Genomic DNA, 71868 nt, shown 5'->3' on the forward strand with positions numbered 1-71868 from the left:
TACTACCACATTTATTGCATGTAATAGAATCTAATTAATTTCACTTGGCTAAATTAATTGATTAAGTTACCAAAGGGGTCTATACATTCTTGGCCTATCAAAAACAAAAAACAAAATTTCATAGTACTATTCCTTCATGTTATTAAATAGTGATTTTTAGTGGTATGACACATCTAACAAAAAAACGAGAGAGAAAAAAGGATGTTGATGTTTAATTGAAAATTTAAATGAACCAAATACTTGAATCTTTCTACACCTTCTTTCTCTTTTTCCTGTCCTATTTTTCACATTACAAGTTTTAGGTGAGTCTCAATGTGTAATAGAATCTGCTCATAGTCCAAAACCTTGAAACTTAATATCATTGCTATTGCTGTCATTTTTGTCACAAACCATTTGCCTTTGAGTTCATTCTTGCTATTGCCTAATTTGGTCTTTTTGAGTTAATATTATTAATTTAACAAAAAAAAGAGTGTTTGTTGAGCATGAAAACCTGAACTGTGGAAGCAAACAAAAACTTCATTGTTTTCACCAAATACCATCTTGCCATATGTCCAGGCTAGTACAAAGTTTTTCACTCCTACCAAACGCTCCCAAATTTAGCTTTCCATCATCTCTAACAAATGGTACCACGAGCTACAAAACTATTTCAAGTTTTCTTTCCTTAAATACTTAAATACTGTCATACCTTAATTAATCATACTCTCAACTATTGAACTCAAACCATAAGCCTCTAATCAAAAGCTACATATGTAATTATTTCAAACACTGGCTGAATTTCTGCACATTGTGTGGTGCATTTGATATCACAGATTTCTTGTTAATTTCCTCCAATATTTCAATAATTTTTCTTGTAAAAAATTGTAAATTTTAGAAAGACAATAAAAAAAGATGTATATAGTGATTTAATCATATTATGTGTGTTCAAAATTTTGAAAATTATATGGTATAAATACATATATATATTTTTTTAGTAAAGTGGATATTTGATTAAATCTTAAGTGGGCAAAGCCACTTCATTACAACAACAGTCCTGGGTCGTGCCCAACTTGTCCAGAAATAAAAGAGATACAATAGTAGATGGAGGGGCATCAAAAATAACAAAACTGTCCTCCATAACAGTCCCAAGCCTAGCTAATTTATTCGAACATTTATTGCCTTCCCTGTAGCAATGCTTGATTCGAGATTGAGGAATTTTCTGCAGCATGTCCCTGCAATCATCAACAAGAGAGGCAACCTCACTATTAGTTGATGCTGTATTGTTAAGTAAGGAAATAATGAAAGAGGCATCCACTTCCACTTCCACTACATTGAGCCCCAGCCTTAGACACATCATTAATCCATCCCTCAAAGCCCAAAATTCTGCAACAAGGCTAGTGGTAAAGCCAATAGATCTTGCAAAACCACTAACCCAATCCCCAAGACAATTCCTAATTATGCCACCTCCACTTGCAAGACCTGGATTGCTAAGAGCAGACCCATCAGTATTTAACTTGAACCACATAGGCTACGGTTTACTCCATCCCACAGCTATCCTCACTGTTCTTGTGGTATTTACATGATCCAAAACACAATAAAAATATTCAGCCACCTGATTTTCCACGACCTTATGGAGATTAAAGGAGGAAGATCTTGCAAAAAGTATCTTATTTCTAAACAACCAGAGATTCCAAATTCCAAAAAGGAAGAAAGTTGCCCACTGTTGGTCCTTACCAATCATGCGGGATGAAGCGCAAGCATTTAATCTTAACCAGTCAAAAAAGTCAAGAACGAAGGAGTTTCGGAGATGAGAGGGGCAGTCAAAGTCAGCCCAAAACCTGATGGCAATCGGGAAATCTCTAAGCACATGAGCCATAGATTCTTGTTCTTCATAGCACCAATCACATGACATATCACCATGAAAACCTCTCTGGGATAAAATGGACTTTGTGGGGATGCTTTCCAATAAGCATTTTCAGACAAACATTTGGATTTTTGGCAGAGTCTTTAACTTCTACACCCAGTTGCCTGTAAAATTGGGCTCCTTTGGGTTTAAACCAGTGCCCAACATATAAGCATTCTTCGAATCAAAGTCTCCCTTCGAACTATAAATCCAGCATACATGATCCTCCCTTCTAGAAGCAGCCCAAATGGGGATGGCTCGAATAGATTGGACCAGGAGGGCAAGCAACTCAAATGAAATATTGTGTAAATCCCATATTCCATTCTTTTGAACATCGAAGACCCTAAGACCTTCCTCTCCCTTGTTCAGAGGTCCTTCCACACAGCTTCTGATTGACCTGAAATCCAGCCATTTGTCAACCCAAAAGGAGAGTTGGCTATTTGACCCAATGACCCATTTCGACCTTTTTTCACACAGAGGGGCTCCCTTAATAATTTCTGCCCACGTTCTTGACTTTGGCGATTTACTAGAATCCAACCTCCTTCAATACTTATGCGTTAGAACTTTAACCCAAGGTTTCTCCCCTTCATTCTTCATTCTCCAACACAACTTCACAGCTAAAGTGAGATTTCTTTCCTTGGTTGCATGAAGGCCGAGCCCCCCTCTAGATTTTGGTTTTGTTACTTTCTTCCATCCCACCAAGTGTAGTTTCCTTTTCTCTTCCGTGGACCCCCATAAGAAATTCCTACTGATCCTATCCAAATTGGTAAGTATCCTTTCAGGCAGCACGCACCCCTGCATGACATAAGAGGGGATAGCTGATAGGACAACTTTTGTTAAAGTTAGCCTCCCTGCCATAGAAAGCAAATTAGATTTCCAACCCTGAAGCTTTCCCAGAACTTTATCAAGAATATAGTCAAAATCATGAGAGGAGGTATTTCCAAACTTAATGGGGAAATTCCCAGGATATTGCAAAAGGACTCATTGGTATCCGAACTCACATTGGTTGAAAAGAGCACTTTAGATTTACTCAAGTTAACTTTCTGCCTTGAAAGCTCACAAAAGGTATCCAAAACATCCCTCACACTTTGACAATTCTTCCTATCAGCTTTTGCAAAAAGAACCAAATCATTAGCAAAGAAAAGGTGAGAAAAAGCAGGGCCAGACCTTGAAGCCTTGAAGGGGTTCCACAAATTATTTGCACACATGTCATCAATTAAAAAACCCAAAAACTCCATGCACATGATCGACAGATAAGGGGAGAGAGGATCCCTTTGCCTAATACCCCGAGAAGGGAGAAAAGGATCCAGACAACCACCATTGAAGAGTATAGAAATAGATGAACCTGAGATGCAGCTTATGATGAGGCTAATCAACTTGGGGGGAAAATCATACCTACTTAACATATCTCAGATAAAGTGCCATTCCATTCTATCATATGCCTTTTCAAGATCCACCTTAATTGCCATGTAACCTTGCTTTCCTTTTTTCTGTTTCATGGAGTGAATGAGCTCTTGAACGATAATCATATTATCCATACCTTTCCTACCAGGACCAAAAGCAGACTGAAGAGGAGAAACAAGATTATTCAGCATGGGTCCTAGTCTATGAACTAGGACTTTAGAAACAAGTTTGTAAATGGTGTTACATAGGCTAATGGGCCTAAAAAGTCCCAAGCAGTCAGCCCCTGGGCATTTGGGTATTAGGGTGATGAGGGTCTCATTTAAATGGTTTGGCATTTTCCCACTCTCAAAAATATCAACTACTTGCTTCACAACCAAGTCCTTAATAATATGCCAATTTCTCTGATAAAACCCAGCATGATACCCATCAGGACCTGGGGCTTTAAAAGGCTTCATACTCCAGAGACTGACCTTTACCTCCTTCCTAGTCACCTCCCCATCTAGAACTGCCCTATCCTTCTCTGATAAGCGGCAAGGCCAGCTTGGTATGTTTCAAGGTGCCCTCGGCGCCATACCATGACAAGTTTCAAATAGAGCACAGTAACCTTCCCTTAATAAAACAGCTATCTCCTCCTCCTTATGAACAAGATTTTCCACCTTATCTTTAAAATAGGAGATTTTATTTCTTTTTCTCCTAATTAGAGTGGATGTATGGAAAAAGCAGTATTCCTGTCACCTTGGATGAGCCAGTTATATTGAGACTTGATAGACCACAATTCCTCTTCCTGCTGATTAACTTCCCAATACTCCTCACTAAGTTGCTTTTCCAAACCAATGAGGAAGCTACTAGAACCATTGGCTAAAGCCTTTTGGATACCATTAAGCCTTGCTACAATTCTAGATTTTCTTTGAAAAATATTCCCAAAGACCTCCTTATTCCATATCTTAACTGGTTCAATAAAATTCTACAGGTTTCCATCCAACTCGTGTTGCTCCATCCAATTATCCGACAGAAGTTTCCCAAATAGTGGGTGAGACATCCAAACCGGTTGGAACCTAAAAGGTCTGGGAAGGTAAATTCCTGGGGCTTTCTCTAAGGATAATAGGATTGGGCAGTGATTAGAGTGGATTTTGGGTAAGTGTTTCACAATGGCTTCTGGGTACAAATTGGACCAAGCACTATTAGCAAATGCTCTGTCCAAACGTTCCTGAATAAAATGACCAACCTCATTCTTATTAACCCATGTAAGCCTGGCTCCATGAAATCCCAAATCAATCATCCCACAAAAGTCCAGACAATCTTTAAAACGGAGAGCTCTGTTCATATTCACCAGATTACCACCACTCTTATCATTAATGGAAAGAACTTCATTAAAGTCACCCAACATCAACCAAGGCAGAGAATGCAGAGAAGCAACATTTGAGAGATTACCCCATAACAATTTACGCTCTACTAATCTAGGGCTAGCATAAATACAAGTTAAAACCCAGGAAAGGTCAGAGGACCGTACCTTAATAATAACATGAATTTCCTGCTCTGTTTTTGCCAATTGAATGACCTCCACCCCTTCAGACTTCCACAATAACCATAGACCTCCAGCATAGCCAATGGTGTCAGTGTGAATTGCTCCATCAAAAAGCAGAGTATCAGTTATATCCTTACTTGATTTCCTCCAATCCGGGTTTCAATAATAATTACCATGGGTGGGTTGTGCTTACAGATAAGGTCGTTCAGAGTAGGTTTAAAACGAGGGTTCGAAGTCCCTCTACAATTCCAACATATAATATTCATTGATACTGGAGGGAAAGAAACTGAGTCCTTACTGATTTGAAGTTGGTTTCTTGCTTGATTCAGCAATTTCCAACTCAGCTTCCTTAAACTGGCCGTGGCCATTCCTTTGTTCTTCGACAAGCATATCACATGCTCCACTATTCCCATTGGTTCCTCCCTGGATGTTATCAGAAGATTGGTTTGGATGCCTTCCCCACACATTTGGACTAGAGTAACAGTTTCCAAACACCCCATCAAACTTATTACTAAAATCGGCATCCCTAACATTTTCTTTGTTTGTATTCCCTCCAGCAGATTTGATTTTGGCAAGGCTTGCTCCAGCGAATTTGCTGATAGCGCTCTCCACCCCATGATTTTTCCCTCCTCCCTTGATGGGATGTCCGATTGCAATCTCCACCAAGAGTGAGAGGGAAAATGTGACTCCACGCCACCATTTGCTTCGAATCGAACCACCCCCAGATCATGGTAGGGCTTGAGCGTATCTGATCCAACATTGACGGGGCTAAGCTCATAATTTTTCCATTGATTTTTATTGCCCATTGTTACTAACTTATGATCTCCCTGTGACTACTTCTGCTTCTTTCCTTTCCCTTTCCCTTTAGACCCATTATTAGCTGAGTAAATGGAGGTACCAAAACTGGTATGGGTTAGTGTCATGCCAACAGCACATGGGGGAGGCGTATGGGATACGCTTTGCACGTGCTTCGGAGATGTGGACAGGCTGGCATAGCTTGAGACATCTAATCCTACTGACTTGTGCTTACCTTCAGCAGAGGAGCTAGGAGTACTAGCTGATGGCACAATTGATGGACGGGACCGAAGTAGATAGCCCATATCTTTCCCATTAAAAGCCCCAAGTTGGGCCATGCTGAACTTTGAGTGATTTAAGGGGGCCAAATTGTGCCTCGAGCCTCGTTTCCTTCTTTCCACTAGCATCCAAGGCCCATATTCATATTTTCCACTACCCTTGCCCTTTGACTTTGGAACTTGAGTTTTAATCATGTCATCCATTCCTTCCGTAGACTCCCTGTTCTCCACTTGAACCTCCATTACCTCCTTAACTAGGTACGTACATGTCTCTTTTCGGTGTCCCAACCTTTTGCAAGCAAAACAAAGAGAGCTTATGCCCTCATCCAATACTTCTTGCTCCAAAATGTCCAATGTAGATCTTCCTCACCAACGGTTTAGAAATATCCACTTGGACACAAATTCTCGCATACCTCCCTCGGGTCCCAGAGGCTGTGATAGCATCAATTCGTAACACAGGACCAATGGCATTTCCTATCTCTTTCAATACACCTATATCGAAAAACTCAATGGGTAGCTGAGGTAGACGTGCCCAGATAGCCACTTTGGAACAGGCAGTGGCATTTGGTTTGAAATACGGTTCCCATGCGCGAATGGTCAAGTAGTGCTCACCTATAAACCATGGCCCCCCTTTTAAAACCTTATCATAATCTTCAACCAAACTGAATTTGATCAAGAAGAAGTCTTCCCCCAAATCGATACAGTCAAGTCTACTAGCAGGTTTCCATAGCTGCATAATTCTGGAGTGCAAAAAGTGAAAACCAACAGTCCTTCCATGAACCTTAACAATGAGCGAATAAGCCCATCTTTCCCTGATATGTAGCTTAGTCTCTCTAGAGAGCTTGATAGCAACCTCCCCTTCCACAAGATCCGCAGCTTCATCATCAGAAAAGGCTTCAATCTCTGCGTCAGAGTGAACCCCAAAAGCTTGGGCATACGCCCCAGGGAGTTCACCAACTAGCTTTGCCTTATAGGACAAAGGATCACTCGCTTGCCCATTAGATATGGCTGTTGGGAAGCTAGACGAGCTTGATAAAATAAAAATGTAAATATCTTTAATTTTTTTTTTTACACTTGTTATATGTTATTAACTTTTTTTTTATTTAATTTATTGGACTTTGTTTTAACTGTTGCAAAATCAAGTAAACTTGAATAAGAATATCATATTTTAAATCAATTGGTTCTCATATAAATCTTAAAAAATTACATCAAAATTTTATTGTACTTGTGTGGGTTCTTTTTTTTTGGACAATACCTAGGCCCAAGTAGAAACAAAGATCTTGGGCCTTTTACTTGTTGTTTGGTAAATTGGATTTGGTTCACCGCAGCTAAATGGGGCTGATTACGAACTAAGTTATGCGCAAGTCACATAAAGCTCCTTAAGGCAAAAATGCAATTCCTCCTAAGCAATAAAATACCATTATAAGTGTTTTAGTGTCATAAAATGACCCATTACTCTTACGAAATAAATAGAATAATTATTCATAATATTCACAATGAGAAAGAGATTGAAATAGAATATTTAAGGCTTATCTTTTATTGTATAAACATTTAAAAGAGTTCCTTTACTTGGTTCCTCAAGCGTGATGTCGTGGTACCCCGAGCATGATGTCGTGATACCCCGAACGGGATGTCGTGGTTCCCAATGGTACTAGGCCTGTAAGAACTCAGAATGTTGATTCTTTGAACTATACAATCTTTCTCTATACTTATTATGCAATGGAGTTTTGTCTTTTCCCTTTACATTTATAAGTCATGTATAAGAACACATTATACAATACACATATCTTCAAATAATTATTAGTTTCATAGGTTAGGATTAGGGGTGTCAAATGGGTGGGTTTGGACAAGTTTGGGGTGGGCATAAATGGGTTGGGTATATAAAACCCATTCACCCATTAAAACCTATTTAACTAATTGCTTCTAACCCAAACCCAACTCAACCCAATTATAATGGGTAAACCCCAACCCACCCAATTATCAAAATTACCAAAATGTCCATAAACACAATAATAGCACAGCGACAGGAAAATAGAGGAATGTCCACCGTTTGGTTGCCAAGAAAATTTAGAAAAATAAGGAAATGAATTTTGAAAATTGGATTCCAATTATTTACAAACTGAAAACCAACAAAAAAAAAAAAAGAAGCTTTCTCCTCCTCCTCCTCCGAAACCCCTAAGTTGTAGTTGCACCACACTCTAACCTTGACCTCGAGCTCCTCCTCCTCCTCCGAAAATCTCTCCGTTTTGTCGAATTTTCCTCTGCTTCACCATCAATGGCAGATCTTTGAGAGCTTCAAGGTTCAGATCTCACAGCGGAGTCGCGAGCAGTTGCTGGAGCGAAAGCTTCTGATTTTGGCTTACGTCGATGCGTTGGCTGGCGTCGTCATCATCGATGAGATTCATCCCAATCAGGTTCTTCCAGTCGATCATCCAATCATTTCCAACTTCTATTCCGTCTTGAATTTCTCTCAAGGTTTGGAAAATGATTCCTTCGATGCTTCGAAGTCGCTAGAAATGGACTTGGTGAGCTCTCTTTTAATGCTTTTGTTAAAGCTATTAACGAAATTGGAATGCGTTTGGTTGCCAAGAAAGTTAGGGAAATAGAAATAAGAAAATTAGAGTCTAATTTTGTCTGTGGGCTGTTTTTGTTTTTTGTTTATTTGTTTTTTTTTTTTAAATGGGAAGGGCTTGGTTGAATTTAAGTATATTGTTTTTGGGTTAAACAGGGTTTAATGGGCTTTTAGTTAAAACTCAATAATCACTGGGTCTAATTGGGTTGATGCTCATTTAACCCAACTAATAATTGGGTGGGTTTGGGTTCAATTAGAGTGAGTGGGTTTGGGTGGGCAAATGGGTTTGGGCTTACTTTGCCACCCCTAGTTAGGATATACATTTTAATACATATGCATATATGTAAATGAATTTCATGAGAATGAGTCAGCCACAAGGATCTTGGCCCCAATTCTCACAGACTTAGCACTTTTGCACAAGACTTATGGGATTTGGAACTCAAGTCCAAGTAGCTTTACTTGGACATTGTCTTTCAAGATAGTTAGGTGAGGATGATTTTGTGGGAGAACGTGATATCTGATGTGTGCATGTTTTGACATATGTTTCTTTAGAGTCTAAGTGATATTTTGAATGATCTCAAGGATATGTGACGAATTCCTCAACCTTGGCTCTCTTGTTTTTTTCCTTTTTCTTTCTCTCCCTTGCTAGGCTATTAAAGCTCTAAGAGTCTGGTACCCCGGGCGAGGACGTCCCTGGTCTACTGGGTAAAACCATGTCCTCTGGAACCTGAAAAAGTGCATTGGGCATAGGTTTAACATAATTAGGCAATTATAACTCAAAAGGGGCATTTGGCTTTAGCTATAAATGAAAGATTCCTTCTTGGAAAGTCAAAGGAGTGGGTGGGCTGCTCAATGTACTTGATGACAGCTTTAGTTGAAAATGACAATTGAGAGGAAATTGTGGGGAGGTGTCATGCACATGGGGGAACTAAGTTTTCTATTGGTTCATGCATTCTAAGCAAATATATGAACCAAGGGAAACTTTTAGGATCCTTCTTTCACTAGAAATCACTCCCCTACCGACCAAACCATTTCTCCCTTACTATCCACTCGGGATCTCACGGGCTTGGACCATTGGTTACAAAGATAATACCTGATTTTGCTAGATTTTTAATGGTTTTTTTGCTGAAAATCTGAACATACACCTTGACTTTCCCATATGTCAGCCAAGATCCTCTTCTCAAGGCTTCAAAAGGACACATCAAGGTCCTAGGGCCTTGATGTTTATCTTGTTGCATATCCTCTAACCTGACCAATATCCTTACTGCATATCCTCTGGCTTGACCAAGTCTAGATCCTCTTCTTCTTCTTCTTTATTATTATTTCTTTATTTTTTCTTCTTTTTGGGACTTTGGGCCTTCATGGTCATTCTTAACTTCATGAATTGAGTCTTCTTTTGTTAAGGCTCATGGTTTTTTCTTACTTTTTATGAAATGAGTTTTTTTTTGAAATTTTAGTCCTCAACAGTACTTAAATAAATAATAATATAACAAATTTTTTTATTATTCTATATATATACACACACACTAGCTTGGGATGCTCGGAGGCCATAAATAAAATAAAAATAAACATTTGTTTGGGTTGTGATGTATGTAAAAATAGAAACTAGGATGTTGGGAGAGTTGTAAAATGAGTGGCAAAATGAATAAAGTTAGTTTTTAGGGTGTAAAATATAACTTTTTTAGCATCCTAGATGCTAATGCTCTAAAGGAGTAAAGGAGTAAAGTAGCTGTATTTTGAAAGCAGAGAAGTTAAGTTTTGAGAATTGAGAGGCGCGTCAAGAAGTTGCTGTTGTTGCATGGGAGTGTGATGTGGCTTAACTTGTGTGCACACACCATGTGTGAATTAAGGTGTGTGTCACCATGTGCCCCACGCAATGTACCACATGCAATGTCACTATTTTGAACTTTTAGCATCCACTCCTTAAATACTACCTCACCTTACGAGAAGATATTTAGTATCAGATGATACCGTCGACAAAAAATAACTTACCCACTAATAAATGAAAGACATGTGTTAGTGGGTAGTTATTTTTACACACATGTCCCTCGTTTATTGTATTTTGATACGAATAACGTAGTAGTATTTGATATAAAATACTTTTTCCTCACATTACTAATTATTGGTAGGCTGATACGCACAAAGCTAGTGCTAGTGCTTGGAATTATCACTCTCACTTTCAAAGTTTCAATCACTATCCTAGTAAAAAAATGCCAACATTATTCACTAATTTCCATTCATTCTTTCTCCTCCTCTTATCTTTCTCACTACAAGTTGCCAGTGAGTCCCAATGTGTGACAGAATCTACACATGGGTGTCACGACAAATCCAAGGCCTTAAAACTCAATCTCATTGCTATTGCTGTTATTTTAGTTGCTAGCATGATTGGTGTATGCCTCCTACTACTTACACAATCCATACCAACTCTTAACTTTGATTCCAAAGAATTTTCTATCATCAAAGCATTTACCTCCGGGGTCATTCTTGCTACTGGCTATACATGCATGTTTTGCTGGATTCTTTCCCCTGCTTAGAGTCCAACTGTTTGCCTGATCACCCTTGGAAAAAATTTCCATTTTCAACATTTGTGGCTATGTTACCTGCCTTATTAACCCTAAAGCTAGACTCACTTGCAATGTCTTATCACACCAAACCTAACACTCAAGTGGATTTTGGAAGAAGCAGTAGTAATTTGAAAAAGGCAACCACCATTGAATTACACACTAATACTAGGAATATTAGTACACGGTGATAGTTATTCCAAATTTTTAAAGCATTGTGTTGTCGCTCAGGTATATATATACATAAATCAAGCTATTACATTTGTTAATATAAACCAACATTAGATTTTGAAGATTTTTTTTATGTAATTACCTTTTTAGCTTCGACTTTGCTTTATTTCATTCATTCAACCTTCGTGTAAGAATTTAAAAATTCGATATTCATATAGTCCTTATTTCTTAGCCTTAATATATTTGTAAATTTATAATGTGCCATGGCTAAAATAATCAAACATTCAACTATAATAATAAAAAGTGTATGTATTGAATGCAAGTTTTAAAAGTGGGGTTAGTATTGCACTCGGTGGTGATTGGGCTCTCATCCTCACATAATCCATGCATGATCAGACCACTCATTACTGTTATGTGCTTATATCAGTTCTTTGAAGGAATAGGTTTAATTAGGAGGATGCATACTACAGGTTAATTTTAATGATCTACACACTCCTAATTAAATTATTTTTGCATCCAAACCAAAACATACAACTATATGGTTTCTAACATAAAATGCATGATCAGGCAGATTAGAAATTAAAAAAGGAGGCATCCAAACCGAAACATACAATGTTGGAGGCATGTTCTTGTCGGCAAAATGGGCTTAAAAAAGGTTTCTGTAGTATGATTTGTGAAGCACCACAACCTTAATTAATCATACTCGCACTCAAACCACAAGCCTCTAATCAAAAACTACATAGGTAATTATTTCAAACACTTGCCGGATTTTTGCACATTGTGTGGTGCACTTGATATCACAAATTTCTTGTTAATTTCCTCCAATATTTCTATAATTTTTCTTGTAAAAAATTGTAATTTTTAGAGAGACAAAAAGAAGAAGAAGAAGGTGTATATAGTAATTTAATCATATTATTAAAAAGTTTGAAAATTACATGATATAAATACGCATGCTTCATACCTACTCAAAAATGCAAATATCATTTTGATAAAATAAAAACATAAATATCTTTCGATTATTTTTTTTACACTTGTTATGTGTTATTAACTTTTTTTTTTCTCTTCCCATCAAAAAAAGAAAAAAAATCTTTGTTTTCTTTTTATTATTATTATTGGACTTTGGACTTTGTTTTAATTATTGCAAAATCAACTAAACTTGAGTAAGAATATCATATTTTAAATCAATTACTTCTCATATAAATCTTAAAAAATTACATCTATAGGGGGCGGTGATCCACAGCTCAACCCAAGTTAAGTGGGTGATTACTGTGTGGCGGCCTAATACAATTAATTTGTAGAGGTAGGTTGCGAAGGTCAACCTTTTTAGTCTTTAATGGATTTGTTAAGGAGTTCAAAGAAAAGTCCAATTCTTAGGTCGTTAAAAATATAAACGATTACCAATAAAAAAGGCAAAGATTTGCATCAACTCTTCCTCGAATTAGTACGAGGATCACTAGTTCATATATTACTCAATTCTCGGTTACAAAGCTTCTTATTGCCCTTTATCTTTTTTTTTCCAATTTCCTCCCCCCCCCCCCACCTTTTAAGGGAGCCTCCTTCTTTTTTATAGTAGTTGGGGCCTCATCCTAGCCCTCCACTTGGGCTGCCATGGATCCGTGCTTGGATACTTGTCCTAATGCCTGACTGGTGGTGGTAGAGTAGGTTGCAAGCTATAAAAACACCGTTTATGGGTCATTCTGCCATTAAATGCGGTAGGCTGAGTTGGTACAGTGTATTTTATATGGAGGTGATAGGTACTTTATCTGGAAATTTTCCTTCTTCTTTACTTGTATGTCTCTACTTCTTTTCTTGGTCTTCAGTCTTCTGGCCCAGGTGGCTTGTCTATAGTCTTCCAAGGAGTGTTTGCTCCTAGAGCTCCTTGGGCAGGCCACTTCTTCGATTTCAATATCTAAGCTCTTGTCAATGTGCTGGGCTGAAGTTGGTGAGAAGTCAGGCCTAGCTTCTCCTTAGGTCGAACCTACCTAGCAATATTCCATATTCGAACCTTACCCTCCCACAACATCAAAATATCATTATATTTAAATAATTAATGCATCATTTGAAATAATAATATAACAAAATATTTTTTTTTTAATTCTATATATAAACACACACACACACTAGCTTAGGATGATTAGAGTCTATAAATAAAATAAAAATTAACATTTTTTTAGGTTGTGAAGGAGTAAAAGAGAGTAGTTAGGGGCCGTTTGGTAACGTTATTCTAGTAACGTTGTTTGTATTTTTTAAAAATACGTGTAGGTGAAAAAGTATATGAAAATATATGTATTGTTGTTTAAAAACTGAAAATATGTGTTTAAACCAAGGAAGTCAATATTGTACCGGAGGCTGTACCGGTTTGGCCACCGGTACGATATATTTCGGATACCGGTCAATACCGGTGTACCGTTTCGGGTTTACCGCTATTTTATATATATATATATATATATATATACACACACACACACACACACACATACCAAAATCTCTAGAACTATGTTTATAAGCATATAATATTTCACTTATATTATAGTAAATATAAAAATTTATCATAAAACATTACCTCAATTCAGAACAAATTATTCATAATTTTAGACTTTAGTATCAATTAAAAGGAAAAAAAAAAACACAATATAAAAAATAGAAAGCTTAGTTGTTCATTGCATACTAAGAAAACAAATAATACTAATAAGTTAATGTAAATAAGTTACCATTATGCCCTTACAAAAATTCAAAAATTACAAAACTATAAAAAAAAAAAAGCTTTTTTCTGTACCAGCCGGTATTGGCCGGTATGGCCGGTATGGCCGGTACGCGGCCAGTACGGCCGGTATTTTTTCCGGTACAAAATAAAAGTGTACCGGTATTGGTGCACTGGCCGGTACCGACCGGTACCAGTACGGTATCGGTAACCTTTGTTTAAACACATGTACCAAACATGTCTTATATTTCCAAAGCAGAGAAGTTTTGAGAATAGAGAGGCGTGAAGAAGTTGTTGTTGCTGCATGGGAGTGTGATGTGGCTTAACTTAATTGTTGCGTGGCACACGCCATGTGTGAATTAAGGTGTGTGTCACCATGTGCCCGGCGCAATGTACCACATGCAACGTCATTATTTCAAAATTTCAACATCCACTCCTTAAAGCTCGTGTTAGTGCTAGGAATTATCACTCACTTGCACTTTCAAAGTTTCAATCACTATCCCCTAGTAATAAAATGCCAACATTATTACAAGTTTCTAGTGAGTCTCAATGTGTGACAGAATCTACACATGGTGTCACGACAAATCTAAGGCCTTAAAACTCAATCTCATTGCTATTGCTATTGTTTTAGTTACTAGCATGATTGGCGTGTGCCTCCCACTACTTACACATTAATCCATACCAGCTCTTAACCCTGATTCCTAAGCATTTTCTATCATCAAAGCATTTGCCTCCGGGGTCATTCTTGCTACTGGCTACATGCATGTTTTGCCCGATTCCTTCGTCTGCTTAGAGTCTGACTGTTTGATTGATCACCCTTGGAAAAAATTTCCATTTTCAACATTTGTGGCTATGCTATCTGCCTTATTAACCCTAATGCTCTCACTTGCAATGTCTTATCACACCAAACCTAACGCTCAAGTGGATTTTGGAAGAAGCAACAGTAATTTGAAAAAGGCAACCACCACTGAATTACACACTACTACTGGGAATATTAGAGCACAATGATAGTCATTCCAAATTGTTAAGGCATCGTGTTTTGGCTAAGTATATATATATACATGAATCAAGCTATTACATTTGTTAATATAAACCAACATCAAATTTTGAAGATTTTTTTAATGTAATGACCTTTTTTGCTTTGGCTTTGCTCTATTCCATTCATTCAAACCTTGTGTAAGAATTTAAAAATCCGATATTCGTATAGTCTTTCTTACTTCTTAGCCTTAATATATATGTAAATTTCTAATATGGCTAGAATAATCAAACATTCAACAATAATAATAAAATAAGTGTATGTATTGAATGCAGGTTTTAGAAGTGGGGATAGTGGTGCACTCGGGGGTGATTGGGCTCTCATTGGGTGCCTCACATAATCCATGCATGATCAGACCACTCACTGCTGCTATGAAGGAATGGGCCTTGGAGATGCATACTAGAGGTTAATTTTAATAATCTATACACTCCTAATTAAATTATTTTTGCATCCAAACCAAAACATACAATTACATGTAACATGGTTTCCAACATAAAATGCATGATCAAGCGGTTTATAAATTAAAGATGAACATGATAATGGTGTTCTTTTTCTCGTTTATAACGCCATTTGGCATCGCTCTAGGTTGTGTCTATCAAACATGTATAGTGAGAACAGTCCAACAGCTCTTATTGTAGTGGGAGTATTGGACGCAACACCAGCGGGTATATTGAATTATAAGGCGTTAGTCAATCTCCTTGTGGTTGATTTCATGGGATACAAGTTGCAACAAAACGTAAAGTTTCAAATGCTGGCTTTTCTTGCTGTTCTTCTTGGTGTTGTAGGCATGTACTTGTTCGCAAAATGGGCTTAAAAGAGGATTCTGTAGTGTGATTTGTGAAGCACCACAATCTTCTTCTCGTTGTTGTTATTATTATTATTATTATTATTATCTAGTTCATTTTTTGTCCCTAGCTGGAGAGAATTTTTTTTTTTTTTTATACATACAATATAGAAATTTTACTTTAATATAATTTAAGTGTCTATGTATGTGAAGCCTCCTTATGGTAACCATCACACCAAGGGCGTGTGTCGGTGTCCCTAGACAAAACTTGAACTTCATCTTGTCTATCTAAACTATTAATAAGAAGATTTCATGTTTGAGTTTCAACATTTTGCGTATTAAAATACCCTCGTATAAATTCTAAAACTCTTTAATGCTTGTTTGCTTTGATGTAAAATATTTTTCCATTTTACATTATTTATTATGCAATAAAATATTTAGTCAAAAGTAAAATATTTCCAGTCAACCAAATCAACCTAGGCAAATTTGTGTAAAATATTTTACACTTAAAATTTTGGTCAAATATTTTACATTTGCTTTCCTGGCTCTTACCCGATACTTTCACTCCCTCAAACCTCAACCCCTCTCATGCCCTCTTCCTCTTAGTTTTCGCTCTCCCTTTCTCATGAATACTCTCCCTTCTCACTTTCAAGTTCTCCCTCCTCTCTTCTTTTCTCTTTGGCAGTCCATTGGGACTTCTACTGATGAGCGGTGAGGTGGTTGGTGTTGATGTCTCCAGCATAGAGGTTGAGGCGGTAAGTGCGGTGCAGATCATCGATATCCTCCCCTCTACACTCTTCCTCATATTCCTAATTTTTTTGAGGCCGCATCTCTCAAATCTAGATAGGTGGTGAGTTTGGTAGGTGGGTTTAGTTTTGGGTTTTGGTGTGGCTGGGTTTTGCTTTGAGTTTGGTAGTCAGGTATAGTGTTGGGTGATCGATGGTTCATTAATTCAATGGTGGTGCGTTGGGGGTGGGTTTTTATTAATCATTAATCTTGGATTTTTTTTCCCTTCTTGTTGTTGCGATGGTGTGGGCGGTGGCTGTTACGGTGATGTGGATGGTTGTGTTATAGTTGGTGGTGGTTTGTGCTTGCACCCGTGGTGGTTGGTAGTGGTTGATTTGTGTTTGCATTTTCAAGTGTTTAGGTAAACCAAACACTTGAAAATGTTTTACTGAAAATATTTGAAATTTTTTTACTTAGAAACAAACAGAGCATAAAATACTACTATCTTTTAGTTAAATAATTCTAAATTAAAAAAACACAAACTAGTTAGAAGAGTAATTTATTTTTCCTGAGTTTTAGGCTTTTTTCTTTATCTTCTCCAATCAACCTAAAATTTAGGATACCATTTCTATCTTATTTTTAAAATTATTCCACGTTATCTTACCTTTTTCTCAAAAAAAAAAAAAATATATATATATATATATATGCGGTTATTTATATATCACTTTTAAACATTATAGCACCAAAAAAAGAGCATTATTATATACACAAAGCGAGTGTGATGAGTTTATATGTAAATAAAAGCTTCAATTGTTTATCGTTTGGGTCAATTAGATAACAATGATTACCATCTCTTAAGAGTCAAGTTTATTTTGAAGTATCTTCAAATATTTACTTTTAACATCTCTCTTCTATAAGGTGAGAATTATCTCCCTGAAAATAAAAATAGTAAATATAAGGAGAAATTACACGATGTCTCCTGGCTTGGGTTTGTTTCCTTAATCTCCCTAACTTTTGAGTGAGTATTTATGCTTGTTCTTCAAGAATTTAATTTTTTTTGTAATGACTTCAAGTTATTTTGATAAATTTGCTAAGATTTGTGAATAATTATAGGTTTGAGTTTAGGTTTAGGATGTGCATGTGGACAGATTATGGCCATAGGCAATGGATATAAATTTTGTGTTCCACTTTATGTTGTACCAATCATAATTTTTTATGTATTTAATTGACTTTCTATATAAAATAATTAAAGTTTAAAATTTTTTTTTAAAAAAACAAACAAAAAGTGAGACAAAGAATTTGTATTGTCTAACTTTTCACTAACTTGTGCTATACGTTGGAAAGTTTCATAAAAAAAAAAAAATGGCCCAGACTTTGTCAGAATCATTCAAACTTAGAATCTAATTAGCATATCTCATATATTCTAGTTTTGAAAAAAAAAAAATCAAAAGATTCAAAGCTTAGAATCTGATTAGCATATCTCATATTCTAGTTTTGAAAATGAACCAACAAAATTTAGATGTTAAAACTTTTTATTTTATTTTTATATACAAGATAGAATTTCTACTCTAACCTAATCTAAGTATAAATGTGTGTGAAGCTCCCTCTTAGAGACTTGAACTCCGGCCCTTGCTTCCCACACTCCACAAGCATTTATACATGTAGAGTGACCATCACACCAAGGATGTGCGGTGGTAAATGTTAAAACTTTTAAAAAGTCAAAAAATTTAAAAATTCAAAAGATTCAAAGCTAAGAAATTATGTAAAAAAAAAAAACATGATCCACTTAAGAGAAGCCCATGGTTGCACCCTTCTCATAGACATATTGGCAATACTGGCACGGTTTGCTAATGAAAATTTTCATATATTGCAAAAAATGAAGAAAAAAAAAAGATATTAAAACTTCCAACCGGCCCAAAAAAAAATTTAAGAGTTGAAAAATTTAGAGTCTAGAAATTATAGATAGAAAACAAAAAATATATGACTACACAACAAAAAAATATAAGAAAAACAATTACCTCTAAAAGAATAATTTAATAAATTTATGGCTATAGTTATTAAAATCTGCCAAAAAGAATTACATAATGCAAAAAATGAACCCAAAATTTCAAATGTTAAAACTTCCAAAAAGCCAAAAAAATTCAAAGATTCAGAAGATTAAAAGTATTGAAAGTATTGAAATAAAACCAAAAAAAAAAATGTCTACAGAAAAAAAGAAATATAGGAGAAAGAATTGTAAAAAATGAAATGAAAAAATTCATATGTTAAAAATTCCAAAAAATTAAACTAAAGAATTGGAAGATCATTGACATGATCTACACGAGAGAAGCCCATGGTTGCATCTTACTTAGGAGACGTATTGACAATAGTTGTATGATTTGCTAATGAAAATTTTCAGATTGCAAAAACTAACCCAAAAATTTAGATGTTAAAACTACCAAAAAGTCACCCAAAAAAAAAAAAGTCAAAGAATGAGAAGATCAAGCCTAGGAATTAATCCTTCTATATCCTTTTAGATCATAGAATTTAACTAAAATACTATTGTAAGGGTGAGTTTTGTGTCCTAAGCCCAATGAGTGATTGGATTAGGGCCCAAAGAGCCCAACACAATGAATTTGCAGAGAGTTGGCTTAAAAACTAAGTTTCAATAAATCGAGCAACGCGCACAGTAGATTAAAGATAGTAAGAAAGCAAGGAAAACTAAGCTGTGTGCAAAGAAAATCCCTCCTCGTGCGAGAGTAATTCTTGAATATATTTCTTCAGACTTGGTTACAATTTCAGTTCTTGGTTACTACAATGTCTTTTTTCACCATTTTCAGATGATCACTTTCCCTTGAGGATTTCTTACATTATATAGTCTTTTTCAGCTGATCTTAGCCTTCCACTCGTTGATCGTGCAGGATGCTACTCGAGTGCTTGTCCCATTAGACGCCATTCACAAATCATTTGTGAGTTACGGCAACCAAGACATCACTGTTCAGGGGTTTTCTCCACATAAATGCAGCCAGGGGGATTGGTGGGTGCATTAAATGTGGTGGCAGCTATCATCCCTCTAGTCATGTCAGGGCTAATCCCATCTCTGAAGTTCTTTCTCTAAAATGAGGCTTCCTCTAGTGATGTGCCATTGACGTGGCCATGGCTCACCTCCCTGGCCTTGCCGTCCGAGGATATGGCGTTCTCGGAATTGCACCGGCCTCCTCAGCATCAAGTATGACATGTGGCACTATTATTATATTAAACTTTTGTATTCCACATATACTATTTATCAAAGTTTGACAATGTTCCAAAGTATATCTTCTTTTTTTTTCGAGAAACCAAAGTATATCTTTTATGATATACTTTAAAATCATGCATCTTTTTTTTATTATTTAAAAATCAAACATATAAATAACAATCTTTTTTAGAAACATATAAATAAGAACTTTAGTTCTATAGACTATTGTGTACTAAAGTTTCAAATACCCTCAAAATTCAGGAATAAAATTCAAATTATGAAATTTCAAAGTATAAAATTTAAACTCCTCTAGACTTTAAGAGTTTAATTTACAATTTATCAAAAAAAAAAAAAAAAGTTGTATTAAGCCTTCTCCTACTCCTTGTAATGTAGGGAAAGGATAACACCTCTGATTTATTTTCAAGTTTCAATTTCCAACTGCATTATTTGCAAAACCACAAAGCTAGGGTTCGTCTGCTCATGTTTTTTTAATAACGTTGTTTGTATTTTTTGGAAATACGTGTAGGTGAAAAAGTGTATGAAAATACGTGTATTGCATGGTATGATATTATTATGGTGCTTAATATTGACTATACACAAAAGCGCATTAATACAAGTTGTTAATATATAGCTTAGTTTAGCCTTGCCCATCGAGCTTAGCCCAGGATATTGCACTTGTAGTATACTTATATTACTTGTACTTCATGCATACTTAGCCTATATAAAGCTCTCTATTGTACAGTGTTATACACACAGAATATATAGACTATTCAATCTTTCTCTCTCTCACTTTACATTCTTAACACAAGTTATTCAATCTACTTTCGTTTATTTTGTTTATCTTTAATATTTTCCTGCTAAATTTAGTTCAATCGATGCATATTCTGATTACCTCTTATTAGTCCTAAGGATAGACATGGCCTCGTTTAGTTATAGAACTTTCAGTTGAAAGTGGATAGATGAAAAGCTCTGATGGCTAAAACCCCACAAGAGGGAAAAAAAAAATGCAAGTTTTATATGGATACATACAGCTACTTCTTAGAAATCTGAACCGGCAACAGCATGAACTAGTGAAAGTAGCAAAAGTTAAGGGTTGTTACTGAATTCTCCTTCGCACCTGAACACATTGAGGAGAAACCGGTTCCACACATTTCTTTGCGTAATTGACATTTACTATTTTTAATTGCGAACCCCAATGGAAAAAAAAAAAAGGCTCAGCCACTGTTCATAAGGCAGAGCCTCCTTATGAATTACATTCACAAATTGTTAAGGAACAAGTCCTCCAACAAAAAAACCTGGGAAAGAATTGGACAAATACCACCTAGCCAGGAAAGGGGCTGCTTTATTTGCATTTCTATAGACCCAATTGACTCCAGCTGATTAAAATTAACAAAAAACAGACTAATATCAGCAACAAAACTAGCAAGCCTCCATGGCACGACTGCATCTCTGTTGTTCACTGCCTCTATGCAGCTTCTGGAGTCACCTTTTAACACCGCGTGCCTAAACTGCATTTGACTAGCCAGCTAGATGGCCAATAGGATAGCTTTGGCTTAGACAGGGATGTCGGTATCCACTTTCTTAGAAGATGCAACTACCTGTTCGAGACTTTTATATTCATTTGATAATAAATATCGCCTTAGACATAGAACATTAAAAAACAGGCTAGCTTTTTTAATTGATGAATTATTGTTTCACATAACTCATACTGACAATCAATATTTTGATAGACAATTGCCACTTTAGAGAAATTGCTTGAAATGTTATTCTTTGATAATTTTGTTCCTCTCCTCAAATGTCATTACAAAATAAACATATGAAGATAATGAGCATTGAAAACCTTGATCCTATACAATTAGCCAAAAAGATGCAGCAATCTAAGCTTCATAGACTTTGCACTCCTCATCAGCTGGGTTTGCCTTGCAGAAGTCCTCTAATGGATCTCCGCTACCTGCAAAAGCTGAACCTGGCCACCTTAATGCTACCAAATGAGCCAAATCAACGACCCTTTGGCTGCAAACAAAACCAAAGTCAGGTCATAATCAAAGTTACACTGAACAAATAGTCTAGTATTGTTGGATTCTTTTACCTTCTATAAATGAGCACTTCTAAGTACTAACTAATAGAAAATCTAGTCAAAGAATGAATCCATATGATTCAGTATCCTCACCTGTATCCCCATTCATTGTCGTACCAGGCAACCACCTTGACCATATCATCACCCATGACCATTGTCAATGAAGAGTCAATGGTAGAAGAAACATCTGTGCACCGGAAGTCTACTGAAACAAGAGGGACATCACACACATCCAATATGCCCTTCAATGGCCCCTCAGCTGCTTTTCTGAAGGCTCCATTGACATCTTCTGCTGAAATGCCCTTCTTCGCAACGTTTATAACAAGGTCAACAACGGACACATTAGGTGTAGGCACACGGAGTGCAATGCCATTGAGCTTGCCCTTGAGCTGGGGTAGCACTAGAGACACGGCCTTGGCTGCACCAGTGCTTGTTGGGACTATGTTCAATGCTGCAGCCCTGGCTCGCCTCAAGTCTCTGTGTGAAGCATCCAAGAGCCTCTGAAGATACACAACGTAGGCTATAACTTTTACGTACCTTTATTTAGAATCATTATAACACTGAGTATTTTCATAGGGATTTTTTATTATTATTGTAAGAGCACATTATTTGATCTCTTTAAATTGTTGGAATGGTATACTCAATGAAAACAAAATGAAGATATGACCCTACATGAGGAGAAAAAATCTGTGTTTGATGGTTACCTGGTCTCCAGTGTAGGAATGAGTGGTTGTCATGGTTCCCTTGACAATGCCTGCAAAATAAGAAATAATTAGATGTATTTTCTCAAAGCCTCTCTGATGCTGAAAGAAAATTGAAGCATGTGTTATGGCAAGCACAATTTCAGTCTCATATTCATGTGCACAAACGTTTAGTCCCAGAAGCCCTTATTTGATTTATGCTGCAAAATTTTATGAATCCTTACTGAATTCTTCATCCAAGACTTTCACAAAAGGAGCCAGGCAGTTAGTGGTACATGAAGCATTGCTGCAGAAGGAAAATATTTGACCACCATTTAGAATATACCATTATAAGAGGTAACATGTATAAGAAATTAAGTAGCTCAAGCACAGTCATAATTGTTTGGTTAGCATGTTAATTAGACTATATGGGAACACTGACCTAACAATATTAGCAACCTCGTGCGAGTAATCCTTTTCATTTACCCCAACAACATAGGTTGGAATGTCAACACCTTTTGCTGGAGCAGTGATGATAACTTTCTTGGCACCAGCTTGGATGTGTTTCCCAGCACCGGGACCATCGACAAACACTCCTGTTCCCTGTAGGGAAAATTAATCAATAATCTTATAAGGTCTGTCCAAAATAGAGCCAACTTGGGATTTTTTTTTTTTTTTTTTCCATGAATCACAAAATTTCTTATGCTATCTTGCACTTGAGGAGACTCCGATAGTTGAAGAATGAAAGGACAGGACTTACCTCAATAACAATGTCAATGCCAAGTTCAGCCCAAGGGAGCTTGAGAGGGTCCCTGTTGGAGACAACCTTGATGGGCTTACCATCAACGGTTATGGTGGTGTTGTCTAGTATTTTCACATCTGCTTTGAATGTCCCCAGCATAGAGTCATACTTTAGCAGATGTGAAGCCTGTATTGGCAATGATCAATGAAACTTATTAACATCAACCAAGTTAAAAGCATGGTAATTCAGAGCTCATAAATAAAGTATCTTACATTCTTGACACCACCACTGTCATTGACAACGATAACATCAAGGGGTGAGTTTTTGCGCCCATGCCAGCATCTGAGGAAGTTCCTGCCAATACGTCCAAATCCATTGATTGCTACCTTCAGTTTGGCCACTGTTTCTCCCCTAATTGGAGCTGATCCTGTTGTCTAATTTCAGGAATATGAGCAAAGTAATTAGCAGTGACAATATTCAGTGAATACTTAAATAGTCATCTTAGAACCCCATAGCTATAAAGCTATAAAGCTATAAATTCTGAAAATTTTAATGTTTTGTTCTTTTCATTTGTGTATGTCTTGTACACCTCCCATGTAACCTTTTTTCTTCTTAGATAAATCTAATTATCAAAAAAAAAAAAAAATTGAACTGAAGGTTTTATTGGAAGTTACTGGCATATGCATACATTCTATTTTTTTTTTTCCCGAAATTAAAAGCGTTACATTAAATTTTTAATAAATTTTCATTTGTGGCATGGCTATTCTAATTGATAATTGCTAGTTTGAAATTGAAAATTCGTTATGAAGTATAAAACTCTTCAGTGAAGGTCTTGAGTTAATAAGAGTGCCTCTTATGTTTAAGCTTTTGAAAAACATTAGTTTTTGTTAATGTTTTTGCAAATCACATAGAAGGTTTGGTTGTAAAACAAAGCAAGCTACCTGAAGTTGACACAAGATTAATTTGATAAGTGGCTACTGGCTAGTCAAGCAGCATATCCTTTGGCTCAACTTGATTTTGTTTTACACCCTTTGAAAAGCTGAATAAAAGCTTGCTAAAGCTTGAGGAGTGAACTCTTCAGTTACAGACTAGGAGGAACCATCTGTGTGGCTTATAAATTTGTTCAAGGCAAAGTTATTATTTTTATTGTTTTTTTTTTCTTTCCTCTTTTCTCTTCTAACAAAGTTGAGGCATGTTTGATATGTTTCAGATTTATCATTGGATTGCTAAAGCAAAACAACATATAATCTCTGTTATCCTCTTTTAACATATATCAATCCATACTTCCATAGTCTAGTCTATTTTACTCTTTAAAGAAATATCAATCCAAGAAGGAGGAGAAGATAACCTTGGGAGTAAGTTGGGCAGCCACAACATCAAAGAAGGATGCCCCTCTAGCATTCTTGGAGTAGGTCAAACATGTACTGGATCTTAGCCCAGAGAACTCAGCTACTTCCAGCCTCTGTACAACCAAAATGAATTAACAATCCCAATAAACAAGAAAGCCACTAAAACATCTTCTAACATGAACAGATGAACTTATGCAGAGGGGCACTACCTTAGAGGAGCATTGGGTTGGGAAAGAGTGGAAATTCTTGGAGGGAAGCCTTGTGTTGGTTGGAATTCTTGAAGAAGCTAGAGCTGCATGGCTGGCCATGGCTGCAACTAAAGCTATGTGACCAATTTCCTCAGTTTTATAGAGTTCAGTTCCTTTTTTTATCAGTTAATATAGTCACTGTTAAATGCTTTTTGGTTATGAAAAATTATGGTTGTAAGTGAGTTAATGGAACGTGTGGTGAGAATGGTACATGAAAGATAAATGAGATAAGATCCTGTTTGTGCTTGCTACTTCATAAGCTGAACCACAGATTGACCACCCGTTAGTTTCTTTCTGCAATGCCCTTACATTTTTCCAAAGGACAATGTGTCCCCATCTTATTGACCTTTTGTTAGCAAATTTCTGGTTGTTGGGAAATTATGGCTGATGGTGGAGAATGTTCAATTCAAGGAACAATATCTCTTTCATTTTACATTGCAGAACTAGGTTAAAGTACCCTCAAGGGATACTTTCTTGTAATTATTTGATGTGCTTGAAATGATAGTCTATATTTAATGTGCTTGAAACGATAGTCGTGAACACTCATATTAGGGAAGGGGGGGGGGGGGGGGGGAACCACTCTAGTAGGTTAGAATTATGCAAAAAAAGGGGGAAACAACGAATTGATTATAAAGGGAAAAAAATGAAATGAAAAATATAACAAAATAGAGTGGATTGATTGTAAAAGAAAGGAATTAAACATCTTTTTTTAGGAGTTTTTTCCCCCCAATGATTTGAGAGTTACACCCTTTGCAATATTGTTTAGGAGTAAAAGAAAAAAATGAAAATGAAAGAATATTTTACTTATCGCTTTTTATTTGCATTTTTTCAAAATATGGATAAAGTTGAGAATTCACTTTTATTTAATCAAATTAATTGATGGCTCTTCTCATTTAGGGAGGAATGTCTAGAAGAAAACAAAATAAAAAATGAGTTTCATTTCATCCTTCCAAACAAGAGAAGGATGACTCTCACCAATCAACATTCTTTTTCATTCTATTTCTCCCTAATTACATCCATCAAAACAGGGATCAGTGTCACATATATACAGATCAATGTGAATATAACTATAAGTAGTTTTGCTTGCACATTGGTGCCTTTAACGTAGTCCTCTGCTAGGTGGACAGTGAAGCATTGTTTCTATAATTGGTTTGCATCAGAAATTGCTATTTTCCCCTTTCAAGAAATTATTATGATCTTCCACCAAAATAAATAAATAAAATTCAGGATCAATTGCCAAAGCGGCAAAAAATTTAAAGTGAAAGGTAGTAAGTTGTCTCTAATTACCATACTATAAAATGAGCCCACCCGCTTTACATAAAGCAGCATCTCAAACTTCAAAAATCTATAATTGTGCAGAAATATAATAAGCATGGATTGCAATTTGCTAATAATCCCTGCTTTTGGTGAACCGGGAATTAACTGTAAGAATTTCTAACCTGTTTATAGCGATGAATATGACATGGTAACATAGACACAAACCACCTTAGGCTGTTCTGTGTGGTACCAGCTAATGATAAATTGTGACAACGAAATGCATGATATCCAAGATTCTCTCCCTCTTGAATAGCTGACAATATTCAATCATTTTCACTTTCATGTCTTTAGCCTTTGCAATAATAACAAGCTACCAAAACATGAAAATTTAAGTTTATGACCTAAGGGGCAGGATTCTATGAATTCTCTAGCTCCTCATTCAACTCAAATTACACTAACGTAACTCAGTAGCCATTTCCGAACATGCTGGCACAGCAGAGGTAACTCCTACACTATAAATGTACAAGTTGATAGAATACCTCCTAAATGATAACTGTACAAGTTGATAGAATATCCAACGCAACACATGAGAGCTATCATCCAATCCCAGTCCCTAGTGACTGACCATCTAAACAAAACAAAACAAAACTGATAAGGGTAAACTTGGGTGAGTCACAAAATAATGTCCATTTGTAATTAGCCTAGATCATGGAAAATAGCAGCTGAGACACACAATGGAACACATTTAGATTTTTTTTTTTTTTGGTACTTATATTAATAGAACTACAACAATGTATTTTTTTTCTTGGTATAAAAAACTATAACAATGTACAAGACTTCAAAGTGAACAGCTTAAGAAACACGTTTAGAACAATACTAAATACTGCATATCACGTTACCCAAATATGAGTAATCCACCAGGATAATATTTGTCAAAGTTGTATACCCAAGGTAACAACCAAGCCACCAAGTTTGAAGAAACAACTAAACTGATTGTTGAAAGGGGAAAAAAAGTATTACACGAAATTGCACTATTATTTATTAATCTGGAAGTTTCTGGTAGAGAAGGCCATTTATACCCTGATATTATATGGCAGCTTCAATTTCATCTGAGATTACATTCGCACCATTTGGGGCTTCATCTGATTGGAGCTGGCCAGAAACATCATCTATAGCAGAGTTTAGCTGTGCGATCTTCTTAGCCAATTCTTTCCGTGTTTTCTGTAAAATGAAGCGAAAATATATGTTTCAGAACATAAACACAGGAGTGAAAATGTGATGGTTTTTCTGGAGATCAATAACATATAAGATGTCAGAACAGAAACAAAAGCACTATATGGAATTTTGGAGATATAATGAATAGTGACTTTTGTGGCAATATATGAAAATTGAACATAGGATTAACACATTCCAGCATCTTCTAAAAACACTAAAAGTAGTCATCCAAAAAAGAAACTCAAAGTACCTGAGTGAGAAAAAAAAAGGATAAAACAATATCACATGCCTAAACATTAGAAACAAGTAAACCAAAGGTCTTAAAAAAAAAAGAAAAAAAAAGCAGATTTATCCTGCAAGTTGATTATATACAGATAGAGTAGAGAAACTTTCAACCTCCAGAGCTTTATCCTCATCATAGATGAACTTGGGCAGTTTCTTCATCAAATCCTTCCGCTCAGGTCCGGCTAGTGCTTTGCTGATCTATAGGAGATAAATAAAAATTGCAAACGAAGTGAGAAATAAAATCCCAGCATTTCTGTATAAAACTTTCAAAGAGAAGCATAAAGACCCATGGCCCAATCGTTGGGAAGCTAGAGTGCCCCACCACTAGATATTTAATGCATGTAGACAATAATATTATTAGCATTTAAAAGTAAAAGCCCATTGAATCAACAACTTATTGCGTTGTTTAACATACAGATCACGAAAGTATTAGGTGGCACCCCACAGTACACTAGCTTCTGCCATTTTCAGGAAAAGTTAATTACAAATAAAGAAGCACCAGACCTGAGGTGCATATACACAACTGAGTGTGCCAAATATGAGTCCTCCCAAAACAAAGCCACCTACAAAGATGCTTGCACTGCCTGGCCTTCCACGATCACTGTAATTATACAATATAAGCATGATACTCACATTAAGAATTTCTAATCCTATATCATATTAAAAAAAGAAATTAAAAAAATATAAGCAGTTAACATATAAATTCAAAGGCAAAGACGGCATAGATTGAGCAACTCACTTTCAACTAACAAAACAAAAAAAAGCTATCATGCATCTTTGCACCATAACTACCATATAGCATTGGGTTCACAAAGAAATGGCAGAGATAATACCTATACCCAGCTTGAACAATGAGTGGCCTTCTGGAGGTACAAAGTTGCAATTTCCCTACACGATTGGTATTTAGAAAAAAGTTGGTGGAGGATGCATTCCCAAGAAACTGGTCCAATGGCTTCAGAGAAGATCCTAGAAAAGAATTGACAGAGGTAGGTAAGTTACCAGTACTTCTAAACCAATCAGAAAACACACTCATCAGTGTGTGAACCATTGCTCCACAGGCAGAGAAATACTAGGCAGTTCTTTCATGGCCAACAAACAGTATATGTTTCTCAAGCATATCCCATAGAAACATCCAAAATCAATGTAAAACCTTTAACATCAGGTTGAAGTAGTTTATAACTAAGTAATATGAAACTCCACCAAATGTCAATGCTAACCATACATTCAAGAACCATTCCTTCCTATGGTGACAGGACATGAAAAAGGAAAACGAATTTTTTTTAAATAAAATAAAAGAAAGCAATATGATCTGATTATCCACCTATTTCCGTATTTGAAGAAACACCAATATTAGAGTATAAATAGCACTTGGATTAGCTTCTTTCTGTTGGCTTATTTGCCTATGTACAGATTTTTAAAGCTTTTTTTTTTCAAGTACAATTGTACTTTTACGAACTTTCAGAAAATTAGCAAATAATCTTATAATGCACTAATGTGCCTAAGATCCAGTATCATAGAATTGGAGACTTCCAGAAGAAATTTATGCAAAAATCCAGGTGCAGATAAATTTCCAACCTAAATAGTAAGACTCCCAAGCAGTCCCTAAAGAATCCAAACTGAGTTAAATCCTGAAACACAAGGTCCAAATGCGAATTGCCCAAATCCCAATTTTCAACAAAGACTGGCCTCAGTGACAGCTACTGTACAGAGTACTCCATACATTAAAGACCCAATTATTTATTTTGAATGAGAAGTTACCTTCAGATTTTTTACTACATTCTATTCAGGCTTTTTTAGACAAGCAAGATCAATATCCAACACAAGAATGGATTTATAAAACTCAATCTATTATAGCATAAGCAAACACGCCCCAATTCCCCAAGAGGCCCAATGAAAGAAACTTTGTTCCACTACCACCATTCTCACAAAGAATCACACTAACTTTCCAAGATTGCAAACCCATCATGGAAATTATGCATAAGTCTAGCTTTTTCATCAAACTGACAAATTCACGCATAGAGGGAAAACAAAAAACAAAAGCCCACAAAGATTATGAGCTTATTATTAGGATCAAAGCTAAGTACTAAACATTATAATGAGAAAAGAAAATGGAATGGAAGTAAATCTTTCAAGTTGATCAAAAAATGAGATCTTTCGGCCAGAGTCAACTGATTCAAGAAACGCAAGCAGGATCATTGTATAAGAAACATAGTTGAGCAATCAATATAAGAGAATCTTAAAAAAAAAAAAAAAAATCAGATAGTACGAGAAAGAAATGTGAGAGAACAGGTTACCAGTAGAAAAGTGAGATGGAGGATTTCTCATAGAAACCAACGAATTGGAAATAGCAGCCATTGTTGTTGTCTAAAAAGACAAAAACACACGCCCTTTATTTTCAGAGAGAAAAAAGAGAGGGAGTGTTGGGGTGAAGGAGAGACGGATTTCACTTTCAGAGAAAAGTCAAGTAAAAACAAAGCAGTTGAGCCTTTTATTTTAGGGGTTCGATGATTTCTATGTTAGGAAGTGTATAGTGTAAACATCAATTACACTAATAAAATTGAAATGAGGTTTACCTTTACCAAAAAAAAAAAATAGAAAACGAGATGAGGTCCTTTTTAAGTTTAAGGGGAATTCATTTTTATCATGATATTTACATTTTTTTTTTAAATCCCTAAATTTACTTTTTTTGAGAAACGTTTTGATTTTCACTAACTACGGAAAATTATTGTATATTCCTGGAGTACTATAAATGTACACTCTCTCCTCTTATATGAATGGTGGGTTCTACTAATTAAATTCATGGTGGAACCCACCATTTATGTGAGAGGAAAAATTATACATTTATGATAATCGGGAGTACCTAATAATTTTCCTACTACTATAATAACTATTGGAATTAAAATAAAATATATAAAAAAGAAACATTCCATAATCATCTATGCGACATGTTATGATTAGTGCACACCAAAATTGTAAAATATAAAAACCTCAATTAAAGCTTAGAATGTAACGATGAGTATTTCTATTAAGGGAAATGCTAACGAATGCCCTTAGAATATTGTTTAATAATTCATTTAAAGAAAGTTTTTATAGGAAAAGAAAAGAAAAGTAATTAATATTTTGACAATTTTTTTCTTTTTCCATAAAAATGATGTTAAAACTTTCCTAAAATGGATTGTTAACCAATGCCTTAAGGGCACTCGTTAGCATCTATTAAAAACAAACAGCAAATTACACATGTGATGACAGATGTTTAAATTATTTTTTCCATATAAAATAGTAATGCACAAGTATTATTTGTAACACTGAAAATGAACACTATTTTAGATATGTGATACAACATCGTTTTACAGAATTTGACAAGAGTTTTATAAACATCAATGGACTAAATGATTAATTTTCCAAAAATATTAAAAGTTTTAGTAAAAAAAAATATTAAATTAAGAATTAAAATGACAAATATTAAACTCAGGAAAAAAATTTACAATCTATACCGAGTTAAGTTGTGTGATTTGCATTGAGACCTTTTATATTTTTATGTATGACCAAGATAAGACTTATTCAAGTGAAAGCCTTTTTTATTTCTTTTTTCTTTTTTTTTGCAGCAGAAAACCTTTTAATTAAACCTATATTTAATCCCTTTATTTTTCTTTAATTATTTGTTATCTATAGTTGTTTTTTCTCTTAGAATATATTACATAATTGGATGGGAGTATTTGAATTATGAATGTCTCTATTGAAAACATTAAAAAGTATCAATTGAATTACAAAACTCTTGATACAGATATTATTTATTAAGTAATAACTTTTATTTCTATTAAGCTGCTAATAATTGGACCAAGAATTATATGCTTTGATGCCTTCAAAGTTCAAAGCTACCCACCTCGTTAAAATTAGTAGAAACATCCATGCATGATCCTCCAAAAGTGAGGCTTTAGATTTCACGTTTCAATGATTTAAATTAAAAAGAAAAAGCACCCATTGGTCATTTCTTGGTATCAACTATTAATTTGAAAATCCCATTTGACCTCTACTTTATCATCTAGTTCTAGTTTCCTCAAGTTTCCAACCCTTTTTGTTTTGGGAATTCCAATTCTTCCCTCAATCTATAGATTTGGTTCTTCCGCTCCACAGAGCTATTGGCCAAATTTCCTATCTCTATAGTATGATGACCCTTGTCGATTTAATCTAAAAAGTAAAAACAATTTTTTTTTTCTCATTTTAATATAGAAGAATCTGTTGGGAATTTCACCAAATCAATGAGTAATAATGAAATAACAAAATGAACATATAAAGTAAATAGAAATTAGTGATTAACTTGGAGGCATAGTTGAATGTTATCCTTAGACAATATTTGTCTCCATACGCAAGTTGTTAAAGGTTTTTTACAAACTTGTCCTCAAGATACAACCAAGTTTATTAGGTTCTGCAAATAACAATTTTGGAAAATATCCATAGGATTTCTTGTGTTTCTTCCAAAAGGTACATATGGAGAGTTAAAATATTTCATAAAACCATTCACAAGGTTTAAAATCTTTTCAAACATTCAGAACAGTTATCAGAAAATTCTACAGAAATTCAGTTTTCACAAGTCTCGATTGATCAAGAGGAATCGAGCATCGATTGAAAGCTATTTTCGATTGATCAAAATCTCTTTTCGATCGATCGAACAGAAATTGAGTAGCGATCAAACGAAACAGAGACTCTAGGATAATTTTCTTCAACACTTCGATCGGTTAAGCAAAAGGTCCAATCGATCAAACAATCTGAATTTCGAATTTTCATTTAAAAAATTTCAGAACTTAAATTTTCACTTTATTCATTTAATAAATGAATACTCTCTAACCTTATATCATTATTACAACATATCCATGTATATACCTATATATACAACATAATCTTTAATCCCATAAAATCTCGTAAATCTCACATCTAATACACTACAATATTATTGGTAATGTATTGGACACCAATTAATTTTTAATACTAATTTCTACGTAACTATCATTCTGACATACCTATGACCATTTTGACTAGTGCCATTTTCAATTTTGGCCCTAACAGGCAATAGCCGGCTAGATTTTGTAATTTTATCTAAGGTTTGCTGAGGCAACAACATTATTTAGATTATCAAACGTTTCGGTCTCTGCAGGAAAAGAACATGAAGTAGATGACAAGTTTAGGTGTGACAATGATCTCAAACGCGCTACCATTTGCTTATTAGATATCCTCCCTCTTGTTGCCTAGGAAATGCAGACTTGTTCTACAGCTAGTTTTGCTTTAAGAGTATTCAATTGAACTCTGTTTTGCTTGAAGCCATGGCTGCCGGTGCTACAGGAGAAAGGTCTTTCCAAGAGACACCTACATGGGCCGTCACGGTTGTATGTGCCGTGTTTGTGATTATATCTTTATTAATCGAACATGGAATTCATTCTCTTGGAAAGGTAGTGTTTTGATTGAACTCTTTGTTGCTTGATATATAAGTACCAATAAGTTTGGAGGTACGACATTTTTCATGATTATTGATATAGTTTTGTGAAAGTGATGTCCATTTAGTGATACATTCCCTTACTTAGCTTTTCTGCCATGACAGTGGTTTCGGAAACGCCGGAACAAGGCCTTGATTGAAGCTTTGGAGAAAATTAAAGCTGGTTAGAATTTTATTTTAAACTTGGAGTCTTAAATAATCAATAGTGGTTTAGATTAGCCAAAACCTTATAGCTCAACTGGCAATTGAAAAATAAACTGTATTAAACGAACACTTATACTATACTCGAAACTTTTGAAATTGATACATTTCTGCCAATCAACATCTATGCACCACCTCCATAGTAATTGTTTGTTTATTGATTACTCTTTCTTATATGGTTTGCAGAGTTAATGCTCTTAGGTTTCATATCCCTACTGCTTACTGTGGGTACAACCTATATCACAAGGATATGCATCCCTTCAAAACTTGGTAACACTATGCTTCCATGTAGAACTGATGCTACTAAGAAGGATCAGGGAGGTGCTGGCAGGAGAAAATTACTTTCAAATGATGAAAATGTAATGTGGCGCAGAGTCTTGGCAGGGTCTAGTGGAGATGATTTTTGCACAAAAAATGTAAGATTCTGAAGCAAGAACTTAACCTTGACTACCTATGGTTTATGTCATGATATATGAGTGAAGACAGCTTTGAAGAAAGAATGAATTATAATTAGCCCAATGTCTTTGTGTGGAATAGGGTAAAGTGCCACTGATTTCACAAATTGCGGTGCACCAATTGCATATATTCATATTCGTCCTTGCAGTTTTTCATATCCTCTACAACGTCATTACCATGGCATTGGGGCAAGCTAAAGTAAGTTTCTTTTTCTTTTTGTTGAGAATTTTTTTTGTTTAGTTAGAGAGAGACTCTAGTCTATTATTTTTCCGGCACTACAAGTAGGATCAATTGGTGATTTAGAGGCATATAAGCAGACAAGGAACCTTGTAGATTAATTATCAAGAATTTTATAATTCAATTGGTTGACATCTCCTCATGTGTTCATGATATCTATAGTTCAAATATTGTCTCCTCCTTCCTATTTTATATATATATATATATATCCTCGTCCTCCTCCTTGTAACTATGAAAAAAAAAAAAAAAAACAAACAAATACAAAACATCTCTTGCTAGAGTAGGGGGTCATGGCCTCCTTGGCCACTATTTTTTTAGTATGTATTGTTATTTTTTTAATATGGTATATAACTATTTATAGTTAAATTAAGTTATTAGACTTCCAGATCCATCAAGTCAAGAATAAATATGCTACAAAGAGACCACAAAATGTCAACTAATCCCCATCTATGGCTATGGCCTCCGTCTTAAGAAAAATTCTTACGTGCTCCCGGAATTTAATGAGTGGACCCCACCATTTCTCCGTGCTCCCTCCTCTCACATTCATAGTGAATCCCATCATGAATTTAATGAATGGACCCCACCATGAATGTGAGAGAAGGGAGCACCACTCTCTGTACTCCGGGAGTACCTAAGAATTACACCCGTTTTAAAAATAACTCTTTAGGGCACATTTGGTACACTGTAATGATTATTACATGGGAATAAGAATAAGTATTACAAGGAATATATTAAGTTGGAATGTAATAAGTATTACTATTCATTAGTTTGGTGACCATTTAGGAATAGAATCCTGAATATGCATCCACAATTTAGTAGAGTATAAAAAGAATGTGTAATTAAATTATTTTTAAGTCAAATTTCCTAAAATATACGTATTTAGGGTGTTCAAAATAGAGCTAATAATTAATAAGAATGAAAATTTATTTTCTTTCTTTTTGAAGATGTGGCAACTAATGGTTTTTTAGGAAATTTTTTTAAAAAGTTATTATACAAGATCAAGGAATAAATATTCAGTACTTTTAATAAGGAATAGTTATTTCTCATTTTGAAGAATAGCTATCTATAAGTAATAACTATTCATTATAATAAAAACATAACCAAACAACCAAATAGTTATGCCATAGAAATATCTATTACATCACAGTGTCTATTACAGTCTACTAAACGTGCCCTTAATTAATAAATAACAAAATCAAGTAGTGCTAATGTATTGAAGACATCAATCCCTTTAAGTATTGTCAACTCATCCATGCACCAAAACTTCAATTTTTTCTTGATACATTTTTTTTTCAAACCACCTCATTTAAAAAGGTTGATAAGTATTGTAAGATATAATTGTCAAACCAATTCAACTTTGTCGTATTGATCTATATTGTTGGCAAAATATTGATAAGTATTGTAAGATTTTTTTTTTTGTTGAGAAGAAGAATGAAACCACTTTATTAATCTATGAAAAATTATGATGTTACATCAACATAAACTAAGTAGGAAATGTCTGGTGGAACAGACTCCATCCATACAGATAAAGGGGAAGAATTTCTTGCTCTCCGAGCTAAAGCACGAGCTACTCCATTGCTCTGCCGCCTAACATGAGAGAAAGAACAAGTTTGAAACAAATCCATTAACGACTTACAGTCTTTTACAATGTGTCCAATACTAGACCAAACTGGACAATCACCCACTAATGCTTTGACAACAAGCTCCGAATCTCCTTCAAATATGGCTTGTCTCTAGCCCAGCTCCTCCATAAAAATCATTGCTCTCCTTGCAACCAACATCTCAAGCATTTCCACTGTTGATGGCATTTCTATTTTTTCTGCTGATAAGCCCATACCATGACCCAAGTCGTTTCTTACCACAACTCCGATCCCAGCTTTTTCCTCCTCCACGAAATATGCTCCATTGTAGTTCGCCTTGTAAACTCCCTGTGTAGGTGGTGTCCAACACTGAGGTCGCATTTTTTTCCGCTCAGGTTTGGCTTCACATTTCCCTTGAAATTCCGCTAGTAATGCTACTGCTGCATCATGGAGCTTTTCAGGTGACAGACTTGGCTCATTAAAATGACACTTGTTACGTCTGCCCCATATGAACCATGCTAAAGCCGTGAACAACTCAACATTCTCCTCTTGTTGCCTTACGAAGAACACCAAGTCTGCAAAGGATCTTAGCGCATGTTGTTGGCTTTGTAATTTATTAAAGCTAGGGTCCCAGCACCATTTCACGTTGTCACAGTCCCAGATGACATGGATGACCGTTTCATTTGCTCTTCCATAGTTACTGCACAGGGGTGAGTCCACTACTTTCCGGTGATGTAAATTCACCAAAGTTGGGAGGGATTCCATGCATGCTCTCCAATAGAAGTGCTTCATTTTATTCGGAATCCACAAACTTCATATACCCTTCCAGAAGTTCTTCAATTCTGTATTATTGGACCCAATGCAACCCCTCTGTTCTCCAACTCTCCTAGTAGCTGGTAGCCAGTTTTTATTGAGTAATTTCCATCCTAACTTCGCGGCCATACCAGACAGTCCCCCTGCATCGTTCTGCATAAAGTAATGGCCTTGATTTTGTGAGCCATAAACGGAGCAATCTTCTGGTCAATCATTTGCTCATTCCATTCATTTGTTGTTTGATCAATAAGTGAACAAAAATTTAAATCATCTTTAAAGTCCTGTGTGTATGGTACTGCCTTTGTTGGAAAACACCCAGGAATCCAATTGTCATGGAACACCTGAATCTTTGATCCATCACCTACTCTCCACAACATCCCTTTTTCAATAACATGCCTTGCTTTAAGGATGTTCTGCCAAGCGAATGATCCCTTCTTGCTTTTTGCTTTAAACACCAAACCTGTGGTGAAATATTTAGTGCTAAATACTTTATACAGGAGGGAAGTTTGCTCTGTTTGTAGCTTCCACACCTATTTAGCAAGCATAGCCTCATTGAATCTCACCAAATCTTTGAACCCCATTCCTCCCTCTGATTTCGGTTTGCGTAAATCTTCCCAACTCTTCCAATGGATTTTTCTTTGACTACCACGTTCACCCCACCAAAATTTTCTGATTTGCATTTCAATTTCCATACACAAACCCACCAACAATTTGAAACAACTCATTGCGAATGTAGGGATAGCTTGTACCACCTTTAAGCAAAATCTCTCTCCCCGCTTGAGATAGGATTTTTTTATTCCAACCTTGGAGCTTAGCCCACACCCTTTCTTTAATAAAATTGAGGCTCTCATTTTTATTTTTTCCCACAACAGCCGGCAACCCAAGGTATTTTTCATACTCCTTGATTTCTGGGACCCCTAGGAAATTTAGAATTTCTCCCTTCTTATCTTCCGTCACTGCTTTGCTAAAAAAGAGAGTTGTCTTTCCTCGGTTTATTTGTTGACCGGATGCCCCTCATATAATGATAAAATATGTTGGATAGCCTGCAAATCCTCCATCCTTGCCCGGCAAAATATATAACTATCATCTGCAAAAAATAGGTGAGTAATCTTCGGTCCATTTTTATATAATGAAAAACCCCGAATCAGATCATTCCTTGCAGCTTGTTGAAGCATTCTATTCAATCCTTCCGAGCACAATAAGATAAGATATGGTGACAATGGGTCCCCCTAGCGGATTCCCCTAGTAGGAGAGATTTCACCTTTGGGTTCCCCATTTACTAAGATTAAGTAGGACACAGTGCTGATGCACTCATAAATGAGGGTCAACCAAGTATCACAAAAGCCCATTTTTTTTCATAATTTCAATCAAGAACCGCCACTCTACCATGTCATACGCCTTACTCATATCTAACTTTAGGGTCATGAAATCCACTTTCTTTGATTTTTTATTCTTCATGTGGTGTAATAGTTCAAAGGCCACCAAAATATTAACTGAAATTGCTTTGTTAGACTGAAAAGCAGTTTGTGACTCAGAAATAATATTTGGCAAAACTTTTTTGAGCCTATTAGCAACAACCTTTGATGCAAGTTTATATATGACATTACAAAGAGTTATAGGGTGGAAATCTGAAACATCAGTAGGACTTTTAACCTTGGGGATTAAAGTGATAAAAGTGCGATTAATTGAGGGAGGGATAAAACCTGAGTTTAGGCAGCTTAGGATTGCACTTGAAACATCTTCCCCAATAAATGGCTAGAATTTTTGGTAGAAAAATGGAGGTAAACCATCGGGTCCCAATGCCTTTAACAGTTCCATTTGTCTTAGTGCTTTATCAACCTTGGCCTTAACAAACTCCGCAACTATCATGGCATTTTGATCCTCGGTAATCATAGTAGGTACTGCCCTTGGAATTTATATAAAGGTAACAAATAAGTTCATACACTCTTAACCTGTTACTTTTCTAATAGAATATTCTATTTTTCAAAAAATATTCCTACTTAAGTTATATGCAAGATGACACTCTCTCCCTTAATTTTTTTTTTTTATAAATGACATTCTCCCCCTTATGGCATGTTTGGGAGTTTAGAGAGGGAGGAAAGTAGAGGGGAGTAGAGGGGAGGGAAGTAATGGGGAGAAGAGTAGAGGAGAATGATTACCCTCCACCTTGTTTGGATGTTTTTATAATTAGTAAGGGGGAAGGGAGTAATTAGCCATTCCCCTTGTTTTTAACATTGTAATTTTATAAATATAATAAGGGTAAATTAGGTAATTTATTTTATCAATAATTTTATGTGCTCTACTTTCCCTCCAAATCTCTCCAATTTGGGGGAATTAAAAATGAGGGGGTTGGAGGTAGTTGAAACCCCTTCAAACCCCTCCAAACCCCTCCCCCTCCTTCCTTAAAAAACTCTCAAACAAGGTAATTGAATTACTCCCCTTCCCTCTACTCTACTCCCCCTCATTTTTTAAACATCCAAACAAGCCATTAAAGTTTGTGTAAATTTAAAAAAAAAATGCTATAATGTTAAACTAACTCTCTAACTTTCTTCAGATTCCATTTCAGTCTTCTAATTTTATTTTCATTCATTTCAATCCTCTAAGTTTTAGATTTATTCAATCAAGGTCTTTTCGATAATCTTTGTTAAGATTTTTTGAAAAAAAAAATCTAAAAAATATTTTTCAATCATTAATTGAATTTTTTAATTTAACAAATTTGAAGAAAAATTTAAAAAATTGAAAAATTAACCACAACATATAACAAAAGTTGATGAAAAAACTTTAATTGAATAAACTTAAAAGTTAGAGGACTAAAATAACAAAAACAAAGTTAGAGAACTGAAATGAAATCTGAAAAAACTTAGAAGGTTAGTTTTGCATTTTAGCCAAAAAAGAATTATGTCAGGAAAGTAATATTGTGACTGTGTGAGAGGGTATGAACTTATTAGTTATATTTATAAAAACTTCATAACTGCAACTATCATTTTATTAAAGAACAAAGTTTGACTACAAAATTAGTTGTAGCCTTAGGATACAAACTTACTTAATATCTTTTTATTGAACGTGAATTTTGATAAATCCATCATTGATTACATTTTCTTATTATATCCTCCATGCTTGCAAAATTTCAAGAAAATTAAATATCAATAGCTATGTCATCAATAAATTTTTTAAATTGCGAGTTTTTATAATTTAAAATTATGCACAAAATATAAGTTTATAGATCATATAATAAATAATATTCGATTAACACAAAATTTAACATGTGTATTAAGAGTGTAAAAAACATACAATTCAACAGTTAGATTTTCAAAATATATTGTAATATTTATTTTATTGAGTGAGTTTGTAGCTTTAAGTTACAACCAATTTTGTAACTAAATTTTGTCCCTCATTAAATGTATGGAGGAAGGTGTCATATTATGAAACCTCATTGGAGGCGGTGTAATTTAACCCAAAAAGAAAGAGGGAAAAAAATGCACAAGGTATAAGATGAAAATTATAAGTGATTATTTCAAAAGATTTATAAGTCAAAGCTTTATATTTTGTTTTCTTTAATTTTTTTTTAAATTAAAAAAATTGTATAATTTTTTGACAGAGGAATCTGAGTTAAGTCCAAATATATTAAAGTTAATTACCTTTTTTTTTTAGAATCATTAAAGTTAATTACCTAATAATCAAGTTCCAGGCCATTAAACCTTATTAAACTATGTACTATTATTCTCCCAAAAAAAAAAAACAAACATTTGCCTCTTCTTTAAAAAAAATAAATTAAAATCATAGAAAGGTAGTACTAATGTTTACGATTTACTTGTGAATGTTGATTAGATGAAGAAATGGAAAGCTTGGGAATCGGAAACTGAATCCTTGGAATATCAATTCAAAAACGGTAATTCCCTCTTGAGACTTTATTTTTTTATTTTGGGGTTGTTCTTCTTTCTCGAAAATTATAGGCTCTAGCCCAGATGATGAAACTGGGCCTCAGTATAATAGGCCTTGGGTTTTATTTCTCCAGATCCAGCACGATTTAGGTTCACTCATCAAACATCCTTTGTGAGGCGTCACTCTGGCTTGTGAAGAACACCTGGGATCAAATGGATTGCAAGTTCTAAATAAATTCCTATTCTCCGCCGTCAAAAGCAACCACATTTTGTGTGACCACCCATTTAACCCTAGTTATAATCGTGCTACTTGATGAAAACACTTATAAGTTTAAATAATGTGTTTGAGCTTAGTGAGAGAGTGTAATTAAGTGTGCATGTTTAACAGTTAGTTTGTTTTTGAAAAATAAATAAATAAGTTATTTGCAATTAAGATACACATAGATAATAATTATATTATTTTCTTGTAATAAGTTTTAAAAAAAATTGAATTCTTTTTTTTTTAATTTGTAAATAGTATATAGGAATATTCATATTTTTAGAGTTTGAGCGTGAAATTATTATAATTGACCCCTTAAATTTTTGGATTGTTCCAAATATCCAATAGAGATTAATCACCGCCCTTTTCTTGGGCCCGTGGCCCTGGCCTCCACTGTCCAAATACAACACAACAAAAATCTCCAAATCGCCAATATCACAACATTTGCGGCCACTGCCTAGCATTTTATTGGGTAGTTAATAGGTATCATTGAGAAAACCAATTGGAGAACTATCTTAGTGTATGTACTATGTAACAGGATAGCTGCCCTCCTTGTTCTGTTAGAGCATCCACAATAGTGGTACTAAATAGTTATATTGCTATTTTAAACACCACCAATACTTAAAAAGCATGCTGCAGTAGTGGTGCCATAGCTAAAAAAATTTAGCTTCTTGCTACAGTGCATAGTCATAAATGGTTGTGCAATGTAGCAAGAAGCTAAAATATATATATATATATATATATATATATATATTTTTTTTTTTATTAAACTTCTCTCATTAAAAAAATATTTTCTCTCTCTCTCTCTCTCTCTCTCTCTCTCTCTCTCTCTCTCTCTCTCTCTCTCTCTCTCTCTCTCTCTCTCTCTCTCTCTCTCTCTCTCTCTCTCTCTCTCTCTCTCCTCTAGCGCGTCCCTCATCACCTCTCTGCTTCGCCAGCTAGCTTGCCGACCACGATGGTGCTCATAAAATCCATATAAAAACCCACCAAATCAGACACCCAGCCACCAGAAACAAAACCGAATCAAACCACTGCCACCAAAGTAATGCTGATCCACCAAACCCATGGATCCTTATACCCATCCCAACAACCCACCACCGCCACCAACGACAGAACGCCCACCACCACCACCGCTGCCTGCAATAAGCAACCCACCAGCAACAAACCAACCCACAAAAGCCACATAACCCACGAAGAAGAGAGGAGAGGGGAAAAAAAAAACAGAGAAGCTGAAAGAGAGAAAAGGAGGTGTGGAGAAAAAGAAGAAAAAAAGAAAGAAGAGAGAAACGAGGAAAGTGGAGAAAAATAAGGAAGATAAAAGGAGGTAAAAGAAAATAAAAATAAAAATATTTAAATGAAGTAGCTAAAAAAAATAGATCCATTGATGTTGGGTGTGTTGTGAAATGGTAAGTTAAAATAGATAAAGTGACCTTTTGTGATGTTAAAAAGCTAAAAATTTGCCTCCACTGCTGTGGATGCTCTTATTAGGGAGAAAGCTAGTCTTTTTTTGTAGTTTGTTTCTCTATCCAATAAAGTCTTTTTTTCAACCCAAAAAAAAAAATTTCTTAGGGTATTTAACCAATTTGTTTGAACTTTGGGTGTCCACAGACTCAATAGTAATTAATTTTTTTTTAGTAATGCGACGTCCATAACATTTTCATAATAAATTCAAAGTAAAAAACTGTTATTGGTAAATAAAAAAATAATATAAGTGGTAACAATTTTCTTTTCTTTTTAAATGGAAAGAACCAATAGCAAGTTACTATGTAGTATTAGAACCAGTGAAATTGTTGTGAATATAGAATTATTCTAATTTTTTTAGTTTGAGAATTAATAATGCACATATCTTGAGACAATTTATATGCCTTTTTTAATTGATCTATACATTATGGGAAAGTCCATTACAATATTTGACTTTTTTGACAAGATAAAATGTAAATGCCTTAGAAGCCAATATTGATGATGTAGCATTTCAATTCCATAATATCAATTTCCCATTTTTTGAAAATCATCAAACAAAGTTTTGAAAAACTTCGTTAGTGTGATCCAAGTTGAATAAAAATGTATAAGATTTTCATGTTGGTTAACATAATAAAATCAACATATTCTTTCAAATTACCCAAAATCTAGAGATCCAAGTCCTTTTATTTTTATTTTATTCTTCTTCTTTTAAAAAATGTTAGAATACCATGTTGTAACTTTTAATATTTTGGTTCATGTTATATCCTTCATAGACTTAAATATTTACGTAATAAAGTGCAATTTTTTGTCTACTATGATTCATTTCATCTGAAATTTTGTTGACTCATGCTTCCCCCCCCCCCCCCCCGCGCACGCGCGGCCCCAAGTTCAAATCCTATTTCCATCATTGGTTTGAATTATCTATTAAAATACACTCGTATGGGTATTAAATCATCACATCATATGTGTTAGAAGAGATTCCTTCGGATCAATTTAAAAGAAAACTTTGTCCAATTGTTTCTTGCTTGTTCTTTTTTTATTTCTTTTCTTTCTATGTCTGCATAATTTATTGTTTTTCAATGTTTACTACAGGTAGCATTTTGCAGGCAATTCTTTGGCTCGCTGTCAAAGGTGGATTATTTGACCATGCGTCGTGGTTTTATCAATGTAAGTAGAATGGACTCTTTAATATGCCTAACGTGATATCATTTGATACTAAATATTTTTTCCTTGATCAATTTTCCTACCCACTTATTTATGTGGCAAATTAAACCATTTTCTAACAAATTGTGCAGGCACATTTTACCCCAGACAGCAAATTTAATTTCCACAAGTATATTTAAAGATCATTGGAAGATGATTTTAAAGTTGTCGTGGGTATCAGGTCCCCTTTCCTCAATCCTTACAATGCAATGTACATTTGTTTTTGTTTCCTTAAAACTGATCTCATGGCAATGATTCTTTATTTTATGTTTGCAGTATTCCATTATGGATTTTTGCAGTCATTTTTTTGCTTCTCAATGTTTACAGTACATCTCTCTCTCTCTCTCTGAGGGGCGAAGGCACGTCTAGCATGGCCCCCCAAACCTATTGAGGTCCCTTATAATAGTATATAAAAATAAGCAGCACTTTTTAAAAATAAGCTGGGCTTTAACAATTGTACCAATTCCCCCCCCCCCCCCCCCCCTCCCCCCAAAAAAAAAAAAATTTCATGGAACACAGTCCACCCTTTGAAATCTAGCAATGATACAACACTCCACTGTTAGTTTTTATGAACATTATACATCCCACCCAAATAAAACAAACGCTTTTAACAAAACTTAATAAATGTCTGGTTGCCAAGTGTCCATCATTTGTTCAATTTTGAAGTGTACTATGCAAGGTGCACTACTCGATTCTATGAGGTTTTACCCGCCCACAGATTTTATTTTATTTTTCTTATTATCTCTCGTTTTTTTTTTTTCTCTTGCTGATATTATCTTTTACTTTTGGATTTAGGTGCTTGATAAGGTGCTGACATTGATTTTTTTTTTTAATTTCATCTCTTTCTAGAAGAAAATTTAGGCTGCAATAGAGATTTATTTATTTGAAGATTTGAATAGGAAATCCTATAGAATTGAAAATGAATAAATTTTATTCTATGAAGGATCAACATTGAACATAACTTTTATATGAGATGCTTTTTTTGGGTTCATGTTTATAGCAAATTATTCATTTTTGTGCACTGATTTGAGTTTAGAAATATTATTTAATTTCATCAATCATTTTGTATATAACATATGTATGAGTTATGACTAACATATGAATAAGTAATTCGGCCTCAAATAAAAATTCCTCCCTATGCACCTGCTCACTCACACATTACTTGGTAAGCATAGTACTGAATATTTGATATACACTTCATTGGTGCAGAATGGTACTCGCTCACCTGGTTGGCATTTGCACCACTAATTGTAAGACTTGAACAGCTAGCTAGCCTTGCTTTTGGCTACGATTTGTTTGAATATCCTAACATACAATTATTGACATGATTTAAGTGTCCAACTATTCCATATGATATTTTCTTGTGCAGATAATTCTATTAGTGGGCACAAAGCTTGAACTTATTATCATGGAGATGGCTCAAGAAATTCAAGATCGAACTGCATTCGTAAAAGGTGCTCCAGTGATAGAGCCAAGCAACAAGTATTTTTGGTTTAATAGACGCCAATGGATTCTCTATTTGATACATTTTACCTCGTTCCAGGTGAACATTGAAGTCCGATATGCTTCATAATGCTATACATAATTTTGTTTTTGTTTTTTTTGAATAATCAAAATGGTATCCATAAAGATAATTAGAAACAACAAATTTGATAGTCAAATAGGAGAAATAAAGTATAAAAGTCAAAATAAGACAACAAGATGCTGACGGGCTTGTAGCTTGATTGGCACCTATCCCTATCTCCCAGTCTCGTGTTGCAAATTTTTTTTTTTTTTTTTGAGAAACAGTGTTGCAAAATTGGCTTGCCTCCTCTCCTCCCAAAAAAAGAAAGATACTCATACTAATACTAATAATAACATGATATAGTTTTAGAGCAACCTATCATGTCAAATTGATAATATAACATGGTAGTATAGATGAATTAATGTGTAAGTCTAATTGGAGAAATGTTTGTAATTTCTTTGTGGATGAATGATACTTATCGAACTTTTAGATAAAATTTATTGTGGCTTGTGTTGAACTCTAAGTTCTAACTCTGGTGTAATTTGCCTTCTATACAGAATGCTTTCCAAATGACATTTTTTTTGTGGACATGTGTAAGTTATCTTGAAGTCTATATTCTTTTTAACATGATTGATTTTGTTGAGTTTTTAAGAACTATTGATGAAATCAAATTCTAATGGATACTTGATTGCAATGTTGTTGTAACATGAGATATGCAGTATGAGTTCAAGATCACATCATGCTTCCACGAAAACTTGCCGTTATTATTGATAATAGTTTGCCTTGGTGTAGCCCTTCAATTCCTATGTAGCTACAACACCTTTCCTCTCTACGCCTTAGTGACACAAGTGAGTAGCAATGCCACCCAATGAGATGATAACTTTTCGAAATATAGTGCTATATCTTAAATTTATCAATTAAATACAACCGTGTGATTGTATTAGTCAATAATTAGTCAGGTGAAAAATATGAGAAATTATATTTTACTACCTTAAACTATACCTCTGGTTACACTTTACATCTTAAACTTTTCAAATGTATGTTTTGCACATAAACTATGACTCTTGTTAAGTATGTTGTTAACTTGAATGAAAAAATATGGCATCACATGAAAAGACCTATTTGCCCCTCTTCTTAATGCTTTAAAAACAAAAGATAAATTACACTTCACCATTTTAAACTATACTTCTTAAAATACTTTTTCATCCTAAACTTTAAATTTTTAACCAAGTTAATAACAAACTTAACATTGTGGCGCAAACTATAACAAATGCCATGGTTCAAGATGCAAAACATGCATTCAAAAAGTTTACAATTTAAAGTGTGAGATGAGATATAGTTGAGGGTGATAAACTGTAATTTTTCCAAAAAATAGCTCTATTTGCACTGCATTCATTAATGAAATTATATAGTTGTATTTAATTAAAATATGTGTGAGTATATGTTCTTTTTCAAATTTAATGTTGACATAAATCTTATGTTAGCTCGAGGTTTGACTCCTATTCATATTTCTAGATGGGTTCTCACATGAAGCAAGCTATCTTTGAGGAGCAAACAGCAAAAGCACTTATGAAATGGCATAAGGCTGTAAAGGATAAGAAAAAATTGAAGAAAGGTGGAGTAGCTAGTTCTTCAGGATTTATGAGTGGGGAAAACACACCAAGCCGAGGGACATCACCCATTCACTTGCTTCACAAGCACCAGACCAAAAATCAGATTTAGAAGCTGATCTTTATTCCCCAAAATCTTACCAATCTGATACTGACCTTTCAGAGTTTGAGGGTTCCACTCCTGATAGGCATGCATCAAGAAGAAGGTCCACCAACAAGAACTCACATAATATTGATTTTACCTTTGTTAAGGCTTGAAAAAAACACTCAAATTTTGATAAATTGTTGTTTCCTAGACCTACTGTTAAATCAGCAAGTTAGTACAATTCAACAACGCTGACCATTTCACTCATACTTAAATTGTTGTAATTGTTGACAGAAGATAAATAAAGAGAAAAGAGACAATAGAATAATTGTGTATTTTCTGTACATTATTAGTACAAGAGAAGAGGCATGAATATATAGGCCTCATGGTTGACTAATTATAGAGTCAAATATCCTCTCTTTTTTTGAAAGCATAGAGGCAAATATCCTTGATTAGACTTAAATCAAGAACACAATAATGTTCCTTGATTTTAGCTTAATTAGTGGTGGAAACATGTATGGAAACTATATATTATGTAATCATAGTAATCATGATAGCATTATTCAAGATATTCTCATTTTTATTCACAGCATGTGTGGATATTTTGTTAAAGAAATATACTCCTCCGTTGAACTTTTGAAAAGGATTAAAGGAGTGTGTATGTGTAAGGACTTCCTCATGTGTCCAAAAATTAGTCATTCCCATATACGGCCCAAACAAAACAAGAAGAAACGTCGTAGAAACCCATATTTACATGCCGACAATACTAATGACTATGTTAGTCCACATAAAAAGAAGTAAATACTAAATACAATAGCCCTTATTTTAATGGCACAAGTCATTCAAATCACAAAATTCCAAATGTAAGCAAACATCTCAAATCATAACCTGATTTATAATTTGTTTGCCAGTGCTTAGTCATATCAACAATATATCAATAAGATTAATGGCATATAATTAGATACTTACAATCATATGACAGGTAACAAAATGCAAGTGAGACACAAATAACATTAAGACGTGATTAGCACATATATTTCCATGGGAAGCTCATCCAAACTTACATTAAATGTCTTACATTATAACATTTTTTTGTTACTACCTCACACTCTTGGTGCGATAATCACTCTACAAATATAAGTACTTATGGGGTGTGGAGGGCAAGGGTCTGGGTTCAAGTCTCCAAAAATGAACTTCACATACATATACATCTAGATTAGGCTAGAGTACAATTCTATCTTGTAAAAAATCCAAAAAAAAAAAAATTTTTTTTTTTGACTTTATTAGATCAATTGATTAGTCATGCACTTCTCACATGACCATGACACTTGTCAATTGTTAATAGTGCCACCAAATTCAATTTGGAAGCATTCCTTTGAACTGGTTTAGATATAAACTTTGTCCTACTTTTTATTTTCATTCTAATAAAGTTCTAATCAAAGTAAGATACACCGCATCTTTTTCAATAAACTTTAAAGTGGACCTATCAAAAAAAAAAAAAAAACTTTAAAGTGGAGATAAATATTATATTGTTTTAAAACTTTGTAATTTGTGAGTGCTATAAAAAATTTTAAAGGAAACAAAAAAAGGATATCAACGGGAAATATTTAATTTAAGGAGGATGTCTAATTTGCTTTCCTTGGAACCAAACTTGGATTAAAAAAACAAAGAAGATTCCAAATCATTAGTGAGACAGTGCATCAATCTTCGTGTAAGTTAACGGCCCATGTTTCCTCGGGATTATAAAAAGATCATCAAAAGCTTATCACCCAGGGGCACTTGGCAACAAAACAATGCAACCATTTAGACAAAAATCGAAGTCCATCTTAAACAAAACACTATATAATAATTAAGCCAAGCAAAAAGCATCTAGAGCCAGAGCAAGTCAAAGTGCATACTATTTTTTAGTGGTTTAGCTAGATGAATTCTAATGAGCAGAAGTAGTAAAGTTTATTATCACTAAACAAGAGAATATTATCAAACAAATACTTTATATTTAAATGAGGAAGAATTTATTGTAAACTAAATTGCAATAATTCCTGCAAAATGCACATTGTATGAACGTTTGGGAAGGGTAAGTGGGTTATCATAAGTTTTCTTTAAGCAAAAGTCTTGGACAAGTGTCTTCTAAGAGATGGTATATCCTGCACCCGGCATATATGCCGGGTGTCTCACACAGGGGCGGGCCCCACACACTGTGGGACCCGCCCCTGTGTCTGCCGGGTACAAGATATAAAAATTGGTCTTCTAAGGCATTAACACATATATATTTTATAGAAGTTGCTACGATTTGGTTTTCAGCAAATCGACTCTTATTTAAACTAGTATATAACCATGCAAACGCATAGACGCATTTGAAATTAAACACAATTTTTATTATAAAGATATAAATAATTAGTCAAATTATTAAAAAAAAATGTAACACATGCATACATATGAATATATTTAAATTAAACACAATTTTTATCATAAAAATATAAATAATTAGTCAAATTATATATTTTTTAAAGAAAATGTAATTAGTCACATATTAAAATTCTAACCCAAATTTAATACTACTGATAATAATTTTTTTCTAATTTTTAATAAGATAGAATGTCTAGTGATCTTTGTTGTGTGGAGATTTTAATTGAGTATATGTGATTAGTTTTTTTTATTTAAATTTTTTATTTATTTTTATACAAGATAGAATTTCTACTCTAGTTTAATTTAAGTGTATATGTGTGCGAAGCTCCTTCCTGGAGACTTAAACCTTAGTCCTTACCTCTCACACCCCACAAACACTTATATTTGTGGAGTGACCACCGCACCAAGGGTGCGTGGTGGTAAATTTTTTAGTTTATTAATATTAGATTCTTAGTATTTTGCATTCATTAACTCACTTGGCACAAAAATTAAAAAATTTAAGTGAACATATGACACAAACTTAAGTGGATAAATAATTATAGAGTAGTCCTCACATAAATTTAGACACATGATTCTAATTTCAAATTCTAATATATATATATATATATTCTATGCTATTTAGAGGAGAAAAGGAAAGAACATAATTACCAAGAATCCCCAACTATATCTTTGGCTCTGATAGGGCAAAAATGTATTGACCACTTGCAACTTAATTAATTACCCAAGTTAATTAATTAGGTTTAATTACATGTAATTGAGTGGTAGTACAAACTAAATGCAGCGGAAAATAAATTTAACACGGGTGATTTGTTTATGAATAAGGAAAATCGCTGAGGTAAAACCTCACCAGGTGATTTTAAGGTCACCACTTTCAAGAATCTATTATTATCAATCACAAGTGGTTACAAGTATAAAGAATCTTACCAAACCTTTTGGCCTATCCCGAAATACCAACTTGCAGTTGAACCTTTGCTCCAATATCCAATTGGACTTGTATTGTAGCGGCAATCTTTCCGTTCAATGCACGAATCCTAATGCATGACTAACCAATGATGCATGGATCTTAGTATGTGACTAACTTCTTTGCACAAATCTCAGTATACGTGACTAACTAATGATGCACGGATCCCAATATGTGACTAACTCTTTTACACGAATCTCAGTACATGACTAACTCCACAGCAACCATTTGATTGATGTAGTTGATTTGCGTGTTTCACATCGAAACACCAATAAGATCTTCAATGATGGTGTGGGAGACTTTGCTTAGTTATAGAACCCAAAGGCGTACAAGAAACGCAACAAGAACTCTTATGAAGCTCTCTAGGGTTTTAAAAAGAAAATCTTATAAAGCTCTTTAGGGTTTGGTTTTTCTTTTTCCACCTCCTTGTTTAAGTAGGAGCTTAATGGGCTCTCCTATTCCAAATAGGTATACACAAACCTTGGACTTTCCTAGTCCAATAAGGATAATACAAACTCATAAACAAATAGTCTTTTAGAATAAAAATATTGCTGGCTATAGTCTGAATCCCATAAGCTCGATAGATCGAGACATGTGTCAAGCTTTGATGAATCTCGACAAATCGAGCTTCTGTCGAGAAGGTATTGAAACCTACAAATTGCACATTTCTTGAGCAATTCTTGAGTAATCTTCATGTTTTCAAGGTAACAATTTATAATGATCATCTTGAACCTACTTAAATTTACCCAAATACAAGTAAAATGCGTTTTGTTAAAAAATATGCTAATTACATAAAAATATGTCTCTTTCCAGCTTTATTATAAGGTTCGAGGCAACTGCTTTGAGCCAAGCATCTATGCAAGTCAAAGTCCTTAACTTCTAGAAAAATAGTACTTGGGACTCTCAAACTACTGACTCTATTATTAGCTTCATTTTAAAATTTAATGTTATTGAGTGTTAAATTTTGTTTAGTGTGTGTTTAAATAAACTTAAAATTTTCACCTTCAATTAATGTATAACTTATTAATTCTTTAAGTAGTATTGCCCACTTTGTTTTTTAAGCATATAAACTAATGAAATAAGTTACCCAAATTTCTATCTAAAAAATAATAATAATAATAACAATAAGTTACCCAAATATATCCTTACTGTAGGGGTATTGGGCCCAGTAATTTATAATGGACGGCCCAACAAGGCCTTTTGGGCTAGAAACCCAAATCCGAAAACATCAAAATGATCGTGGAGTATTTAAGTGTCCCATACCGTCCGAGGAGTAAATTTGTCCTCGGAATGTTAAGCCGAGGATACACAGTATACGTGGAGGATAGTAGAAAGAGCGGTGGAATGTCTAAAGTAAAGCTGCTACCACCGCCCATATATTAAAGACTCTGTAATTGATACGCGCGGTATAGATAGAAAGATGGGACCTGAGCATAGAGCTTGGAACTTGGTCCCAAATCCCAGCGGACTCTAGGGAAGAATGGATGGGACAAGTATCCAAAAATCAGGGTTGCAGCCATAAAGTGGAAGGTGATGAAGAGAAGAGGAGGGGTATAAATAGGAGGGAAGGCATACGAAGAAGAGGGAGGCATTTTGAGAAAGAAAAAGTATATGATAATATATATTTGTATCCAAACTTGAGAAATACTATTAGAAACTATCCTCGGAAACAGTCCGAGGAGGAATTCTCAATCTTACTTTTTTGCAAACGATTCTTTGTTTTGTTCCATTGGGCCCAAAGCCCGTTCTTTTAGTGATTGTCTAAGCCATCCTTGAAATCTAAATTACAAACCCATCCTCTACAAATTCATTGTGAAGAAAGGCCTTTCAAGCCCATTTTCCTCCCAGTCGTGGTTTGGGAATTTGAATTGTGTCCTTACAATTGGCGCCGTCTGTGGGAATTTAGTCTTTAAGGAAGTTTAGGACATCATGGTAGGATCAGGACCACAACGCAGTGCGGAGTCCGTGGGCTCTCAGCGTGAGGATCACTCCTTGCATCCTGATCACGGAGAGAACCGAGAGGGAAGTGTACATACTACACATACCATCAGAAGTGCAAGTCATTCGCAAGAAGGAAGCAGAGCTCCTTATGAAAGAAATGCCAGGGCCATGCAGAAGGAGATTAACGGCCTAAAAAGGAGATTGCGCCACGAAAGGCGAAGGAGAACTCCTCCGGTCTCTGACCCCTCTTCGGAAGGATCCGAGGATGACAATTACGGGCGGAGATCCAGAACTCCCCCAGGTGAATATGTCTCTTCCGAGGAAGACAATCTGCATGGGAGGCGTGGCAGAGACTACCCCCCTAGGGGCTTAGGAAATGACGCAATGGGAAGAGCGTTACACCAAATCTCCAGGTCACCCTTCGCGTGCAGATTGGAAGAAGGGAGGTTACCTCGGCGCTTCACACAACCGGCCTTCACTCTTTATAATGGTCGAACGGATCCTGTGGAGTACGTAAGCCATTTCAGCCAGAGAATGGCAGTGCATTCCAGGAATGAAACTTTGTTATGCAAGATTTTTCCTTCTAGCCTAGGGCCCGTAGCCATGAGATGGTTTGACGGCTTAAGGGCAGGCTCCATTGATTCTTTCACAGAGCTTACTAGGGCATTTGGTTCTCGCTTCATCACGTGCAGTAGAGTTCCTCGTCCATTGGATTCTTTATTATCCATGGCCATGAGGGAAGAGGGAAAACATATTCGGACCGGTATTGGGAAATGTTCAACGAAATTGACGGAGACTTTGACGATGTAGCAATAAGGACCTTCAAGGTCGGCCTACCAACGGAGCATGACTTGAGGAAATCCTTAACGAAGAAACCTGTCAGAAGCGTACGTTGACTAATGGATCGCATCGACGAGTACAAAAGGGTTGAGGAAGATCAGCAGTAGGGAAAGGGCAAGGTGAAGGTTATCCCACAAGAAATGAGGGATTTCAGGTCGGACCGATACAACAACAATAGGCCTACGCGGGATTTTTCCAGGCAGTGGTCACATACCCCCACAGTGGTCAACACCGTCTTCGGGAGCCGGTGCGGCGAGTGTTGGAGAAAATAAGGCATGAGCCTTTTTTCAAATGGCCAAATAAAATGGCGGGGGACCGCTTTGAGACGCGACCAAAATCTCCCCTTGCCATTATCACCGAGGAGAGAGGTCATACCAGGGAGATATCGCACTTTGTGGAATCATGCGGAACAATTGGTTAAAGAGAAAGGCGAACGGTTCTGTACCAACCCAACGGGCGAGGAAACCAATCAGGGAGTGGCAAACCACGACGGTCCTTCATCCGGACCTCCTACTAGGTACTATCGACGTCATTTTTGCGGCACACGGTAGGGCCAGCTCGGCTCCTTTCGGGGTAATGTCGGTTGCTCGAACTTTGGCCGAGGAGTCACGGGATCAGACGAAGAGGATTAAGGCAAGTATCACCGCAGTCCTAAGTTTCTGCGAAGAGGACAAGATGGGGACCATCCAGCCTCATGATGATGCCTTAGTAGTAACCCTCGGAATAGGGAACTATGATGTGAAGAGGGTAATGGTTGATCAAGGTAGTGGTGCGGATATCATGTACACGACCTATTTAGAGGCTTGAAGTTAAGAGTTGAAGATCTTATGCCATATGACTCACCCTTGATAAGCTTCGAAGGGAGAGCATCGTTCCAAAGGGACGATTAGGCCACTGTGCAATCGGGTCCGAGGTGGTAGACGTAGATTTCATCGTGGTCGATGCTTATTCTCCCTATACGGCTATTGTGGCGAGACCTTGGCTGCATGCGTTGGGGGTTTGTTTCCTCAACCTTGCATGTCAAAATCAAATTTCATTACTGAGACCGGTGGTGGAGTTACTTGGGAGTCGGTACTCTGGCTCGACGGTGTGTCACGGCCAACCGCGTCGACGAGAACCGGACTCCCGTCCCCGGCTAACGGTGAAGCATAGCAATCAAAGTCTCTTCCCATAGCCGAGGTAGATGAAGCGTATGTGAAGAATTGGAGAAAGTTATCATAGGCAATGATCTGAAAAGTTCTTCCGGGTTGGAGTTCAATTGCCGCGGGAAGAGAAAACGGAGCGATTTTATTCTTAAAGAAAAATATGGATGTGTTTGCTTGGAACGCGTATGAGGCCCACAGGGTTGATCCGAACTTCATATGTCATCATTTAAGGGTCAATCCAACCTGTAGTGCGGAGGCAACCACCTCGGAGGTCCTCGAAAGAACATTCCGAAGCCGTAAGTAAGAGGAAGTGCTCAAACTTCAAGCGGCGGGGGCTATCAAAGAAGTGTTTTATCTGAATGGTTAGCCCGTACGGTGGTGGTGAAAAAGAAGAATGGGAAGTGGAGAGTTTGTGTAGACTTCACGGATTTAAACAAAGCTTGCCCAAAGGACTCATTCCCGATGCCTCGGATTGATCAATTGGTTGACGCTACTTGTTGGACATCCTCGGATGAGTTTTCTTGATGCTTTCCAAGGTTATCACCGAGATACCTTTAGCCGTTGAGGACCGGGGAGAAGGCTGCATTCGTCACTCCTACGGGAAATTATCATTATAAGGTAATGCCTTTTGGTTTGAAAAACGAGGGCTACCTACCAAAGGATGATGACGAGGATGTTTGAGGCACGGCTAGGAAAAACTATTGAGGTATACGTGGATGATATGGTGGTAAAGAGTAAAGAAGTTTACGCACATGCGGAAGATGCGAGCAACACTTTTCGGAAGCTAAGAGAGTATAAATTGCGGCTCGAATGCCTCTAAATGCTCTTTCGGTGTGGGGTCGGGCAAGTTTCTAGGATATATGGTGACTCGCGGGAATTGAAGTGAATCCTGCTTTCGGGTTAAGGCAATAAACGAGCTTACACCCACCTCGGAATCCTAAAGAGGTGCAAAGGCTAACAGTATGACTGTTTGCTCTCAAGCGATTTATATCTCGGTCCGTGGACGGATGCGAGCCTTTCTTTCAATTATTAAATAAATGGAAGGGTTTTGAATGGACCGAGGAGTGCGCGATAGCTTTCCAACGGCTAAAAGAATATCTCTCGCGACCACCGGTTATGTCTCGACCGAGAGGTTGATGAGATTACTGTTTGCATATATTGCGGTGGGCGACCATCTTGTTAGTTTGGTTCTTATCGAGATGACAATAACATCCGGAGACCGGTTTATTATGTAAGCAAATCTGCGTAGAGGCCGACGAGTTATTTGCCACTAGAGAAAGCTATCTTGGCGGTGGTACATGCTACACGAAGACTTCCCCATTACTTCCGATCTCATACGGTTGTTGTTCTTACACGGCTCCCTCTTAAATCAATTCTGCGAAGTGCGAGATTATATGGGAAGAATTGCCAAATGGGGAGCTGTACCGAGGCTTTCGATATCGAGTATATGCCCCGCACCTCTATAAAGGGACGGGTCATCGCGGACCTTGTGGCGGAATTTGCGAGCCTTCGTTAGAAGACTATCAAGAAGGCATGGGTAAAAAATCGGTAGGCATGATTTCGTGTGAAGGGCCTCCATTATGGAAAGTCCATGTTGATGGAAGCGACGAAATCGAGGAGGGGATCGGGTATCGGACTAGTTTTGATATCCCCGAGAGGGAATTACTTTTGAGAAATCTTTGAGATTGGGATTCTCGGCCACCAACAACGAAGCGAGTATGAAGCCGTCCTCGCGGGGATGAACATGGTTCATAAAATGGGAGGAAAGGACGGTGCGAGATGTTCTCGGATTCACTATAGGTGGTAGGCCAAGTAGAAGGGAAGCTAGAAGCAAGGGATTCCGAGAATGCGAGAATACCTAACCCGGGTCGTGTATATGCAATCTAAATTTGAGTCTTTTCTACTATTGCATGTATCCGGATGTGGCAATACCCATGCGGGACTCATTAGCCACGCTCGCGACGTCCTCGGCACAAAGTCTACCACGAGTTATCCTCGTTGAAGATCTGTTGAAACCCAGGACGGATGGTAACTCCACTCAAATTCTTCAAATTAGGACGGGGGCCTAGTTGGATGGATCAAATAGTAACATTTCTCGAAATGACATCACGTCCGGAGAAAAGGCCTGAAGCGAGATAAAGTTCGCGGGGAAAGCCACTCGTTTACGGTTGTCAGGGACCAAAATTGTACAAACGTTCCTTTTCGGGACCATATTTGCGTGCATACACCCGAGGCAACGGAGCTACTTTTGGAAGAGTTACACGAAGGGATTTGCGGAAGTCACACGGGAGGAAGGTCTTTAGCTCACGGGGCCCTTACTCGGGGCTATTGGTGGCCAAATATGCGAGAGAGAAGCACAAGATTATGCAAAGAAATGTGACCAATGTCAAAGGTTCGCTCCAAATATACATCAACTAGGTGGAGTCACGAATCCTCTATCTAGCCCATGGCCTTTTGCCCGATGGGGCTTGGACATTGTTGGACCCTTCCCCAAAGCAACGGGAAACGAGACGGTGGCTTCTCGTGGGAACGATTACTTCACCAAATGGGTTGAAGCTGAGCCATTATCAAACATCGAGAGACACGGAAGCAAAAAAGTTTGTATGGAAGAATATCGTTACCCGAGTTCGGCATACTCATACTCATTTCGGATAACGGTTTACAATTTGATAGCAAAGCCTTTCGGAAATCTTTGTGATCTTGGCATTACGAATAGATATTCCACTCCAGGCTTATCCCCGAGGAAATGGGCAAGCGGAGGCTGTCAACAAAGTAATAGTGAGCGGACTCAAAAAGAGGTTGGGTGACGCCAAGGGGAGGTGGGTGGAAGAAGCTGCCACATGTCTTGTGGACGTATAGAACTACACCACGAAGATCCACGGAGTGAAACACCCTTCGCCCATGACTTATGGAGCCGAGCGGTAATCCCCTTAGCGGGTTCCCAGCCACGAAGAAAAGCTCCTTTATTCCGGATAGCAATGATGATCTATTAATGAGAAACTTAGACTTAGTTGAGGAACGGCGAGAAAGCGCCATGGTTCAACTAGCTTATTATCAACATAAGCTCGAGCGGGGGTATGATTCTCATGTGAAACTTCGACCTCTTGGACCGGGTGACTTAGTATTAAGGAAAGTTTTGGGCACGATGAAGAATCCTGGCGTGGGGAAAATTGGGGCCCAGACTGGGAAGGACCTTATCGTATTACTTCGGTAAGGGGAATAGGGGCCTACAATGCTGGAAGATTTGGACGAAAATGTTGTACAACGTCCCTGGAATGTAAATAATCTACGAAGGTACTATTACTAAATAAAAGGCACTTCGGCCGTTTTTTGTTGTAAACTACATTATATTCGTTATCTTCATTCGTCTAAGTATCAAGCTGAAACTTGGTATGCACGGATCCTCGGACCACATACCTCGTCTAAATTGATACTCTTTACTAAGTGTTAAACGAGAAACCTAAGTTACGTCGGTCCTCGGATCATCTACTTTGGGAAAATTAATATTTTAAATTTATTCGTCTAAGTATCAAGCTAAAACTTGGTATGCACGGATCCTCGGACCACATTACCTCGTCTAAATTAATACTCTTTACTAAGTGTTAAACGGGAACCTAAGTTACGTACGGTCCTCGGATCATCTACTTTGGGAAAATTAACATTTTAAATTTATTCGTCTAAGTATCAAAGTTTGAAACTTGGTATGCACGGATCCTCGGACCACATACCTCGTCTAAATTAATACTCTTTACTAAGTGTTAAAACGGAGACCTAAGTTACGTGGTCCTCGGATCATCTACTTTGGGAAAATTAACATTTTAAATTTATTCGTCTAAGTATCAAGTGAAACTTGGTATGCCTCGATCCTCGGACCACGTACCTCGTCTAAATTGATACTCTTTCTAAGTGTTAAACAGAACCTAAGTTACGTCTGGTCCTCGGATCATCTACTTTGGGAAAATTAACATTTCGAATTTATTTACCTAGTACCAAGCTGAAGCTTGGTATGCCTGGATCCTCGGATCATTTACTTGGGAAAAATTAATACTTCTTTTCTTCTTTGTCAAAAACATCGGATATTTGCATAGACCATATGCCTTATCTTTACATAGTTCAAACTAGAGCTCCAAAACGAAGAATCAAATACTAAAAAAGCATCACTTAATGCGGTTCTCGGCATAATTAAGCCTCTGGAGTATCAATTTCAATTCAAGTTGTTGCTAATAACTTTGGTAAAAGACAAAGAGATGATATTTATGGAATGATATGATCAAAACAGAGCAAAAAGTAAGAGTCATCTAAACAAGTAAAACAACATTCGTGCTTATATTAAATTCAAAATAAAGTACTTTTTCAATCACACTTAGAAATTACACTTAGAGATAATAAAAAAAAAAAAGAGAAGGAAGGCGAGGCATTCATTGTTTCAAGCTTGATCTTCAGAGGGCCTTTGGGGTCTTTAGGAGATGGAAGGGTGGAGGACTCAACGCAATCCCTTTGCCTTTGGGATCATCTATCAAGGGTATTGGATTAGCTTGATCACCCAACTCATCCTTCGAAGGTTCTGAAGGTCACTTGAGGGTTGCACGTCTTCAAGCGCCTTTTCTTGTCTTGGATCGGCTTGCTTAGGAGCATCTTCGGGAAGAGTTGAATCCTCGGCAAATCACCCCCTTATCCTCGGATGATCCATGGACGGCTTCTTGGGCAACTTCGGGAATGGAAGAAGCGCGAATTGCGGGAGGATAGTAGACACTCTCTGCTTTCCAAAGAGTGGAAGAGGCATCAATCCCGGCTTGGGAAAGTGCCTCATTCCACACTTGGAGCGATAATGCCTACGTACCTCGGGAACTGAGCCTTGAAGGTTTCGGTGACCTCCTTCACGCCTATATCATAACCGTCTTGTTCGGCTTGGTCCCTTGAGATCTCGGCCTCTTGTTTTGCTTTCTCGGCCTTTTTCTTCTCCTCAATAGCTTCCTCTTTGCCCTTGATGGCTTCCTCTTTGGCCTTCTCGGACTCGTTCGGATCTTTCTTGAGATCCTGCGAGCCTTCGTCTTTGCTAAGAGGTTGTTGTCGGCTTCACGGAGCTTTGGCGTCGATCCTCGGCTTGATTAGTCGTTGTCTTCGGATCAGCCTCCAAGCACCTTATCACTCTCTACCTTGGCCAACTTTGCGTGACCTCCTGCCGGTTTCTTCTTGTGAAGGTCGAGATCTTACTGGGCGGTTTCACGCACCGGATTCCTCGGCCCTCGGAGACTTGTAGGAGTTGATGGCAATCTCCTCTGCACATGGGCGATTGAACAACCTACGAACAAAACATATAAAAATTAGACATATGTATATAAAAAAAAATGAAAAAAAAAAGCCAAGGTTTTAGAGGAAGAAAACTTACCATTGCAAGCTCCTTCTTCAAAGTCATGAAGACGGTATGGTCCACTTTTCTTTCTCGGCTCGGCCATATCCTCGGGGAGTAACGGCGCACTCCAATGCATCCGCGACGCGTGCGGTATCCACTGTCGAATTTCTAATGGACGCATCCACGGTAATGAACTCGTCGTCCATAGACATGTCGGGGAGCCATGCGAGGGGCGCGCACGGCCACGTTGGTCGGTTCTTCTTTCCAGGACCTAGTACGTATGGTGCGGGCCTGCTTTCCACACCCTTTTCAACCTCGGGGTCCTTGGAAAACGAGCCCTTTCCTACCTCCACGACTTCATTTGATTTGGGCTGATGCGTTTTTCTTTTGAGATCGGCTATATTGGTACGTTGGATTTGGGAGGATGGGGGAGGAGGAGGAAGCCTAGCTTCGGGGCCTTTGTCAGCACCCTTTTCTGAGTCCGAGGGCGCACCTCTTTGGGTGGTTCTTGGACTCGAGAGGGCCTTATCGGTGCCCTCAAGGACATCCTTTAAGGGCTTAGTCTTTCGTTGAATGCCCGTATTGTCAAAATCTTCGGTAAGTAGCCTTTGAGATATGGGTAGAGGTGCCGAGGATGGAAGTTGAATCTTCAAGAGTAGGGTTGATTAAAAACCTCAGAACTCGTCCTCGGAATGCGATACCTCAACTATTTCTTCTTCTTCTTCCTTTACGGTGGAGTGGGAAGACGCGGCTTCACCAAAAGTCAATTTTGTGGAGAAAAGGCTGTGGGAATCCCAACCGGAACGAATTGTGGTGGTTGGATTGGTTGGGTGACCAAGGTGCCTTGAGGAATAGTAGTCCCCCCCGGTAGCGAGAAACCTTCAACGGCAACAACGATCCAGGAAGACGAGGATCGTGGGCTTTGATCACGCACTTCGGCGCACCGAAAAGCTTTGGATATTGGGGTGTAGCCAGGATCGGATGAGCTCGGAGTTGGCCGTCCGTATGCACAAAAACCTCAGCTTGCAGGATCCTATCCAACCGTCCGAAGTCAACGAGATTGGGATGACGATCCGCGGCGTGTGGATCTGAAGAGTTATCCAAGTAAAAGAGGGTAAGAAAAAGTAAAAAGACAGAGGATAATAGTATGTAAGAGAAATTTCACCTGGAGTCCCTTCCCTTGTCGGACAGGGGAGGCCGTCGTGCCAATTTCCTGATATGATCAGGAAGTCGTTTTTTAGGCCCTTATTTGATTCAGGCAGACATTGAATTAGCCTAACTTCTGGGTATCTAGATTTTAGGTAATGCTCATCTTTTTTGCTTAGGTAATGGAGGTTGTAAACCCAGTTCACGTCGTGGTGAGTGAGCCCTAAGTTCATCTTCTCATTTAAGGCATCTATGGAACCTAGAATCCTAAAAACATTTGGGGTGCACTGGGTCAGAGCTAATCTAAAAGCCCTAAGATAATCCCTAGTCACGGTTCCCATGGGGATTTTCATTCCCCCTTCGATGAACGCAATCATCGGGATTACGACTACCCCCGTTTTTCTTTTTGTATAATACTCTTCCTCGTTACAGTACCTAATGGATACATCCGAGGGAATTTTGTACTTAACCTTAAACTGCTCTATTTTTTCGTTTGAATCTACCAGGGACGCAAACCTACCCATTCTTTTTTGAAAAAAAAAGGGGGGGGTGGGAAGAAAACTAACTACGCCGAGGATGAAGACACAGTGAAAAAGAGAAGACGGGAAGGAAAAGAAACAAAAGAAACAAAAAGATGATAAGGAGGGGAAAGAGTATTGAAGAACTTACTTTTAAAAAAGAAGAAAGCACGTCACCTCGGACAGAGTACTTGATAGAAAGAGAGAGTACGGGGAGAGGGGAAGTGTGGCGAGGGTACGTTATCGGGTTTTACGTAGTGTGAAGAAGTTTGAAGAAAATTAGTATTTATATGTCAAAAGGTGTTTTGAAGCGGGCGAATTCCCGCCTCGGCACGAGAATCGCTCTCGACCGTTGGATATGTGTCGTATCAATGAAACGTGGGGGACATAGAAGCGCCAATAATAAATTCGGGGGGCGTTTCGCATACCGAAGCATCGGGAACGCGCGATGGGTAAATCGGGAAGTTATTTTCCGTTAGTAATATTCCAGGATTTCGGGGGTGAAAGGGTCTTTTAAGTCGAGATCCTATTTTCCTCCGAGGTGAAAGAAAAATAAAGAATCTCGAGGGGCTATTGTAGGGGTATTGGGCCCGGTAATTTATAATGGACGGCCCAACAAGGCCTTTTGGGCTAGAAACCCAAATCCGAAAACATCAAAATGATCGTGGAGTATTTAAGTGTCCCATACCGTCAGGAGTAAATTTGTCCTCGGAATGTTAAGCCGAGGATACACAGTATACGTGGAGGATAGTAGAAAGAGCGGTGGAATGTCTAAAGTAAAGCTGCTACCACCGCCCATATATTAAAGACTCTGTAATTGATACGGCGGCCGGTATAGATAGAAAGATGGGACACGAGCATAGAGCTTGGAACTTGGTCCCAAATCCCGGCGGACTCTAGGGAAGAATGGATGGGACAAGTATCCAAAATCGGGGTTGCGGCCATAAAGTGGAAGGTGATGAAGAGAAGAGGAGGGGTATAAATAGGAGGGAAGGCATACGAAGAAGAGGGAGGCATTTTGAGAAAGAAAAAGTATATGATAATCAATATTTGTATCCAAACTTGAGAAATACTATTAGAAACTATCCTCGGAAACAGTCCGAGGAGGAATTCTCAATCTTACTTTTTTGCAAACGATTCTTTGTTTTGTTCCATTGGGCCCAAAGCCCGTTCTTTTAGTGATTGTCTAAGCCATCCTTGAAATCTAAATTACAAACCCATCCTCTACAAATTCATTGTGAAGAAAGGCCTTTCAAGCCCATTTTCCTCCCAGTCGTGGTTTGGGAATTTGAATTGTGTCCTTACACTTACTATGGAGCAGAATTATAGAGGTACTTGTAAAATGGCATATAACAATATTTTATTACAACGAGTAAACAATGCTATTCGGCCCCCTAAATTTTTTTAAAATGTTTAAATTCTTGTTAGTGTAATTATATTTATAGATAACACCCTAAAAAATTAAGTCATAATCGTCATAAAATATATCTACCCAAAGGTTATAAATCTAGTATAAGTGTTTTATATGTGTGTGTGAAATGTAAGATCTCTCCAGCTATGGTTCTTTCTTTTTTATTATGCCGTTTAAGTTTAATTTTTTTTTTATCACGTTTGTACAATTAATGGTTGGATTTAATCACAATCTCGATCCAATATATTGGCAGAAAATTGCAAAAAAGAAAAAAAAGAGAGTATTACATCTAATATTCATATGACTGATAAATCTTAGTCATAGAGTACATGACATGTGACTTGAGAATATTTTTTTTTATATAATTAAAAATTTATGTCAAAATAAGAATATAAAATAAAAGAATTCTTCAAATTATTCTACATATCAATTACAATAACGCTATAAGTTTTAAATTCTATGTATTTTTTTTAAGTATAGTATTATGCTTTTTAGGGAGGCTTTGTCAAGAAGCAGGAGCTGCATAGCAGTATTTAACATTTTTTACCATTTGAAAAAACAAAGTTAATGGCAGCCAATCATACACACACACACACATATATATATATATAGATATATATATTTTTTTTTTCTCTCTCTCTCTCTTTCTCTCTGCCACTGCTCTTTGACAGTTTGACCCTTCCAAGGTTTTTTTTTTGTAAGAAAAAAATGATCATATTTTAATTTAAGAAATGTTAATACTACAGCAAAACTTCATAATTTTTGTTACAATTTACTCCGTGACGAATTGTAAGTGGTGAAGATGTGATTTTATTTAGACGAATTATTTTTTGCCCATTGCTCACAACTTACCATGCAATAAATTGTAACAAAGATTGTAAAGTTTAATTTTGTCTGTGACACTTACATTTCCCTATATTTTAATAGAAAATTTTATAATAACTGCACACAAATCATGCGGAGTTGTGGACCATGCACTGGAATTGACCGGTTAACAGAAAGATGATTTGATTACCTTTATAAGCTCTAGATCAGCGGAGTTATCTTTCTCAAAGATCAGCGGAGTTACCTACTTAGCGAAAACGAACCGGAGATACCATTCCAGCCTCATGTACATTATTTGATAGGCAGACCAGATCAAACATCCCTAAAAATTAAAGAATGTGTTTGTATATTTTTTTACCAAAAAAGAGAATCTGTTTGTATATCCATTAAAGCCTTTTAAAAACAATATTTGCGATCTTATTATTTCTGGAGTATCATTCACAAATCAAAAGTCAATTTTTTTTTTAAACATTAATCTAAATGTATATGTGTAAAACTCCTTCCTAGAAAAAAAAAAAATATTTTGTATCAAATGATACTATATCCTCTATATTAAAATCTAATCAATAAGAAATATATGTATAAAAATAACTACTTACTAACATGTTTTTTATTTGTTAGTAAGGTGGTTATTTTTTTTTTTGCAGACATTTGTCATAGTTATTAGATTTTGATACTGCTGACATAGTATCATTTGATACCAAATACCTTATTCATTCTTAGAGAATTCAATCTCGACTCTTACTCCCTATTCATTTCTCACTTTTATTAGATATTGATACCGCTTATATGGTATCATTTGATACCAAATACTTTCTTCCTTCCTAGAGACTTCAACCTCATGTCTTACTCTCATCTTACAAAAATTTATATTTGTGGAGTGATTATCATGCTAAGGATGCGTGGTGGTAAAAGTCAAAACTAGATTTCTTTTTGTCCAATTCTAAATGATATTATGTTTGTAATTTTTAAGGAACAAACTATTAAGTAAGAATAGACCTCATTGCTTAGTATATTATGTGGAATATAATTTGTCTCATCATTTTTTTAAAGTTAACATGACTTTTGTGTATAATTTGTGGTATAAGTGTATAACCTTATTCTCTAATTTTTGTATGTATATTACTTAATAATAATAAAAAGACATACTTGTAGGGTGTGGGGGGCAAAGACCGGAGTTCAAGTCTCCAAGAGGGAGCTTCACACACATATACACTTAAATTAGGTTAGAGTAGAAATTCTATCTTTGTATCAAAAAAATAATAACAAGACATTTATTAGTTTACATGAATAGTACACTGTAAAGAATTTTAGCTAATTTCTCGGTGACAAATATTTTGCTACAGTGTACATTTTACACGGCCCTATACATTCATTTAAAGTAATAATTTTCCAAAAATATAATAGACCTTAAAGTAAGGTATTTGATAGAGGGACCACGTTAATATCCCCTAAAAAGAAAGAATCTGTTGACCAAAATTAGCCCCTAAAAAAGAATATTTGTGATCTTAATTTTTGGAGTATCATTCACAAATCAAAAGTCAAAATTGGATTTTCCTTTTTCCTTTCAATTCCCGAATGACATTATGTTCGTAAAGAGGGCCGGTTTCATTGGTAAGCAAGAATAAACTCAAATGAATTTTGTCTATAAATATTCTTAACTAATAAAAATAAGTCTAAAGACATTTTTTTGAATATAAATATTTGAGATAAAAAGTTATGATTGATATGAAATAAAAATAATATTTGTAAGGACAAACTTGGCACCACAGCCCAAATTGAATAGACAATGGCCCAAAGAGCTTAAAATAATGAATTTGTTAGAGAGTGGGTCTGATACTGAATGTTTAATGAGGTAGGTGATGGGCTAGTTAATATTAGAATGAACAAGATAAACAGGAAAAATGTTCCTTGGTCAGGTTCAAGGAAGAAATGTTCTTATATATTTTTTCTGGACTTATACAAATATTCAAGTTTTTTGTTACACAATGCTTTTTTCCTTCTCTCCATCTTTGATATCCCCTGTAATGGGGTTTCTCCCTTTTATATTCATTTACCTTCTTTTATCTCAACCCTCTAGGTGTAGATCAAACTGTTAGTCTTGATACTTGTCCCATCAGCACCTTCTTGAAGTCTCTGTGGATAGCTGTAAGGTTGAAAGTTACTGTTCAGATATCACCTTTACATTAATGCGGTCAGTAGATTAGATGCAGAGCATTTAATGCGGTGGTAGCAGCTTTCTACTCAAATATTTCTCATCTCTCTGGTGACTCACCTCTCACTGAAGTTTATCATTCCAAGTATGGTTGCTCATTGCTTAGGGCTTGATGGGTGGTCGGACTTCAAGCCTCTAATCTGCCATTCAAGGAGGGGTAGCTCCTTGAACAACATCATTTGTTCGCTGTGACTCGACCTCTTCTTTGGCTTAATAACCTATTTGCCTTTGCCAATATTTATCTATCCTTACGCTATATGATATCCTCAGGTGCGGTCCACGGCCCAATATCCTTATCTGGACCCTTTGTCCCTACAATATTAATGGCCAAAATTCTTATAGCTTAATTGATTAACACATTCTAGTGTTTTCAACCAGAAGATGTTTTGATTTCAAAGCCCCCTCATCCTCAATTATCAAAAAAAAAAAAAAAAGTTAAATTCAAATGAAAGCAGTGTCATACCCATCAAAGATTATCACTTACAAGATTAAAAAAAAAGAAAAGTAATAAGTCCAAATGGTAGTAGTGTAATATATATTCATCAAATATTATTCCCAAGTTAAGATTAAAAAGAAAAAAAAAAATCTAAAGATACAACATTTTTACATTATTTTTGTAATTAATCTTTGATATGGTTTGTTATGATTGTTGTACAATAGTAGATGATGGACAAAACTTATGTACAATATTTTAGGTGTTGTTCCTTAAGTTTCTCTTTTAAAATTCAGCCATATGGCTACTTAATTAAAAACTACACTTCTATCTTATGGAAAAAAAAAACCACATGAATTTTTTTTTAAAAGGAGAACTTTTTTTATTTATTTTTAGAAACTTAAAAAAGAGAACTTAAAAAACAATAGTACCTAAGTCTTACTCATAATAGATTAAAGTGTAATTCCATTTATTCAAAGAAGAAAAAAAAATTACATTAATAATCACAAGACGTTGCATCATTAACATCATTAAGAAAAATGTAATGTAGAAAAAAAAAATTATAAGCCCCTTTGGTATATGTGTTTAAATATATGTTTTTAGTTTTTAAACAACATTACATGTATTTTCACATACTTTTTCACTTATATGTATTTCTAAAAAATATAAATAATATTACTAGATTAACGTTATCAAACTATCTTTATATATACATTAATTAAAAATATACAAATGGATTTAAAAAAAAAAAAATTCTATTCATAAATGAATGTTATATAATTATTGATTAACAAACCTGTACCCTAGGGCCCTAGGCTAACGAGAACCAAGAGGTCCAAGACCCATAAAGAAAAAAGAAAGAAATAAAAGAAACTATAATTTCAAGCCGGCACAGACGGTGTGACTTTTTTATTAAAACCTGGTCTAACAACTCACTTCTTTTAGTCAGTACACTTCCTCTTCTTCTTCTAGTATAATGGCTTTTTAGTTTTTTTTTTTTTTTTTTTAACCATGAATTATTAGTCTCTACAAATCCCAGTAAAGACCCGTTTTTACCATCTGGGTCGAGATTGAAAGTTGAAGAAACTTTTTTCTTTCGAAAATCTTATGGATTAGCGGTGATTGGTAAAAGAAATGAAGAATGTGGGTACTGAAACTAGTGGCTCTGAGTTGCATGTACGATGTGGGGCTTGGTTAGGTTGACTTTGTTGTGTTTCTTTCTTTCTTTCTTTGTTTTTATTTATGTGGTCTTGTTGAGGAGTTTGGAGTGAGTGTTTTTTTTTTTTTTTTTAAATTTTTTATCATGGCTCGGCGTCATGGATGGGAACTACCGGCACACACGTTTCAGGTACATTGTTGTACTTACTTTTGGTAGTCTTAGGTTCTTGTTCTGAAACTTTGCTTCTATTTCATTAGGGTCCTTTTGAAATTCTAACATTGCACAGTTTTTGTTCTAAAACCAATTCTATTTTTTTTTTAAGAAAAAAGTTACGGTTCCCCTTTACATATGTGTGTGAGTGTGTGTGATTTTTCCTGATTTTTTTTTTTTGCATTTAATTCTGTGTTTTTTTTTTTTTTGGTTTAATAATTGTTACTATGTTTTTCTCATCAATTATGTTGAATTTAGTATGTTGTGTGTTTGTTTGATATGTTTATCACTTAATATTTTTTTTTCCCAATTTGTATCAATCTCTCACTGTGCTTCTTAGGATGTAAGTTTCTGTATCTATTTTTTCTGGAAAAAAAAGGTTTCTGTTTCTATAAGGTACTGCTTGGACTTTTCTTTTACCTGTTTGGTTGCTTTTTATTTTTGGGGGTCCAGTTACCTGTTTGCTTGTTGAGATATCCTAGAACTTGGAAATCTCGTTCATGTGCTATGTTGCCTTGCATTTTGGGAAACAAAAATTTTAAGGCTCAATTGAACAGAAATTTCGGGTTGTAGTTTACTATTTTTTTTATTTTATAATATGACTAACTACATCTATGGACGTCTGATTTAGCCTTCGGTTATTGCGGTGAGGATGGAGATAATAATGTAGAATTGGAATCATATTATATGTATTTGGATTTTTGGATCGGTGTTGTGGGAATCGCTAACAGTTGGTTCATGGTACCTGCCTTCTATGTGATTTTGACAGTGCATTAACTAATACCTTTTTAATTACCCCTTCTGTACAGGTTGTGGCTATAACAGTTTTTTTCTTGCTCTCTGTTGCATATTATGCCTTTTTTGCCCCCTTTCTTGGAAAGTACATCATCTATGAATATGTGGCACTGGGTGTTTATTCTGTCTTGGTAAGCACAGTCCAAAAATTTTCATTTATTCTTCATAATTCCATGATGAGTATTTTGCCAATCTAATTACTTTATTTCCATTTCAGGCACTCTCTGTATTTATTCTTTATGTTCGATGCACTGGTATTGATCCTGCTGATCCAGGAATTCTGCTTGGAGGTGATAAATCATCTGCTTATAAATAACACAATGACACATATCTGCATGGTTTGTTTTTCTTGGTGCAATTTAGTTTAAATTTCATTTTTAAAGGTTATGATTAGAGAAGTATTGAATTGGAGATTCATGTCAAGGGCAATCATTTATTAAGTAATTTCAAGTAAATTGGATTAGTAATTGGGATGGTTATAACACACCTACATGTGTGTTTTAAACCATTCAAAAAGATTATATTGACTGATGGTCCTGAAAAGTTTTCTACAAACAAATGGTTGCAATCGCTAAAGGATGTTAGAATTTTTACCCAAGAACCTCCTTGATAGGCTCAACCTTTGAATTTTTGCAACTTTAATGACAGTAGCAAGCATACACATTTCTTAACCTGAAATATAAGAATGATACTCTTTTTTTCTTTGTTGGTTTACAAATGCATGAGTTTAGGGTATGAGCAAATCCTTATGCCTTTATTCTTTGCAATTTCTCATAGAAGCTACATGGTGTGTGATTATCATAATAGGGAATGCATCTTCTGTTGAAGAACCCAGCAAGGTAGGATTAAAGGACGGAGGAAACTATAATAGGCATGGCTCGAGTTGTTGTTCAAAACTTGGAGGTTTCTTTTGTGGTTTTCTTGTAAGAGAAGATTGCTACAAAGATGATCTTCTACAACAATCCGGAGATGAGGATGCTTTATTCTGCACATTGTGCAATGCTGAGGTACAAGACTTTTCCTGGCAAAGTTTATTTTGATGAGAAAAAAGAGAAGAAAAGAAGAATTTCCATTTCAATTGCATGCAATATGGATTGCTTATATAGCACTTCTTTCTCACAAACATGGTAACAGACAAACGCACAAACACAAAGTTCCATTTCTACTAACTTTTTTTCATTTCTTTTCTGTTTTAAACTTGTGCAAAGAAAGCAGGAATCAAGTGCTTTAAATAGTGGCAAGGATTTAATTTAAAAATCTGCAGCTTGAGTCTCATCTCGTATTCTGCTTTGCATGTTAGAATTACATATCTTCGCATATGACATTTCATGTGTGAACAAGTTGCCAACTTGCCATTAGGGTCTTTATACTTTTAAAAACAGATTTCAACCTTTGCTTTTGTATTCAATGTTTGTGTGATGCCTGTTTTTGAAACATACTGTTCTTGTACAAGAATGGGGGAGTTTCATTTTCATCACATTACATGGCGCTTTTCATTAAAAACTGGAATTAGTCCAATCTTCATTTACATACAAGATCACAGATGGAGAATTTGTTAAAAGAGTCACATTATGTTCTCTCTCTCTCTCTCTCTCTAACTTATTAAAAATAAAATTATTGTTTATTTTTTTAGGTTCGCAAGTTCAGCAAACATTGTAGGAGTTGCGACAAATGTGTCGATGGATTTGATCATCATTGTCGGGTAAGCTTTAAGATCTTGAGTTGTTTGGAAATATCCAGGAGTGTTTCAGTAATGACTTCATGACTTTTAAAGGTGTTATCCCTGGTTTTGATTAGTAAGTTTAAATATCCTGCCTTTATCTCTTAGCTATTGTTTTGGTATGACTAAAGTTATCTGCATCTATGGTGCAGTGGTTGAATAACTGTGTGGGGAGGAAAAATTATATCACATTTGTGTGCCTCATGGCAATGAGCCTTCTTTGGGTAAGTTTTAAGATAATATGCTATTTGGACTTCTCATTCTCCTTGGATTATGATTTATTTATTTATTTTTACATCCTCCAATCTGAACTAAATTTATTTTCTTGGATTTATTTGTGTAACCCGTTTACATGAGGTTTCTCCTCTATTTGTAATTAAGTTTTATTACTTATAATATCAAATTTTTTGTGTGTTTATAACAGCTTCTTGTTGAATGTGGGGTTGGCATTGCTGTATTTGTCCGATGCTTTGTTGATAAAAAGGGGATAGAGAATCAGATATCTGAAAAACTTGGAGATGGATTTTCCCGGCCCCCCTTTGCTATTGTGGTGGTAAGTTTGCTGCATTGTTTGCCTTCAGGCTTCAGATTGTATTGTTGTATATTTTAGATAATATTATGATTTTGCACTTGTCCAAGAAAGATGATATTATGATTTTATCAGTGGATTGGGTTTTGAGATTGCAGTAATGTAGACCAGTATTGGTCTAGTTCATGTGATTATATGCCTGCAAGAACCACCTTGGGCTGGCATCTATATCCATCTCGAGAAATATCTCATCAGGCATAGCCACCTGATTTTTTTTTTTTGGTGGTTTTATAAATTTTACACATTGGATTTGTCTTGATAAGGGAACTGTCATAGAATCAAAAAGAATTTTTAATTTAATCATTAATGTATTACATATTATGCTCTTACCAAGTGATTCTATCAAATGGATATGTGGGCCTTATTTTGGTTTCCACTCATGTAGTGGTCTGTCAGATTTTCTTTATGGAACCAACATACAGTTTGCCTACTTTTTGCCTCTTTTTATAATCCTATGTAGCTTTATCTGTGTATAATACGTGCATTGCTTCTAAGTTATGTAGCCAAGCTTACCTATCAAAAAAAAAGTCATGTAGCCAAGCTGAAGTAATAATATTGCACTGAGACTTTTTTTTAAAGTTTGCTATTGCTTGAAAATTTTTAAATGCCAGCATTATTCCTCAATTTTCAGTTCAATTTTAGTATGCTGCTGCGATGATTCACTTCTTTTGGTGAATAATTAATTAATCTTTACATACTGTGGTGACAAAGGAATTATAAAGTCCTAAAAAAACATGAACTTTATAATGATTACAGGCCTTATGCACGGCAGTTTCTTTTCTAGCCACTGTGCCCTTGGGAGAACTATTCTTTTTCCATGTGATTCTGATCCGAAAGGTGTGTTCTTTAAATGACCTATCCTCCCTCTCCACCTCTCTATTATGCATGTAGTGTACCATTTTTGTTTTTGCTGCAGGGTATTACAACATATGAGTATGTTGTTGCCATGAGAACACAAAGTGAACCGCCTGGACCGTCTTTAGATGGTGGTGATCAACAAAGTCTGGCATCATCGCCGACTAGTTCTGCTGTGACTGCCTTAAGTGGAAAAAGCTCTCTTGGAATGGGCTTGCAATATAAAGGTGTTTGGTGTACTCCTCCCAGAATCTTCATGGAGCACCAGGTATTGCCACCTTTATTTATCATTTAGAGGGGAGAAAGATCTAGATTGACTCTTTTGGTTATATTTTAATAATTATGTTCCTGATGAATTCATGATTAGATTATCTAATTGTTTATTAAAAAAGAAATTTTGCTTAGTCTTGGCATATTGGCACATGCATTGTTGTGCAGTCCTTCAATAAGATGAATATTGTTCAATAATTTATTGACTTTGGGTCTCTGACGAACAGGATGAAATTATACCACATCTGGAGCCAGGACGCCTACCATCCACAGTGGATCCAGATGCAGTTCAGTCATCTGACATGGGGAAAAAATTAGGCCAGCGTCCAGTCCCAGTCCGAATCAGTCCATGGAAACTTGCTAAATTGGATTCTAATGAGGCAATTAAAGCGGCTGCAAAAGCTAGAGCATCATCATCTGTGCTTCGTCCAGTCAGTTCTCGACCTCATCCATACAATGCTGATGTTTTATCCAGTAGCAATGTGAGTGGACGAAGCAGTCCAACCTGTACTGATCAAGGGTTTCACAATAGAAATGCTAGAACTGGGACATCAAAATTATCTCCTACCAAGAGCTCATATCCACCCAGTCACGCCAGCAAGGAAGATACTGAAACATGCCATCATAGTATCAGTAACCTTAGCAGTCCTCAACTTTCCAACATTCCACCTTCACCGATGGAACAGCAGGTTTCAAACAGAGAGCATTTGAATCCCATTTATCAATCATCAGCAGATCAATCTCCTCGGTCAACAACACAAAGTGAACAGATTGAAACTGTAGTTCATGAGAATTTGGC

The 71868-nt window shown here is 36.0% G+C and overlaps 5 protein-coding genes and 2 pseudogenes across 5 annotated transcripts in view; 4 read left to right on the forward strand and 3 right to left on the reverse strand.

Moving 5' to 3' along the window:
* Positions 1 to 3288: 3288 nt before the first annotated feature.
* Positions 3289 to 5614, reverse strand: LOC142618104 (uncharacterized). Its single transcript, XM_075791107.1, has 4 exons — positions 5002 to 5614; positions 4329 to 4909; positions 4019 to 4247; positions 3289 to 3803 (listed from the first exon to the last, which is right to left on the reverse strand). Exons 1-4 carry the CDS (start codon positions 5612 to 5614, stop codon positions 3289 to 3291), a joined length of 1938 nt encoding a protein of 645 aa, XP_075647222.1.
* A 5049-nt stretch (positions 5615 to 10663) lies between these two features.
* Positions 10664 to 11761, forward strand: LOC142618240 (putative zinc transporter 8; annotated as a pseudogene).
* A 2674-nt stretch (positions 11762 to 14435) lies between these two features.
* On the forward strand, positions 14436 to 15736 carry LOC142618411 (fe(2+) transport protein 1-like; annotated as a pseudogene).
* Positions 15737 to 21387: 5651 nt separating this feature from the next.
* On the reverse strand, positions 21388 to 24966 carry LOC142622887 (glyceraldehyde-3-phosphate dehydrogenase B, chloroplastic). The gene is made up of 9 exons (XM_075796448.1): positions 24704 to 24966; positions 24494 to 24607; positions 23418 to 23579; positions 23164 to 23331; positions 22846 to 23006; positions 22649 to 22710; positions 22428 to 22477; positions 21817 to 22223; positions 21388 to 21659 (listed from the first exon to the last, which is right to left on the reverse strand). Exons 1-9 carry the CDS (start codon positions 24800 to 24802, stop codon positions 21524 to 21526), a joined length of 1359 nt encoding a protein of 452 aa, XP_075652563.1. The 5' UTR covers positions 24803 to 24966; the 3' UTR covers positions 21388 to 21523.
* A 1897-nt stretch (positions 24967 to 26863) lies between these two features.
* LOC142622651 (uncharacterized) lies at positions 26864 to 30024 on the reverse strand. The gene is made up of 5 exons (XM_075796172.1): positions 29794 to 30024; positions 28333 to 28465; positions 28004 to 28100; positions 27611 to 27697; positions 26864 to 27220 (listed from the first exon to the last, which is right to left on the reverse strand). The coding sequence occupies exons 1-5, from the start codon at positions 29852 to 29854 to the stop codon at positions 27086 to 27088; spliced, it is 513 nt and encodes a 170-aa protein (XP_075652287.1). The 5' UTR covers positions 29855 to 30024; the 3' UTR covers positions 26864 to 27085.
* A 2793-nt stretch (positions 30025 to 32817) lies between these two features.
* LOC142618498 (MLO protein homolog 1) lies at positions 32818 to 46450 on the forward strand. Its single transcript, XM_075791476.1, is given in 15 exon segments — positions 32818 to 32943; positions 33093 to 33150; positions 33375 to 33604; positions 33726 to 33842; positions 40103 to 40163; positions 40290 to 40375; positions 42968 to 43042; positions 43171 to 43259; positions 43355 to 43404; positions 44288 to 44328; positions 44448 to 44621; positions 45140 to 45175; positions 45302 to 45430; positions 46098 to 46278; positions 46281 to 46450. Coding segments are annotated over 15 exon segments (1623 nt in total).
* A 19936-nt stretch (positions 46451 to 66386) lies between these two features.
* Positions 66387 to 71868, forward strand: part of LOC142636643 (protein S-acyltransferase 21) — a 5962-nt gene continuing 480 nt past the window's right edge. The window contains exons 1-10 of the mRNA XM_075810917.1: positions 66387 to 66819; positions 67650 to 67766; positions 67853 to 67925; positions 68443 to 68642; positions 69269 to 69337; positions 69508 to 69579; positions 69780 to 69908; positions 70701 to 70781; positions 70861 to 71067; positions 71297 to 71868. The exon at positions 71297 to 71868 is cut by the window's right edge and continues 480 nt beyond it. Coding sequence (XP_075667032.1) covers positions 66775 to 66819; positions 67650 to 67766; positions 67853 to 67925; positions 68443 to 68642; positions 69269 to 69337; positions 69508 to 69579; positions 69780 to 69908; positions 70701 to 70781; positions 70861 to 71067; positions 71297 to 71868 — 1565 coding nt within the window. The 5' untranslated portion in view covers positions 66387 to 66774. The remainder of the gene's footprint in view (positions 66820 to 67649; positions 67767 to 67852; positions 67926 to 68442; positions 68643 to 69268; positions 69338 to 69507; positions 69580 to 69779; positions 69909 to 70700; positions 70782 to 70860; positions 71068 to 71296) is intronic.

Source organism: Castanea sativa, chromosome 1 (genome assembly GCF_040712315.1).
Source record: "Castanea sativa cultivar Marrone di Chiusa Pesio chromosome 1, ASM4071231v1".
Taxonomy (NCBI): domain Eukaryota; kingdom Viridiplantae; phylum Streptophyta; class Magnoliopsida; order Fagales; family Fagaceae; genus Castanea; species Castanea sativa.

What these genes read in the sequence shown, in the direction of transcription:
- LOC142622651 (XM_075796172.1), bottom strand. Translation starts at nt 29,854, where the DNA reads ATGGCTGCTATTTCCAATTCGTTGGTTTCTATGAGAAATCCTCCATCT. An exon ending in TCCATCTCACTTTTCTACTG is followed by an intron (nt 28,466 to 29,793) that starts GTAACCTGTTCT and finishes ATTCTTTTCTAG; the next exon opens with GATCTTCTCTGAAGCCATTG. An exon ending in ATTGTTCAAGCTGGGTATAG is followed by an intron (nt 28,101 to 28,332) that starts GTATTATCTCTG and finishes GTATAATTACAG; the next exon opens with TGATCGTGGAAGGCCAGGCA.
- LOC142622887 (XM_075796448.1), bottom strand. Translation starts at nt 24,802, where the DNA reads ATGGCCAGCCATGCAGCTCTAGCTTCTTCAAGAATTCCAACCAACACA. An exon ending in ACAGTGGTGGTGTCAAGAAT is followed by an intron (nt 23,332 to 23,417) that starts GTAAGATACTTT and finishes TTGCCAATACAG; the next exon opens with GCTTCACATCTGCTAAAGTA. An exon ending in ATTCCTACACTGGAGACCAG is followed by an intron (nt 22,224 to 22,427) that starts GTAACCATCAAA and finishes GTGTATCTTCAG; the next exon opens with AGGCTCTTGGATGCTTCACA.
- LOC142618104 (XM_075791107.1), bottom strand. Translation starts at nt 5,614, where the DNA reads ATGGGCAATAAAAATCAATGGAAAAATTATGAGCTTAGCCCCGTCAAT. An exon ending in TACTCTGAACGACCTTATCT is followed by an intron (nt 4,910 to 5,001) that starts GTAAGCACAACC and finishes TTTTTGATGGAG; the next exon opens with CAATTCACACTGACACCATT. An exon ending in GACCTTTTAGGTTCCAACCG is followed by an intron (nt 4,248 to 4,328) that starts GTTTGGATGTCT and finishes GGAAACCTGTAG; the next exon opens with AATTTTATTGAACCAGTTAA.